Source organism: Gossypium raimondii, chromosome 13, assembly GCF_025698545.1.
Source record: "Gossypium raimondii isolate GPD5lz chromosome 13, ASM2569854v1, whole genome shotgun sequence".
Classification (NCBI taxonomy): Eukaryota; Viridiplantae; Streptophyta; class Magnoliopsida; order Malvales; family Malvaceae; genus Gossypium; species Gossypium raimondii.
Window position 1 is genome coordinate 17072779 of NC_068577.1, and position 72089 is coordinate 17144867.

Consider the following 72089-nt stretch of genomic DNA (forward strand, 5'->3'; position numbering starts at 1 on the left):
TGACTCCACCTCAAATCAAACTTTCCAAGTGAAGTATTATTTTAGATTTTCTTACTTCATCCTTCATCACCTTTACATTTACTCTCCTTTCTCCTTCCTTCAGCTTTTTTTTTAAATTTCCGTTAATGGTACAAGTATTTGACAGCAATTAGATTAGAGTGCTAACTCGATACTCCATAGCTAATTTCCATTTTGCGAGATGGTAAGAGCCTCAATCCAAGCTTAAAGCTCAATATCCTCCCACAACCTAGTTATTAAAATCTCAATTTGAAAATTATGATTTAGGGTAAAATATTTGAATTTAGATTTAAATATCCAAATTCTTTGAATAACAAATAAAAAGTTGGATTTAAATATGGGCAAATCTAAATCCAATTTTATAATACTTAAACTTCAGATTTTAAAATTCATTTTCAAACTTATAATTTTTTAAATCCAATATTGATTAAAAAAATAACGACCTTTTTGTTCTCTCTTCTTTTATAATGCCTTCAAAATTCAAATAATAAATAATTAATTTTACTTATAATATATCATCAACTAAGTTCAAGATTTTCAAAACCAGATCGGTGGACGAACTAGTTAGACTACTTGTTCCCGATTCAACCGGTTTGACTGGTCCAATCGATTCAATCATAAGTCGACCAATTCCCCTTATTCCACTGGTATCCAATCGATTCCATGAAGCTTTATCCATTTAATTTAATACAATATAAAATATTCAAAATTTCCATAATTTTAATTTATAAACCCTGGGCTTTTAATTTATACCTAAGTAAATCTACTTAGTTAAGTACAAATCAAATTATATGATTTTATTCATGTATAAACAAAATATAAATGACTTATATAGATAATATGATAATGTTGAGAGTTATTTTAATATTTTAACATAAAAGATTATAAAAATATAAAATGGAAAGTTACAAAGTATAATTAAAATAAAAGAAACCTCTTTGAAAGAAATACAGAAGCAAAACAGTTTTATTCTAAATTGTTTATAACAAAATGGAAAATGCATTTTTTTTCATTCAAAATCAAAGTTTTCAGAATTAAATTGGTGGTTCAACCAGTTAGGTTATTGGTTTGTCGATATGATCAGTTCGACTAATTTGTTCAGTTCTATTAAATAAATATAAAAATTCATAAAAATAAAAAAAAATCTAGTTTAATTGGTAAAACCGCTCGATTCATTGATTTTTTTTCAGATCCAGTAGGTCCAACACTAATTATTGAGTCAACCGTTTTAACGTCTTTCTTTGAACCATTACCTCAATTGCAGATTCAAACCAGTTCAAACAACAAGGTTCAAAATCCTCCTAAATAACTAAATTAAAAGAATATTTTTAAAACTTAGAATTAGTTGAAATTTAAATCTAAATTTAAATTAATTTAAATTTTAAATATTTTAATTTTCAAATAAAAAATTTAAAAAACTAAATCCAAATCCAAATTTTTTGGTAAAAGTTTCATGTAAATTTTCTTGAACCTTCAAAAGAAATGAAATAGATTTGTTTTTTTTTTTTTTAATTAAAGGAAAAACCATGGGTGAAAAAGTCTGTTTAAACTTCAGTAGTTGCCATTGTTGGTCAAACACACCTTTTTTGGTCCTTTACTTCCATCTCTTCAATGGACTCTCTCATGGATTTACTACACATGCATGTGTCGTCTTTGAAAAACGAAATGATGGAATTAAATACATTTGACTGCTTTGGTTTGGGTATGTTTGTTCGTCCAATGTGCCCTTCCATAGAGGTTGTACGGAAAAAATCTTCAATCTTCACCTTTTCTTCTTTCAATTTAAACAAGAAAATTCCCACTTCCAATCTTCTTTGCTGTCAACCACCAAAAGCCCAGGAAAGTTGTTATTTTAGAATCTGAATTATGAATAAGCATATGAGCTGGCCTGCAACCCTTTTCGTTAACTAATTAAGGAATGGATTAAATCATAATCAAATGATCAAATGCTTACTTCGTTTCTCTATTAAGACAACATGAAATCTATATTTATGCAATCAAAAGCTCATAAATTAACTAACATTACCAACATAATGGGTGCTTTTGATGGAGATATGTCTTGGACTTTGTTATAATAAAACAGAACCTAGGGTCCTACTCATACCATAATATTGTTCCTGACATGAAAAAAAAAATAACAAACTCAAATGGTTTGAAGCCTTTCTAAAAAAAGTAAATAAAATTTTAAGTTTTTCAATGGAAGTGTTCTGAGACACTGCATTTTTGTGCTTTGTGTCTGTTCCCTTTCCTCTTTGTTTAATGGGGGCTTTGCTTGATATAAAAGCAACCCACTTTGAGAAAATTAGAAAGTTGTAGTCATACAAGAAAAGAACAGAAAATCTTCAGAGAATTGCAGTGATATGGAGTTGATAGTGTCCATTACCGTGCTGTGCTTTACCTTCTTAGCACCGCAAACACCTTGTACTTCCCTGCAAATCAAGCAATCATCAAATGAACAAGGTAAAACTGCATAAAAAAGAGGTCCCTCTTATCTTATTATTTTCTAGGCTTATTTTTTTCATTATTTATTGAGTTTAAATGCTTTATATCATGAGCAGCAAAAGGAGTTCATCTTTCTCAGTACCCAACATTGCCAAGGAAGCTCAGATTCACTGAGGAAGTTGTAGCAGTAAGAATCTATCCACAAAACATATAAGATCTTTAAGTAGTAGTATCAAAATTACAATCTCCTTATGGACTCATTTGCCCTTTTTATTTTTGAAACTACAGTTTAAGGGAAATGAAGCTCATCATTCAATTACAAACACCAAGCAGAAGGAACATGCTTCAGGTAACATATCTAAAGTAACAAGCATCCATCTGTTCAGTTGCATTTTCTAGTAAAACTATATCATGAAGCTTAGTCCCCGTTCAAACTCTTTGTCTTAAAATAATATAAGCAACCTTATTGGACAGGCAAGGCATACCAGAAAGAGAAAGGCACAGTGCATGCAAGTCGAGGCACAAGGCAAGAATGGATGGAGTCTGGGACTGACATTTCGCAATATTTTACTATGGATTATTCGCACGTAAGAAGACGACGCCCCATACATAACAAGTCATTGCCGGTTGTTCCTTGAAACCTGGGGGGATCCCATCCTTCTTTGATGTGTGCTTTTGATCAGTCCCCATCAACAACAACAGTACAGATAACAATCCTTTTTTAGGATCACAATTTTGTTAACAAAAATATATGTAACACCAATTACTGCTTTTGTAATATAATTAGGGAAATGAGGAACCTGTCTTCTTTTTGTTTCTGTTTATGGCCGACACTTTTTTTTGAGAAAAGGAAAACTTTGAAATCTGATCTCGTTTAAATAAAACTAAGATAGGGAACTGTTTGGTAATTATCGACTTTTTCTTGATAGTGAAAATGGTGGCTACAAACCCCAACATACCTGCTCTTTTTTACATTAAACAATGTTTGGTAAATATTATTACAAAATCATTGCAACAATAATTAAAATTTTAAAAATATATATTAAAAAGTAAAAATCCCATGAAATTATACTTGCTCATGGTCAGGTTGGACCTGTTCATAGCCCGCATGAAATTTGAGAGGAATTAGGTCAAATATTAGACTCAAAAAAGAATTTGGATAAAAAAATTAAGCTCATTTTCAAGGCATGAGCTCAGCTTGACTCGTTTTTAAATTTATAATATTTTATTTTATGTTATTTTATATATTATGTAATTTAAAACACATTAAAAACATAAACCTACACTAAATATATAATACTATTCTAATGTAAACATTAAAATAATATTAATATGACTATATAAAAATTTTCAATATATAAAAGAATATATAAATTTATTAAATATTAAAATAATATAATATAAATAGTTTTAAAAAATTAAAAATGATATGAGCAGGCCTAAAATGGGCTTGGATTAGTCTTTTGCAAATATGAGCAAATTTTGGCAAAATTTTAGACCCATATTTTGGGTTGGGCTTAGGCAAGCATAAAGCATGTTAATATCATGCTTAAGCCCGACTAGAGCCATGAGCACCTCTAGTCGGGCTACTCATCCAAGCTCGAAGGTTCATCCGAAATTTGGGAGGATTTTAGCAAAAAAATTAGGCTCATTTAAAATATGGTCGGGCATGAGGGTTGCACATTGAAGGCTTGGGCCCGACTCAACCCCACTCGTTTTTGTAAGTTTGTAATATTTTATATTATGTTATTTTTATATATTATTTAAATTATGACACATAAAAATTAAACTTATAGTAATTAGTAGTATATAATACCATTATAATGTAAACATTAAAAAATGTTAAGATGAGTATTGTAATATGCCCAATTTACTCGGGCCCTTACAAAACAAAAAAATAAGCAGTCCCATGTTACAGGCCTAATACCCACCTAAGCCCAATTACCCAAACAATAATCGAACCAGCCCAAACCTAAACCCTAGAACCTTCAGCAGTTAGCAGCATCTCCAGCGCCGCATCACCTTGCGTAGTCCCCTCTCCAGCCGCCGCAAGATTCGGAGCTAGCCTCCTCCACGCGCGCCGCTCCTCTACGCACGCCATGCCTTGCGCACCGCACCTGCAACAACAAATAAAAACAAATCGCAACAAAATAATAGGGATAGCAGAATAGATTTTGTTTTTTGGATTTATTTTTCTTTTCCATTTTTGGCTATAAAAGGCCAATATTTTCAGTGTAAAAGGGAGGGGGATTCAGTGTAAAGAAGGACGAAAATACGGAGGAGAGAAAAAATGAAAAAATAAAAAAGGGTGATTTTTTTTGTTTTACTCGGTGTTCATCATTCAAAGTTTTTTATATATGTTTTTTTTTGTTTTATATTTATTTATTTCGCTTAAAATATAAAAGAGGGGAAAGGAGACTTACCTCTTCCGCCAGATTCATCGTCGCGGTGTCCCCTTTCCGTCGCAATCGGAGGCTGGGACGTCGTTGGAGGCCAAAGGACAGCCTAACGGTGGCGGCGGTAATAGGTAGAGCAAGAACCCTGGCAGAGAAGGCTAGGGTCAGTTTGGGTTTTTTGTAAAAAATTGGCAAAAAGCAAAATAAATTTTTAAGGGGAATTTTGGGTTTTAAAACATCTGCAAAACGACGCCGTTTGATGGCCTTGACCCGCGCGGTGACAAGACCCGGAGGGGAGGATCCGCGTGTCCTGGCCTGAGGGGTAAAATTACGAAATTAGCCCCTCTTGTTACGACGCGCTTCAATTAGGCCCATTTTATTTTTTAAAATTTGGGCCCAGATTTGACTTTTGTTTCAATTTGGTCCCTCACTGCGCAGCGTTTTGGAAGGAGGGGATAATTTCCCTTTCGGTCCTCCACTGTTACGCGCATATTTAAGTTGGTCCTATTTTCTAATTTTTTCTAAATCTGCCCCATTTTTCGGTTTTTAAGTTCAATTTAGCCCTTTTTTAATTATTTTATTCATTTGAATTTTTATTATAATTAAGTTATACTTTTTATTGTTATTATAATTATTATTACTTCATTCATACACGTATCATTTTTATATATGCATGTTTTATATAGCATACTTGCATGGTTTTTATTATATAATACATATACATTTTATAGTATTCACATAATCTTTTCTTATATATATATATATATATATATATATATATATATATATATATATATATATGCATGTTTTAGGTTACACGTCTACCTATACATTTTATACATATATTCTTCTATTTTTTTATTTTTTTAATTTCTATATACATATATATATTTTAAGTTCAATTTTTTTACTTTTGTAAATATGTATATACATATACTTCTATATATGTTTTTTTATATTATTCTTCATAATTTATTTTTCATAATATATATAAATATGCATATACATTTTAATTCATATGTACTTCCCATATTGTATAATTTAAATTATATATTCATTTTCTATAGTATATATATATATATATATATTATATCTTTTAATTTTATAAACATTTTTGTCATATATATTCCGTTATTTATACATATTGTACATATATATTATATATACATATACATATACATATACAGTTTAAATTAAGGTATGTGTTTTATGTTGTATATTAACATTTTAAAAAACACATCTCGGAGTTCATCAAAATTATTCTCTCTCAATACAAAGTTTTTTTTTTTTATAAAAGCAATATTCAAAGTTTGAAATTTTCGAGGAAATTGAGCCCTAACGTATTGGGTTCCGATTTTCTTTGTTAATTTCTAAATAACCGAGAATATTCTTTATTTAAAATACATAAGTATAAAAATCATTTTCGGGAACTTAATTTGTTGTGTCCTAACGTATTGGGCATGACATGTTACTTTCTCAAAATGAAGATTTTCGTATAAAATGAGAATGATATTCAAAGTTCAGGAATTTTGAGAAATTGTACCCTAACGTATTGGGACTTGATTTCTTTATATGTCTTGAACAATTGATTATCCTTTTCTGATTTCATCATTTGGGTTTTTTTTAAACTTCTTTTTTTTAGCCCATGACACTAAGACATTAAATAATCGATTTGGTACCAATTGTGGACGTTACGAGGGTGCTAACCCTTCCTCGTGCGTAACTGACTCCCAAACTCATTCTCTTAAAACTCGTAGACCAAATTAATTTTTAAGGTGGGCCGATCACACCTTAATAAAGTATCAGTGGCGACTCCGGTTTTATTTTTAAAGTCGACAATCAAATTTTTGTTTTTCAAAAAAACGGTTTCGACAAGTATATATAAAATTTTAATAAATAAAAAATATTAACCTAAAAATAATATAAATATATTTTTAAAAATTTTTAAAAATAATATGGTAGGCTTAAAATGAGATTAGGTTAGCTATTTATAAATATGGACGGGGTTGGACAGAATTTTAAGCCCATATTTCAAGTTTGGCCGGGCTTGAGTAAACACAAAGTGTGTTAAGATTATGCCTGGCTTGGCTAATGTCAACTAGTTTGCCTCTATAATATTGAAATTAATTAAATAAATTATTGAAAATTAAATATTTAATTTTTAAATATCAAAACATAAAAATCAATTAAATAAATTGTTGAATTTTTTATCCATTGATAATATCAACTAGTTTGTTACTATAATATTGAAATTAATTAGTTTAATTAATTTAATCTCCTTCTAAATCTTAAAATTCTATTTTATGTTTCTAGATTATCTTTAATGAAATCAACTCAAATAAGTCGTATTTAATAATTGTCTACAAAACTTTAATTTCTTTTGAAAAGATCCTTGCGACAATTAATTAAATGATTCACTTGTTCTTCATTTGGGTAAAAAGTAATGAAAAAATTCTAAGTTTTGTTTGGCATATAAGAAAAATTAATTAATTAAATTAAGGATCTGTTTGTTTGCATGTAAAAGGTTTTATGGAAAACATTTTCATTGTTTTCCCATGTTTGTTTGGTGGAAAATGAATTCTCACCATAAACCATTCTCCAAAACACGGGAAAAGGAGAGGTTTTTTTGGTAAAATGTCTTACCATTTTCTATTCGGTAAGACATTTTCCAATTTTCTTCTCTTCACATCCCAGCAAACTTCTCCTTCCCCCTTCCTTGCCACACCAAAATTTGCACTGCACTAGTGGCAACGGCATTCATCTTCCTCTCTCAAAGGTAAGAACGAAAAAAAAAAGAAATATCCGTAAGACATTTTATGTAACACCCCTTACCCGTATTCAATACCAGAATAGGGTACGAGGCATTACCAGAACACAAACGCTTGTAAACGTATTTAACCGTATTATAAAATTTCATCTAAATTAAAACTTTCAAAAAAATTTTAACATGTTTTTATAATTCTTCACAATATATCCTCAAAATATTATATTCATAATAAATAAGGCCTACGATACCCTATACATACCCATGCAATTCAATGCTTCATTTTCATTTCATTCAGTTCACAATTTCTCATGCTCACAATTCAAATCATATCACTAGCAATTTCCATTTAATTCACGTACAATTCAATATTAGTAAGTTCAATACTAATACATATTTACCATTTAACTCAACGTTTTTCGATTATACCATTCATTAACACATTTATGAAATTCTCAATTTTTGCAATGAAAATATCACTTTATCTTAAATAACAACATCAATTCAACTCATCATCCCCTTTTTTCGTCATTTTTCATTTCAAATATGAACTTACTATTTCATTACCTTTTCACACTGTTTCCTATGCATATCACATAAGACATAAACATATCGTTCAACCATAGTCGCAAGCTAGTGCATTTAAGCATAATTCTTTTTGGAACTAACCACATGATAAACCATTTCACTAGAGATTACATAATTTAAACCTTACCACCCCTGTCATGATCACAAGCATATTTCCATTTAGGCACTTACCATTTCAATGCATAACTTATAAGTTTAACGTGGCATAATCCAGCCACAACTTGGTCAAAGCCTAAGCATGTACATCAAATATGTTAACCAAATAAACGTATAGATGAGCACAACATTTATTAATGTATCAAACTTACCAACATGTGTTAATTCATAAACCATTCATGACATTACTTCAAGCTAAATCATATTCCAAATATACCATACACACATACTATGAAACTTTATTTTCCCACATGAGCTTAAATCATGACCAATAATGCGCAAATATAAGCATCATTTCTATTTCATCGTTTATTAATTATAATTGAGCATATTACCAATTATACACAAATCATTCATATATTTCCCAATTTTCCTCCTAATCCTCTCCATTCCACATCCTTAATGTGTATAACACACTTAATCAACATTATCCATACTTTCACTATTTTCCTGTATGTAAATTCAAACTATTTGTCTGAGTCAGAGTCACTAATTTATTTATATCTCGAGCTATCAAGATTCAAATTAAGATCTGTTAATTTTCCCTGAAACTAGACTCATATATATTCTTACCATAAATATTTCAGAATTTTTTGCTTAGCCAATAAGTACAGTTTATTCTTTAAAGTTTCCCCTGTTTCACTGCTCGACAGTTCTAACCTTTCTTCACTAAAAATTAGTTATTTCATAGTATAGAATTAGGATAATGTTCTCATTTATTTCTTTTAAAAATATACTCATTCAGGATTCTAAACATATAAAGTTTATCCCATAATTATTTTTGTACAATTTTTAATGATTTTCCAAGTCAGAACAGGGGATTCCGAAATCATTCTAGCCCTGTCTCACTAAAATTCAAATATATCATTATATAAAACTCGTTTGCTTGCTTTGTCTCTTTTATGTGAAAATAGACTCATTCAGATTTAATTTCATATCTTAGTCACTTTCTAATTCGATTTTCAATATTTTTGGTGATTTTTCAAAGTCACACAACTACTGCTATCCAAAACTATTTTGTTGCTAAATTTACTCTTTCATAATTTCACTTACTCCATTGCATCTTACCGATGGTTTGATCAAATATCAAGTACATTGTTCATAAATTTTCACACTTATACCTGCACTCATTCATCACATAGTCATATTCAATTACAATTAGTCGTTACTTGATCTCATGTATTTTCACTTAGTCAATTTCCCGATGAACACATTGGAATAATAACAAATACACGGTGGATCAGCACATAGCATCACCCTTATAGTTAATGATACTCGGTGGAATTAGCACATAGCAACCACCTTCATAATCAATAGTACTCGGTGGAATCAGCACACAACAACCACCTTTATAATCAATGATACCTGGTGGAATCAGCACACAACAACCACCTTTATAATCAATGGTACCCGGTGGTACGTAGTAGCTTCGCACATAGTACTACACGTGACCATTACTATCTCTTTCACATAGTGGCTCGCTTAACCGTCCGTGCCACACATGTGATCATTATTGTCACTTCATTCGTATCTTTTCTATTCTAGAGGTTCAACCGGGAAATCTCACTTTTCTTTTTCACTGATCAAAGTCAATTTCTCGTCTTTCTTGATTCATAATAACACATTTAACTTACTTAACACTCACATTATTCAATTTAGTCCAAAAATCACATTTTGGCAAAAATTACATTTTTACCCCTAAAGTTTCACAAAATTACAATTTTACCTCTAGGCTTGTAAAATAATTTTTATTCAATTTCCTTGCATTTTACGCCTAGACAAACCATTTTCATAACTATAGCAGTCTACAATTCTCACTTATTCGCACACTTGTGACATATTTTATAACTTTTACAAATTAATCCTTTTAGGCATTTTCATCGAAAATCACTTAGTAAAAGACATTCATCACACTCCAAGCATTCATATTCTTCTATAAAACATCAAAATACATGCATATCATTCATGGGTAAATTTTTAAACACAAACCCTAGTTCAAAATAATGGTAAAAATAGGTAAATCTTGTTACGAGGATTTCAAAAACGTAAAAATCATTAAAAATAGGGCTAGAACGGACTTACAATCGAACTTGGAAGCTTGAAAAACCCTAGCCATGGTTTCTCTATGCAAATTTCGGCCTAGGGGTTGAAGATGGACAAAAATTGGCTTTTAATTTTGTTTTTAATTCATTTTAATAACTAAATGACCAAAGTGCCCTTAATGAAAAACTTTGGAAACATGCCTAACCATGTCCATTTTTGTCCACCAACTTAACCAATGGTCTAATTACCATATAAGGACCTCCAATTTAAATTTTCATAACATTTGGACACCTTTAACATTTATATCTCAACTTTTGCATTTTTTACAATTTAGTCCTTTTGACTAAATTGAGTGCCCAAACGTCGAAATTTTCGAAAACAAATTTCACGAAATCATTTTGTGAAATTTTAGACCATAAAAATATAATAAAAATAAATTTTATCCTCGTCGAATTTATGGTTCCGAAACCACTATTCCGATTAGGCCCAAAATCGGGCTGTTACATTTTACACAATTTTATCTCATCTTTCTATCTACTCCCATTAAGTTTCTCACTTTCTTGTTTTTTTCTTCTTCGATTCCATCTCTATGCTAGAAAAGCAGTAGTTTCGTTGACAAAAAAAAAAGCCCTAGCCATTTCTAGTCTTTTCAGCAATAGAATTCTCAACAATTGGGTGATTTTCTCTATTCAATTTCTTCGTCCATTTCCCTTCAACTATTTGCCACTTCAAGCGAAATCAATCGATTTAAGTTCAAAACCCAATTGTCAAAATGGATAGTGAGACAATTGATAAGCTGTAAAAGTAACATATTTTAATATCATTCTTAATGTGTTTTTGGATTATTAATTATGTAATTTAGTGAATTTGAAGCTCCTAATCCTTTAAATTCTTGTTTCTATACTTAAGAGAGCATTTGGGAGCAAAAGGAGTGAAAAACGAGCCAAAATTGGATAAATAGAGTTGTTTCTAGGATCCACAAGACCTAGGCATTTCCACACGGACTGGCCACACGCCCATGTGCCAGCCCGTGTCGATATCGCACCATGTTTCACAAACAGGTGGAAAAACCCAATTTTTAGGCTTTCTGAGCATTCTAAAGTCTATAAATATCAATTAGAAAAAGATCTAAGGGGACACACAGAGAAGATCAAAGAAAAGACTCGAAGAACACCATCGGAATCAACTCAAAAGTGGATCTCCTTCAAGATTGAAGATCTCCAGTTAATTTCGTTCGATGTTTTATTGAGTTTCTTTATGTCTTGTTGTTATCCTAACTTTGAGATGTTTTCATTCCAGATTATGAACTAAAATTCCCTAGATACTTAAGGAAGATGAAACCTATGATGAATCTTATTATTTGATTTCTGTTTTACTTGATAAATATTTGATTATTGTTCTCGATTATGTATGCTTATTTCTTGTTTTAATATTTTTGAGATCTTAATTCAAGTTTAATGTGCTTATTTTAGTGGAGCAAAAGTCCCTATTTAAGAGTAGATCTAGCATAATTGAGTGGAGTTGCATGCAATCCTAGAGATAGGATGACATAAATCTATCAGATTAGAGTCAAATCTAATAGGGGAATCCATAAATCAAGTTAATGCGACAATAGGGTTTTAATTAGAAAGAGATTTCAATTAATGAACCTAGAGTTAGTTGTTCTTACTCTCGAAAGAGACATTAACATAATTTAGGGATTTCTACAGATCAAGACACAAGTAAATAAATCGTTTAATTCAGATTCAGAATAATAAGTGAAGTCTAGGTGGATTCTTTCCTGGGTATTGTCTTTCTCATTGGTTGTCTTCGATTATTTTTCCCATTTCATTCTCTATTGCATTCGTAGTTAAATTATATTAGTAAATTTAGATAAAAAATCACTTCAATTTATCGGTAAAATAATAGAAAAACGGTAATTACTAGTACTTTTAGTCCTCGTGGATACGATATTCCCTACTCACCATAACTATACTATTATTTGATAGGTGCGCTTGCCTTAGTCATATTAATAGTTAATTTAGTGACCATCAACAGTTCACTATGAGAGATAATGATAAATTGAGAATCATTTTAGAATTATATGATTTGTTTGCTTGCTTCTATTTGATTTTTTTATTTATTTTAAATATTATTAATTCTGCTTGTGATAATTAGGTAATGAAATGGCAATGATTACTCTATTGAAAGGGCAAAAGCTAACTCTATGGTTTGTCTTCCCATAAGGTAGTTTGGACATGAACATTGCTTTGTCATTGTTATTATTTTAATTTTGAAAAAGGAATTAATGTTTTTAGGTGTTGTGACTTTCGTGCTTCTCCTTGTGTGTTTGCGTTTATGATTTGTTGAACTGGTTCTTTCTTGTTAGCTACATGGCTATTATGAGTAGTGTCATTATTGAGTTCATTGGTGTAGCACCTCATACCCGGCCAAGACGACAAGGCCAAGTCTGGAGAGTTAGAACGAATGATAATCAAAACACATTCTGCAATTTATAATAACACACCTTTAAAGTATGATAAAGTTTAATAAAGACAAACCGATATCTTGATATTATCTTTCAACTAACTGAAACTACGAAAGTAACTAGCATGGTTCATAACACTAAATAGTATAAACACATAACCGAGCTCCTTATCCGCCGACCTAATCAAGTCTATGATTTACCTAAAATTCATTCAACAATAACTGAATTAATATACCAGAAAGGACCAAACTATTTACATATTCAATAGAATATTGGTAAAACCAAGATATCCAAGTGCAGATGTTAACTCAGAATCAGGAAACAATTCATTCAGTTACAGATCAGAGTCATACAGACAAATAATAATCAAGCCATAATCAGATGCAAAACAGAAGAGGACAGATGTAATTACTTAATACCAACCGCTGCACACCATCTCCGACCAACTCAACACACCGAATAGGGTATTCATTACCCATCCAACCTTACACACCACTCAGTGTAGGTCTGGCACATTTTAGAGATTGCAAACTAGCTGCCAGATTAGTATACGGGATACCAAGGATTTAACCACTAGTTCAGAACATAATACTTCCTTCTGATTCAATTCCCATCCAATGCATATACATACTTCACATAATAGTTAATACATGGTTCTATGCAAATATTCAAATATAACTCATACTTGTATACAGTAGATCACTTCTAGTAATTTTAGTAAAAAATAATACACACATTGGTAATCAGTATTCAAATTCCAGATCACAGGATATCAATTTATGTATTCAAATTCAGTTCAAATGACCTCACAGAAGGCTTGTATTTAGTTTGAGTGATTCTTGGTATATGTCGAAATTTCATAAACTGGCCTACACGCTCGTGTCCCTTACCCGTGTGGCTCGTACTTGGTAGACAATGAGTTACATAGCCTACCACACGACCATGTGGCATCAATAGCCATGTTTTCTGGTGTTTGAAATTTGTAAAAACTCGGGTTTTCAATATGCACCTGGTACGAATTCGATGTAAAAGCAACTTGAATGATTCTAGAACCTAAAACGATAAACCAGAGACCAATTAAACAAACATTCCCATGTGTAGTGCTAGAATAATCTCTCAGAAACCGAATTAAGTCGACAACTTCAACACCAAAGCTCCCCAAACTCAAAATGGCGATTACCTACGCACGACTCAAAAATCTACAGACCTATTACGGTTGGTGAGTCATTATTCTCGAGGCTTTCTCCTAGAGAATGCCAATCGTACACATAAACAGAGAATTCGAGCGAGATAATCAGATAACCCACGTTTTTGACAGGGACGAACAATAGCAAATTTTGACAAAATCCAACAACAAAACTTACAAATTTACCTTCCAAATGATGCAATGATAAAACAAAACTTCCAATTCAATTCGATAACAATTCATGAGGCAAGCAAAAAGGGAAAAAAATATAGAAGTAAAAGAAAGAAAAGAAAAGACGATAGGGAAAGAAGAAAGAAAAAGAAAAGAAACGTACAAAGATTTTAAAATTAACTCGAAAACTAACACTTTCTTGAGTCACATAAAAATATTCCTTTAACGCATATGCAGCGACTCAAACACAGGACCAGCAGATATACAGATGCTTTACCAGTGAACCAGTAGACTCATTCTTAACACCGATCCACATAGAATTTAAACTTATGTTGATGGTTCAAGGATAAAGATTAACTTATAATAAAATAGCAAAATTTTCCAAGGATGCGACTCGAACCCCTGGCCTCAATCATGCAAACATAGCACTTAGCCACAGATACAAAAACTTAATTATGACAAAATTCAACAATCAGACATTCACATTTTTGGGGTGTTAGAATTGGTATTGGTATTATGGTTCTTGTTGTAACTTATGTAGTAAATGAACCTCTATTTTGATAAAAAAAAAAAAGGCCTTTTCTACCTTAAAAAAATAGATGAAAGAAGCTTAGGTGTCCTAGAATTATATATTAATATAATAAGACCATTAAAAGAGACATTATCATTTTTGCTTTCCTAAGTTTTATTAGTCTTGTGATTTTTTAAGCTTTACTAACCTTGTAAATTGATGTATTTACTTATTATATAAGATGAATACTTTTTAGATTAGATTTATCAAAGACAAATTTTGATTCTTCTATTGCCTATTTAAGTGTTTAGTTGACTTTGTCTTCAACATCAGTTTTACATTGGTGATTCATTTTTGTTTTGCTGGCAAAGCATCAATATGTAAATTGGTTATTGCATCTATGTTGCTTGATTTGAGTTCTAGGAACCTGTTAAGAGTTGTGACGCATGTAGAGTTTATCTGATAGTTTTACATTATTAATCCATTGATGTGTGTTTGGTGCATGTTTCTAAATGATAATGATGTGTCTTTTTAATTCCTTATGACATTTTGTTTCTTAGTTTTCTCAATAAATAGTTTTCAAATTTAAAAATAAATCTAAATGGGATACTTGTAAATATTGATATTAATTGAAGCACTGATAGGTGTGTGAATTGCAAAGATTTTTGAGGTTTTGAGTTTCATGATCATATGGTGGAGGGAATGTGTGAAGGCTGAGTTCTACATCGAAGTTCAAGGTTCTGAGGAAAATGATCCCACTGGCTCATTGTTTTTAGAGAAAATTGTCTCCAACTTTATTGGGGTGATATGTTGATATCCATGGATGGTGTGCTTCGATGAAGTTTTCTTTTAACAGGGGTCTTTCAACTAAAAGGGTTATTGTAATTGAAGTATAGATGTGCACATATTCATTTATGTAATTTAATTCAAATAGAAAATAAAATTATGCCTATAAAGATTTTTTTTTGAAGTGTTTTGAAGGTGGAGCATCATATTTTTAGATGAAAAAGTTACCAAACAATAGAAAATATTTTGCATAAAAAATCTTAAATGTACTTTTGTTTTATTGAAAACAATTTTTATGAAATACTTTTAGGAAATCACAACCAATAGAAAACATTTTACATAGATTCATCCAAATACTAGAAAATATTATCTTTTCTAGAAAAGTAAATAATTCGGTGACAATTATTAAATATGAGTTATTTGAGTTTATTTTAATTTGAAAACATAAAAAAATTTAGGAAGAGATTAAATTAATTAATTCCAATATTATAGTAACAAATTGAGTGACACTATTAAGGGATAAAAATTTTCAATAATTTATTTTGATGTTTTGAAAATTTAAATTTCAATATTGATTTTTTTGAAATTTCGTAAGCGGGTAAACAAGTACGATTTAAAAAATTTTAATGTATTATTTTAGTTTTTATGGCTTTTTTACTTAATTCTTAATATGCTCTTACCCCGATCAATACTTAAAAAATGATATTTCTTGAGCGACTAAAATGAAGGTGACTTAGAAGGTAGGTGACCAAAATGAAAGTGTAAATATGATATGGCGTATGTAGTTAATCGCTGTTAGAGATTTAATAATTGGATAACTAAAATGAAAGCTTCTCAGAAATTGAGTGATCTTTCTTTAAACTTTATATGAGTTAAAACATTTTTTTGCACTTTTTCACATATGTTTTAGTGTATATATTGAGGTTACTGCCCCTTAATAGAGTTCAAACTTTGTTATTTCAATTCGCTGTGTTAATATTATATGAATTCAAAACCTGCGTGGACATACATAAATTTTAAGTCGGTTAATCAATTTTAATTCTACATTTTCTTTTCAATTATTATTATTTTATTTAATTGAGCAATTAAAACTATTTGATGAGTTCGCTAATTATGAGCTCCTGTTATTTAATTTTTAGAGGTAAAAAAACATATGGATAGTAATTAAGGAAAACGTACAGCACGATCGAGAAAATGATAGGTTGAGAAAACACAAGGGAGAACGCAAAATTATTAAAAATTTAAACGACGCCATTTTAGGAAGAAAAACTAAGGTACATCGACAACCGAGACGATCCAAAGAATCAAATCCATCAGATTCAGATCCCAAAAATGGAAGATTTTTGGAAGCGCGCCAAGTCCTTCGCGGAAGAAACGGCGAAGAAATCTCAGACCCTAACAATGCCAAACAAAATCGCGGATCTAGTCGCCGAAACCGCCAAGAAGTCCAAGGAGCTTGCTCTTGAAGCCTCCAAGAAAGCCGATGAGCTTGCTCTTGAAGCTTCCAAAAAGGCCGATGAGCTCAAAGTCGCCGCTCTCAAACAAGCCGATCAAATCCAACTCCAAAGCCAAAGTCTCTCCAAGACCATTTCCGACATTATCCCTCCTCAACTCTCCTCCCTCTCCATTGCCTCCTCGGATCCTCCACCCATCTCCGATTCGGAGCTTCGGAAGTTCGGTCTCACTGATGATTTGAGAGACTTTGTTAGAAATTTTACTTCTAGTACTTTCCAGAGCTTCCCTTTCCCTGTACAAGGTAAATTTTTTACATTTATCTTTTTCATTAAAAAAAAGAAAATTAAATCTAAAAGTTTAGATTGTTGAGTAGATGAACCTGACGCGACTACTACGGGGACCAATGTACGGAAGGATCTGAATGAATGGCAAGAGAGGCATGCCACTATTGTTCTTACTACTGTTAAGGTAAAAAAAAATTACGTATCATTCTGGATTTTTTAATTTGAAGGCTACGTTTGGCATTTTGATTTGAGTTGTTTTCATCGTGATCGCTGATAACATTGTAGTTAAAAAATATTTCTGAGATAATTTTTTCGTCTAAATTTAATTATTGTAAATTTCAGTTGCAATCGGAATATGCCAACATCATTTGGTAGTAATTAATAATTTATGTAAAACGCTTTTTTTTTCTTATGCAGGAAATCAAGAAATTAAGATATGAACTGTGTCCACGTGTGATGAAAGAAAGAAAATTTTGGAGGATATATTTCACTCTAGTTAGCACTCATGTTGGCTCGTAAGTATTTAATTAGAATAAGTATAAACGATACTTTCGGATAAAGGATTAGATTATTATTTGATGTCAGATATTTGTATTTTCAGCTATGAGCAGCAGTACATGGAGGAAGTTAAACAGAGAGCAAAGCAGGAGGAGGCAAAGGAGGATGAACCAAAGCAAACACCTGTACTTACGACAGAGCAATCAGAAACTAGTCTGAAAAGTAAAACTTCGAATGCATCTGCCGAGCAAGATTTGGATACATTTTTGTTGGGAGATTTTGATGATAACGATGCTGGTGGTGGAGGTACGGATATAAACTATTGACATAGGTTTCCTTTTGTTTCCTAGAGTTTTGATAGTTTGAATTGCTTGCTCTTGAAGTTGCTTAGCAGTTTTAACTTTTATGTTGATGACTTCTTATTCAAATTATATTTCCGAAAGGATGTTTTTCTCGAGAGTCATATTAAAGCCTGATTATGCATTCTGTAGCCTAACTTACTATGGTTGATTCATAATTCAATGCAATGTATGATTTTGGAAGAGGTGTTTATTTCCTGATAAGGTACGTGATACTGGAGATGTTAATGAGGCCATTATTGCAATAATGTGACAAGATTCATTTTTGATATAGAACCCTTTAGAAATGGATTGAACTAGACATTTCTTTCTCTATTTTAAATAGTATTTGTCCTTTCAATTTGTTAATTATTCAGATGATGGTGATGGTGATGGTGATGGTGATGGTGATGGGAGCTTTGGTGATGATTTTGACAAGATTGAAAATTCTGTAAGCTCGAACAACTTTTACGCCTTATCATTTTGTTACATCCTTTGATCTTCAATTGGTAACATGTTAAGTGTTACCTCAATTCATTGATGCTTATGCCAGGGTTGTTCCTTCTTTGAATGGTAGTAAATTGTAACATATGGTTCCATTTATATGGCCACTTGCAGGATGTTGAAGATGAAAAGAAGCGAGGAGAAGGAACTAAAGCTTAGAGTTGCAGTTAATATTGGAGCAAATATTGAAACATAGCTGCTACGTGGAGAAAAAGACTGCAGAGTGTATGTCTGGTTTATACAAGATACATGATTTACTATTTGTTAGTGCTATCACCATTGTTTGCCTTGTAAAAAGGATCTCATTCTATTAATCAAAATATTCATGTTAATGCTTTTGAATCTTGATTTCTTGTTCATAGTTAATAACATGTGTAAACTTGAGAAACTCTCCACTCTCTTCTTGTTGTGAACAGTATGCATGGATATGAAACAGTGACTGATAATTTTGCGAAGCCTTTGGAGGAAGTGTGATCTGTAAATATCTTAGGGATAGGTTGAAGATTTTAGCTATGCATTACTATTTTATATCATATCATGTGACATGACTTTTTTTAATAAAATATTTTAATTTTATATAATTAATATAAATAATCATTATTAGTAGATATGTAAATGTATAAAATATTTTAAAATATTCTTTAGTTTTTATATCATATCATATAGACATAATTTTTTTAAAATAAAATATTTAATTTTATATAATTAATATAAATAACCATTATTAGGAGATAAGTAAAATATATAATATATTTTAAAATATTCATTAGTGTTTTTGAAGGGCAAATGACCAAAAAAAGCTATTTTTTTTCAAAATTTACCGAAATGGGTCGATTTTTTTATTATTTACGGAATGGTCCATTTTAAAATCGCATACGTCGTAGCGATGTCGGGTACATGGCGGAGGTCGCGTCCGTCCTCCTGCCATGTAGCGTTCTCGGGACGCGATTTTGACGTTGATTTCACGTTTGGGTTTTCTGGCTTTTAGGGTTTAGGGTGTAGGCTTTTTAGGGTTTAAGGGTCCCGGAATAAATTATTTCGAGTTGACGTCTCTGGTCAAATAGTATAAAATCGCTTCTACCAGGATGCTATTTGAGAAGAAATTGTGAAATCGCGCCCTCGTGGACGCGATTTTGCTCTGATAGGTCATGTAAGAAATAATTTTTTACGATTTTACGAGCAAATAGTATAAAATCGTTTCTACGAGGATGCTATTTGAGAAGAAATTGTGAAATCTCGCCCTCGTGGACGCGATTTTGCTACAGTAAGTCATGTAAGAAATAATTTTTTTTCTGATGTTTCTGAGCAAATAGTATAAAATCGTTTCTACGAGGATGCTATTTGAGAAGAAATTGTGAAATCGTGCCCTCGTGGACGCGATTTTGCTACAGTAGCAAGTTTGGGCTGAGGCTATAAATTAGGCAGAAAATGTTCTTAGAATGCATAAGTCATAGCAGAAACAATTTAGAGAGGCTAAGAAAGTTAGAGTTTCAAAATGAGTGAACGTATTAGTGCTGTTATTTACTACGATGGTGAGGTTTGCCACACCGAGAATGTGTTGTCTTTTTGTCGGAGAATACGGTGCGACTGTCATTTAGCCAGAACATAGATTTCATAGAACTTCGTAAAAGAATTAGGTGTAAAATCTTCGGAACGACGCCAATGAAAGTTCTGTCAATCACGTATCGGTTTTGTTCTTGTGTTGATCCGGTGACATATGACTCGTTCGACATAAAATGTGCTCGTAGCTTGGAGGCAATGGTGCAGACTCATCTTGCTAGTGGAGCAACTTATATTGAGTTATATGTACAATTTACGTCGCCAACTGATGTACTTCCGTCCGGTGTTCGAGATGTATACACGACCTCTGACCGACACTCGGTTAGCGGGTTACAAAATACGGAACAACCCATGTTCGGTAGAGGTGTCGAATGCACATCCCCCGCAAGACACTCTGTTGGTGGATGAGACATGTACGTCGGTGGCTCGACGTTTGATGCTGGAAATACGTACTGGGAAACTGCGTCAAGTTCTAGTGAATGGCAATCTACATCCAATTGGGGACGTTATCAAATGCCCAGAAGAAGGGATGACGTACTACCTATGACGTCAACCGGTGAGGGGACGTCGTACGCTGCATATGATTGTGGGTTAGAAGATGACTCTGATGTGGATCCACCTCGAGAGCCCGGGCCGGATGGTGCAGAGGTGGGATTATTTTCTGAATCGGAGCCTATTCCAACAGAAGGTGAAGATGCTGAAAGGAGTTCAGATGATGAAGAAAATTCACGATTCAGAGCATACTCACCTCCAGCCCACATGCATAATGTCGATCTGTCAGCAGATGATGCGTTAGAGTTTCCAGATCTACCACACCGGTTGCGCGATTGTACAAGTTCGGGGGTAGATTTCGGTGAACTTGAAGTTGGTAATCAGTTTACCAACAAGAATAGTTTTATTGGTCTTTGAAACATCATAGCATCAAAAACGACGTTAATTTCCACGTCGTTAAATCAAAATCCGATAAGTTTGAGGCGAAGTGTGCGGTGCAAAACGGCACATGTTCATGGAAAATAGTCACCTCGTTAAGGAAAAGGACGGGGTTGTGGGAGATAAAAAAGTACAAAGGTCCACATACATGTACTGCAGGTACAAGATTGAATGTATTTGAATAATAATTTTATTTTGCAATGTTGCATTATTTAATATACTCCCTCTGTAGGTGTTTCACAAGATCATCCCAAAATGGATTCAGTTATGTTAGCCAGCTTGATAATGCCCACGATAAAAGGATCCCGGACTTGATGCGGTGGTAATTGCCAATATCCAGTAGCCAAATGGGGCATCGCCCTCTTACGCAAGGCTTGGATAGCTAAGCAAAAGGCGTTGGAGAAGATGCATAGTGGGTGGGGCGCCTCATATAATGAAGTATGGCGGTGGTGTCGGTGCTAGAGAGATCGTCCCAGGTGCCATCACAGACCTTGAAACGGAACATGCGTACTACAACGGCCGATTGCTACGTGGATGTCAAGTGTTCAAATGCCTATTTTGGACCTTTAAGCAATAAGTAGACGCATTTCCATACTGCAAGCCGTTGGTACAAATTGACGGTACCTTCATGTTCGGTAGGTATACTCATCGGCTATTGGTTGCAGTGGCACAGGCGGTATTGGGAGAATTCTTCCAATTGCATTTGCAATAACACCGGGAGTCATCGATGGCGGGATTTCTTTCTCTCTAGATTAAGGAGGCATGTCTGCCCCCAACCTGATATCTGTGTTATTTCAGATCGGGGCGCCGGTATACTAGCTACATTTGATCGAGAGGGAAGCTTGTGGCAGCACACACACCATAGATATTACCTAAGCTTCGAACTACTACAGGCAATATCCATCCAAGAGCGAACGACGACAAGTGACCAACATGGGTATTTAGTTTATAACTGTATTATTTCGTTTGTCAGTTTGAATTAGTTTTATTGGTAGAAGTGGTATAAAATATTCGCTATTATCTTCCAATTGGCAGGGCATGAAATAAATAAAGATCGTTTTCAGGAGATGTTGGCAATTTTACGATCCCAAAATGGAGAAGGGGCAGACTACCTTTGTAACATACGTTTCGAACAGTGGACACAAGCATACGATGGAGGCCTACGATATGGCCATATGACGTCGAACCTGGCTGAATGCATAAATTCTGTTCTTAAAGGAACGCGCCATCTACCGATAACATCGGTTGTGCGAGAGACATATTTCCTTTTGGCGGCGCTATTTCCAAAGCGAGCAGCAACTTATGCTGGCCAGATGCAGGGTGGCCATGTATGGTGCAGTAAGGTAGTTCAAGAAATTAACAAGGTGAAGGCGAGGGCAAACATCATGCACACAGTGTGTCACGATCGAGACAATTTATGGTTTTGCGTGACGGAGTTTGACAGACCGCACCAAGGTGTTGTTGGCGGGCAGTATCGTGTACACTTGCAAAAACAGGACTTGTGACTGTGGGAAGTTTGATTGCATGCCTGCTGATGATGCTCTCGTTGGGGCCGGTGATTGCATACCCGCTGATGATGCGCCGGGTGACTGTCTAGGCCTCGTTGAGGGGCTGCCTTTGAAGTCTTCTCGTCTTGGATTTAGAGGCCCGCACATTTCCCTTCCGAGACGTAATTGCCATTGCCTCTCCTCTGGCGTAAGTAAATACGGCTTGCCATGGATCCTAAACTATGGCATGTATTCTGGAACACACGCTAACTCCGAAACGATGATTGCTTCCCGAGTAGGTAGATATTCAAGCCGGTTTTCCCACATTTCCGTGTACTCGGACCAGTATCTAGGCCAATCCGTACCTAATAGCTGAAGGTCAATTTTGTGGTGCTCGTCAAACTTCTCAGGGTCCGCAAGAATCGGTTGTCTACATCCAAACTATCGTAGCACTCTGTCTGTCTGGTGGGGCTTCACGGTTGCATAGTTGATCAACACCACTTTCACGTGCCAAGCGTTGGATTTTGTAAAAACTCTTAGGGATTCTTGCGTCAATTGCGGATCCTCGTATGGTATCCATTGAAACTATATGAACATGATAGAAATATTAGTTACATACATAATACTAAATACTAAATACTAAATATCAATCGACTAGCGAATGTAGGGAAATATCTATTTGCATTAATACTTACTTCTGCTTTCGACCGTTGGTCCAATAGAAGCTGTATATCTTCAAGTTCAGACGGTAATCCACGAAAACTTGCCGGATGGTTCCACCTAATTAAATAAATTTTTAGCTTACTTTTATTCTTACAAAATCTACATAATAATTCAAAAATGTAATATAAAATTTATCTCGTTACAAGTGGGAATGTATATGGGTGGTTCACTCGAGGACGTAGAAATGGAAAGCGAAACCGTGCCCATGATTGCAGTAGTGACAGGCAACCTCTGATGTTTGCTCTCCTCGGTCGCGTCGCCTCGCACATCTCCCGATATAATGTTGCCAAGACGGCAGACCCCCAACTAAATTCACCGGCTCCTCTAAAATCAACGAGTTTTAGTAGCCACCTTAGATGTCCACGGCTCCGTGACGTGTCCGACATCAGATAACCTCTAATTATTTGAAGAATGTATGATCGAGCATATCGAATTCTTTGGATTTCGGTTGAATTTGCATTCGGCTCGGGGAAGGTGGCACGTAACCAGCCCATCTCGACCTTACCTCCATCCATTTTTTCCGGAATAGCGCCCAAAAGATCGTAGCACACCGCCTCTCAATTGCTAGATTGGGCAGACCCGGTGACTGGGTGCTCGTCCACCGGCAATCCCAAATGCATGCTGACATCTTCTAGAGTGATAGTGCACTCTCCACATGGAAGATGAAATGTGTGCGTCTCGGGTCTCCACCTCTCGATCAATGCACTAATCAGTTTCGGGTCCAACTTGAATCCCGACCTACTGGCCGCCACGTGCCAAAACCCGCTTCCGCAAGTAGTTCTCTACTAACGGTGATGGAGGAGCATGCATATTAGGATATGGCATTCCAATACCGGATCTTGGACTTTTATAACAAACAATAAATTAATAATTATCTAAGAATACATAAATAAAAAAAATCGTAAATAATAATTACAAATTAAATTTAATACTTACCATTTTCATTTGCTCCACCGATATGTGATTGCTATCAAGACGAGTCAATGATCCGGCCATTGATGAAAATATAAAAAAATTTAAAATTATTTTTAAAAAATATAAAAAAATTTATAATTATTTTAAAAACTGGATTTGAGAGAATTTTGGAAGGAAATTAAAATTAAATATGGGTTTGAGAGAATTTTGGAAGGAAATTGAGAGAATTTTGAAAGGAAATTGAGAGGATTAGAGAGGAAAAATTAGATAGGATTTATTTGTGAAAAAAAATAAAGGGGTGGGGGTATTTATATATATATATTTTTGATCGTTGGGGGGGCAACGGTCAAATTTTTGACCGTTGGGGTACTGTTCACGAGTAGAGAAGGTCGCGTCCACATCAGCAGTCACGCCGGCGTGGACGCGACCTCTCGCCATATGTACCACGACATCGCTACGGCGACGTAGCGATTTCTTGAAAAATGGACCATTCCGGTAAATAATAAAAAATCGGCCCATTTCGGTAAATTTTGAAAAAAAGGGCTTTTTTTTGGTCATTTGCCCTTTTTTGAAACAAAGGTTGGATATTTTTATTGAAGCAATACGACAAATACAAACCTTAGAACTTAAAAAAAAACATTAAAATGAAAAGTATAGATTCTAGCCATATTTGAGCATTCTTCATCTAAAAATTAGAATACCAAGAAATTGAATGATCGGGGTCTTTTACAAGAAGAGAATGATCGGGGTCACCTTCATTGACTAGCATACTGTCAAAGGGAAGATCCATGTGCATTAATGTCCACGAAACTAACTAAAAATTTAACTAATGAAAGTGCAGCTATCAATTAATAGTATAGCTACACTGAGCAAAGATATCGTTCTCACGAAGACTAAAAGTACTAGTAATTACCGTCTTTCTATTATTTAACCGAATAATTCAAGTGATTGATTGAAAACTAAAATTAACTAAATTAATTAACTAAAGAACATGACAAAGAACAAATCACAAAAATAATAGAGTAACAACCAAGAAGCAAAACAATACTTAAGAAAGAATTTACCTAGATTTCATCTGTCACTATCAATCTAAATTACACAATTTTCTTAGTAACTTGATCCGTAGAAATCCATAAATTATGCAAATATCTCTTTCGAGCATAAGAGCAACTGAATCTAGATTGATTAATTGAAATTTCTTTCTAATTAAAATCTCTATTATCATATTAACTCGTGCTATGGATTCCCCTATTAGATTTGACTTTAATCCGGTAGATTTATGTCATCCTATTTCTAGGATTGCATGCAACTCCACTGAACTATATAAGATCTACTCTTAAACAGGGTCTATTCAACCACCTATTTAAGCACATCAAACATGAATTAATAATCTAGAAATATCAAACCAAGAATTAAGCACACATAATTGAGAACAAGAAACAAAATATTTATTGCGTAAAATAAAAATCAAACGAAAGAATCCATCATAGGGTTCATCTCCCTTAGGTACTTAGAAAATTAGTTCATGCTTGAAAATAGAAACATCCAAGATACAGTATAACCGAAAGAAATAAAAAAACTTATGATAACTTCCTAAGAAATCAACCAGGAATCTTCAATCTTGACGGAAATCTGCTTCAAAGCTAACTTCAATGGTGTTTTCTAGTTGTTTTCTTGAATATTCTATGACAAGTCTCTCCTATCTTCTTGTTTTTGTCATATATACGTCTTAAAATGCCCGAAAAGCCTAAAATCGTGATTTTTTGTAGTTCAGTGTGCAATTCCGTGAAATCGACATGGCCTACCACACGCCCGTGTGGGTCACATGGTTGTGTGGAATGGTTCAGCTTGTGTAGGTCACACAGCTGTGTGGAATGGTTCAGCCTCTGTGGCTCCTGCAGCTTGCTTCGACGCTCCGATTTTCACTCATTTTCGCTCCTTTTGCTCCCAAGTGCTTTATTAAGCATTAAAATATGAATTTAAAGGATTACGAGCTTAAAATTCACAATTAACATTAGATAATCACCCAAAAATGCATTAAGAATGAGGTTAAAACATGTTAATTTTAACACCTATCAAATATCCCCACACTTAAGCGTTTGCTTGTCCACAAGCAAAATTCTCAACCCACATTCAAGTTAACTTCTCTCGATTTATTGTTTTCACCGATAATGTCTTAAGATAATTTACATATAATTATGCATTGGAAACTTAAACTAAAATGACACTAAAGAATACAAGCAACCCAAGCAGAAACTTTTAAAACGCAAAAAACATAGGAGTCTCCCCTATCTCAATAATGATCTGAAATTCAACTCAATAAGAATGAACTCCCTCACTAAGGTTCACTCAAAGCACTCAAAGTGTTTAAGGTTCAAATAATGTGCACTCAACAGTCGAACAAGAAATGTTATTACCATATATTTGCTTAAAAATCAAATCTCTACCATTATATAACGAGATGACACACCAATCAAAAGGTCTTTACAAGGTTGTAACGGGGTTTCGGTTAAGACTGCAAAAAAGGTCAGAAAAGTTGGTTACAATCGAGAGTCGAGTTCATAAGTTACCAAACTAGAAAAATCAGTTGCTGAATTAAAAGAATTTACATCAAGAAATAAATGGTGGATGTGAGCTTTTATACAATCGATGAGACTCACAATTCAAAATTTTTTTTCATTTATTTTTTTTCAATAAAGAGAGAACTCAACAATGCAAATTATGAAACATAGTTAGGCAACTAACCAAATCGAATCTTGACAAAAAGGGAGTCAATAAAAAGGATTATTTACACCATTAATATAGGTTATGAGTTAACACAAACGGGTGATAAGAAAAAAATTGTTAGGATTAACGAGGTTAATTAGGGGTTAATTCAACGAGTAAGTTGTTTATAGGTTAAGCGAATTAAATCCTAAGTGCCTATATCATCTTAGTATATCAAATAAATAATGTGGCCTAGAAATGTATAACCGAAGCAAGTTCTAAAATAACAAATCAAATTGACATACTCAACCAAAAATAAAATAAGCCCGAAATAAAATGTATGCTTTATAGGCTCAAAAGCTCACAAAAAATTATGGTTTTGATGTTAAATTTGTAAATTTTAATTTTCAAGATAATGCTTCAGTTCAGGGAGATAACCTAAAATAATATTCTGAAAAAAACTTATCATGCTTGGCTCTCTCGTGTCTTAAAGTATAAATCACACAATGCATAAAAGTTCACAAATTAATCCCAAATAGAATCAATAAAAACTCCAAATTAAAAAAAAAATCAACTTCAATGTTAGGTTTGAGAAAATTACTTTAAAAAAAAAGATTCAAGGACTGTATCGCATAAACATATAAATCCTCCCCACACTTAAGATGTACATTGCCCTCAATGTACAAACAAATATAAACATAATAAGCAAAATATAATAAGTGAGGAAGAGAACTGAAACTATCTTGAATTTGGAAGATTTCGTCAGAATAATGAAATTCGGAATCGTAGGAGATTCTAAATTAAGTACATGGTTTTGAGCAAACTAATAAGAAGATAGACAAAAAAAAATACGATAAAAAGATAACAAAAAATAAAAACAACCGGAAAAATAATAATAAAAGTAAAATGCATAATATAATAAAATAAAATACAACATATAAGTCTGACAAATAGAATAAAAACAAATAAAAACAAAAATAAAAGATAGTTTGGGGGCTTTTGGGCGCATGCTCACGGCGAAGATAAACTGGCGGTTAGGGTTTGGTGAAATGGAGTATAAAGGAAAAAAAACTAGCTTTAAAAAAAGGGTATATGGTCATGTGGGCTACACGACCGTATGACCTATTAAAAACTTTTAAAATTTCCTCTAGTGTTTAACGGCCTTAGACACACCCGTGTGTCTAGGCCGTGTGCACCACACAACCATATCGCTAGACCGTGTGTGTTAAAAGAAAATTGAAAAATTGGCTCCAATATTCATATGATTTGTGATACGCCCATATGTCTAGGCTGTGTGTACCGCACGACTATGTGGATTCATTCAGGCCGTGTAGGGTTAATTGTTCACTTCTCTCATGATCGTGTCAAGGGGGTGTGGGTCACATGACCGTGTCTCTAAGCTGTGTGGTCTACCCCAGATCGTGTGACACTTTTTCTTTTTGATTTTTTTTTGAATTAATAAAAACAAAAGTAATGTAAATAAGAAAATAAGCATGCAACAACATTAAATGGAAATATAATAATAATAATAATAATAATAATAAAACATTCGGGTTGCCTCCCGAGAAATGCTTGTTTAAAGTCTAAGCTCGACTTCCCTTTTCAAGCTTACAATTAAGTCAAATTTTCGAGCCGGAGATCATCTATTTCGTTATCAATATCACCATCAAAATAAAGTTTGAGATGATGACTATTTACCTCGAATGTGTCATAATCAGGGTGTGTTACCTCAGTGGTTTCGTATGGGAATACGTTTCGTACCACAAATGGATTCGACCATCTGGATTTCAACTCTTCAGAGAACATTCGTGGATCCAGATTGTCCAGCAGTACTTTGTCTCCAACTTTGAATTGGTTCGTCCTCTGTACATGCACACCATGACATTGCTTTGTTACTTTTTTGAACATTCTACCTTTATTCTCCATTCATCTAATTCATTGAACTGAACCATTCTCTCTTCAGTTGTCCCTTTATTTTCATCACCTTGAAAAGGATATAATTCTAACACGTATTCATGATTGATTTCGTACAAAGAATGTTGAGTCGCATGATTACTAACATCAACATAATGACAAGTATCATTTCGCTCACCAAAAAGTCTCACAGCATCATGTGCTTGAAGAGTAGCCTCTTCATCACCTACCCTCAGTACAAGTTCACCATTAGCCATATCAATAACAGTTCTAGCAGTGGTTAAAAAGGGTCAACCTAAGATCATGGGTACATCAATATACTCATCCATTCCAATATAATGAAATCAACAGGGAATATGAATTTATCTACTTTAATAAGTATATCCTCAAGAATACCCTTAGGATACTTAATTGATCTATCATCTAATTGAACACTCATCCTAGAGGATTTTGGTTCATTGAGACTAAGTTGTTTGAAAATTTTATAAGGTATTAGATTTATACTAGTATCCAAATCAGCCAAAGATTTTTCAACATTTACCTCAACCCTAAATTCTCTAAATTCATCGCTCAATGAATTAATGATATTAATAATGGCGGTGGTCTCGGCAAAAAATGGAGCAACATGTGAAGGACCAACAGAAGGAGCAGGTTGAGAAGGATCATGCTCGGGAGGAGGAACTTCATCATGTTCTTCCTTAGCATCTTCATCTTCAAGGGTCCTGGCTGGACATCCTTGATCCATGTGCCAGTGCATGGATCCTTCTTATACCTAATATGATGTAAGGCACCAAAGCTAAGTGGAGTGTAGGAGGTGGCCATAGGTGGAACACCCCGGGTTGGGATTTTGAGACGTTCAAAAAATATAGGAGAGGTATGTTTCAAAAGGCAAGGTGAGGGTACTGGTAAGCTCTTTGCTAATGACCTTGGTAATATCATTAAACATGATAAGCTAGGTCGAGATACCTATTAGTTTGAAAATAATCAATCCACCAATAATCGATGGATCAAAGAATCGCATGTTTAGAAATAGGGTGTAATATCCATGTAAGAATTAAGTGTAAAAAATGATCATGGATGTTAAGCTCAAACGTGTTCAAGCTTAGAATGGTTAAGACCAGATTATAAAGGCCTTTCTCATTAGACACGTTTCCAGGTGGTAGTTTTAAAAATTCTCTAAAGTGAGCCATATAGGAGTGTTCATTAGAAAAGAATTGGTGGCAACAAATGTCTCACCCATTTTGTCATGTTTGAGAATGCTCGAACAAATATTGGCATGGGTTTGAGAGTATATTTTGAAAATATCAACCCAACGCCATTCGACCAAAATAGGAAGATAAGCAAAGTTAAACTAGGCTAAAGAATCAAAACCAAGTGATCGAGAGACATTAATCTTACGAGTAGAGAAATGAGTATTAAATCGTTCGTCGAATTTTCTAAAATAACCATTTAAAGAATCGGTTGGACCACTCGAAGGGATAAATGACGAGGCGTCGGTTCGAGGATGTTTCTTGATAGGCATGCTTACAAACTAGAACTCTAGACACACTAAGTTCACTTAGAAAATTGTTGGGGAATTTTATCGAACACTTTGTGGGCAAGGGTTTTGAAAAATTTCCCAAGTAAAATTATTGGTTTTAGGAAACATCCTGCATTAAAACAAAAATATAAAAGTTCTAAATCAACCCAATAGCACATTTTTAAGAAAGATTAATCATAAATATTGTTGAAATTTTGAAATAAAAAAATTGAGATTTTTTACCTCAAAATTGCTTAAAAAATGATGAAAACCTTTAGCAAACTTTGTTGAATCCTTGTTAAAATGGAAGTGGAATGGTTGTTGTCAAGAGATTTTTTAAAGAACAACAAAAAAAAAAGAAAAAATTTTTGGTGAAATGTAGTTATTAGGTTAAAGGCATGGAAGAGGGAAAAAATTTAGGGTTTTAGTTTTTTTAAAATATTTTAAAACACTGCAGAATTTTAAACACGATAGGTATCAATATTTTTATGTAAGTATCTATACTTTATAAAAAGTATTTGTGTTGGTACCGATACGAAATGTCCATTATGTTTTTCAAAGTGCAGAAAATTTTCCTAACTTAGTTTCTAAGTCCTAATACATTCTAAACTAACTTAAAATGACTTACTAGAAAATTCTAATGAGCTCATATGTTTAAATATGCAGAATTTAGGTATAAAACACATGAATCATAGATCATTATAAGTTCATCAAAAAATTGATTACATCAGCCAAGAAAAGTCTATTCAAACACCCTTATTGTGGTGTGTAGTGGAGTATGGGTAGGAACTTTTTTGTTAAACATGAATTGTATTAACATTCTTAAGCATGCTCAAATAAACTGTCAAATTTTGTTTTCTATATGATTGTGCTTGTTCTAGGAACTATTATTTTGTATGACATGTCTATTATTTTGTTTTCTGAGCTTATCCATTGACGATTAGGTTGTTAAGCAATCTTCTTTTGGGCAATCCTATCAACCTTCAACTAGTCTTGACGGTTATTCGAATGTCTTGCCAAATCCGCAAACTATATCCTTCCTTTACTTGTATTCTTTATTTCATCTATTCCCAATGTGGATTCTTCTTTCCACCATGTCCTTATAAGGTAGTCCCTCAGCCTACCCTCCTAATGACCCTCGGGTATATCCCATTTGGCGGTCATTCCAAATTTGTTTAATCCTTGTCGGATTCATTTTTCTTACTATAGTCTTGAAGCACTTGTTGACATTCCATTTGTTGGGATAACTTATGAGGTCCCATGCCACTTTGACGGACTAAGTCCCACTTGGGATGAGAAGTGATTGGAGTCCTTCCTTGTAATCCGCTTTATTTGCGATACCTATCTTATAAGTGTAATGCCGTCCTAGTACCTCTTTTCTGTTAGTGGGTTCTAACTAACCCCTCTTTGTCGATTAGTCTATCCAGAGTACAAACAATTAACCCTCTCTGCATAAACCACAAGGTCAACGAGTTTTATGTCGGGAGCAAATCTCCCTATAACCTTTCAAGGTTTTTCACTAGCATGTTGAGCTTCTTTGAACACTTGGTGGTTCTTAATGGTGGATCCTTACTTGTGATCTATGGATAGATCCCCTCTCATTTCCTACCTACAAGGCATTAATGACGCATCATTCCCCCAACAGATCCTAGCTGGGTTAACACCATACACCCTATTGGCCCTTTTGTTTACCATTGGGCGGACTTTTCCCATTTCTATTACCTTGTTCCTTTTTGGTGGTTTCCTCAAATCCAATTGTTGGCTATCGTCTTCCAATACTTGTAATTCTCCTTTTTTTTACATGACTTTCTGTATTCACAGTCTTGGTGGACTACCTACGTCTATCGTCCTAACGAACTATCCCATATTTGATGTCTTGACAGACTCTCTATACTGTCGTAACCGAGCTATGGTCTTACACAATATACCTTATGTTTAATGTCCTAGTGGACTACCTTGTATTTTTCCTTTCAATGAACTGCCCTATTTTTAATGTCCCAGTGGACTGTCTTTTCGTTGCCACAATTGAGCCATGGTCTTACACTATAACAACCCATTTTTAGTGAAATCGGAATAATGGTTTCAGGACCACATATCCGATGAGTAAATTTTATTATTATTATTTTATTGTATATGGAATATTAGAAAGGTCATATAAAAATTTTGTTAAGAAATTTTGACGTTTGCATGCTCAATTAAGTAAAAATGACTAAATCGTAAAAGATGCAAAAATAGAGTTCTATTAGTTATAGGTATCAATTAGCTATGAAAATTAAATGTGAGTGGACTTAAGTGGCAATTAGACTATTTATGTCGTTATTGGATGATTATGACAAGGTTTCATTGAAATTATTAATGTTTTTAAAGGGTAAAATAGTAAAATGATAAATAAAGACAAAATTAAATAAGTAAAAAGTATCATCTTCTTCCATATGTTTTCTTCTTCATCTGATTCTTAAGGAGGATATAGCTAGGGTTTGGCCATGGAAAATGTTCATGCATGGTATGTTTTATAATTTCGTTTTTACTCCTCTTGATCTTTCATCAGTTCCGCTAAAATAATCATAGGCAAAGTAGAACAATCACCTAAATAAACGTATTTCAAATGGGAAGGAAGTACCTTTAGTTCGAGTTTAAGTGGTTCTTCAATTGACAATTTGGGTTGCACAAATTCTCTGACTTCCAACTCTAATGGTTCAAACCGTATGGATTGAATAAAATTTCCCAGATTGGCTTCCATCAAAGCCATGTTTTCTTCACCTTCTTCATCCTCCAATGGGTCAAGATCTAAGGCATTCTCCAATGGATCTTCTTCAAATTTGCTTTCCATAGAAACCAAGGTTTCTATCTCTTCCATAACTAAACACTCCTCTACCCGATCGAGAAATTTCATCCCTTTAAGAATGTTAAAGGTTACCTGCTCGTTTTGAACTCGCATGGTGAGTTCTCCTTTTTGGACATCAATTAACGTTCTTCCCGTGGCTAAGAAAGGTCTCCCAAGGATGATCGGCACTTCCTTGTGTACTTAAAAATCTAAGACAATGAAATCAACAGGAAAAATAAATTTATTAACTCTTACCAAAACATCCTCGATCTTTCCTTCGGGATATGCTAAAGATCGATCTGCTAGCTGAAGCGTCACAGTTGTAGGTCTTACTTCACCTATCCCTAACATCTTGAAAATAGACTTGGGTGTCAAGTTGATACTCCTTCCTAAGTCACACAAAGCTTTACCACAGTAAGATTCACCAATGTTACATGGTATAGTAAAGCTTCCTGAGTCTTTCAATTTCGCTTGCAATTTGTTTTACAGGAACGCACTGCACTCCTTTGTCAATGCGACAGTCTCATACTCACTCAGTCGTTTCTTATTGGATAGTATATCCTTCATAAACTTCACATAATTTGGCATTTGTTCTAAAGCCTCAAATAACGAAATATTGATGTGTAACTGCTTCAGAACATCCAAAAACTTCTTGAATTGCACCTCATGTTTCTGCTTGTTTTGCTGCAATCTTTGCGGATATGGAGGTGATGGAACTTTCGGTTGAACCGGACTTTTCTGAGTAGGTAAATCTACATCCAAAGAAGATGTTAAAATATCTAAATCCACTAAGTCAGGGTTTACCTTGTCAGACTTTGTAAATTCTGATTCCTTTGGTGTAGGAACTTCAATAGCTGGTTGATTCTTCTCAATGAGCTTATCTTCAACATCAATCAATCAGGGTTCTAGAATTTTACCACTTCGCAATGCTACTACCTTGATATGTTCTTTACCTAAATTTCTTGGATTCTCAGTATCACTCGACAATGTTTCTTGCGATCTATTACATAGCTCTGTAGCTAACTGACCCATTTGGTTTTCCAAATTTTTCAGTTTTACTGCTTGGCTTTGGATCAAAGCGTCATTCTTTGCCATGTACGCTTTTAAAAAGTTCTCCAAACTATTTGATGCCTCAACTTGAGGTGGTTTTGGAGCTTACTAATTAAACCCTTGAGATTGGTTGGTTCTTTGTTGCAATAAGTTGTTGTTCAGTCCATTTCCTTGGTTGCTCCAAGAAAAGTTAGGATGATTACGCCATGAAGGATTGTAGAAGTTGGACTGAGTTCCTTGTCCACTCCTATTTTTATATTGGTTCCCCACACAGTACACTGACTCAGGATTTGATGGACAATTCTCAAAAGAATGACTTTCCCCACAGTACACACAAGAAACTACTTCAAACAGACTTGGTGGCTGAGTTGCAGAATTATTAGTACTATTAGCGGTTAACTTTTTATCATAGAGGAAATAGACGATACCTGAGCTGATAACGAAGTGAGGGTGTTAACTTTATGAACTCTGGCTACACGTCTTCTTGAAGCTATTCAATTTGTTGGCCATTGATAGTTATTACTCGCGATCCTCTCGATGATCTCATAAGCCTTATTATAAGACTTAGACAAAATTGCACCATTCGCGGAAGCATCTACCATCAATCTTGTATGTGCATTGAGACCATTATAGAATGTCTCTAACTGGATACAATGAGGAATCCCATGATGAGGACACTTATGAAGTAACTCCTTGAATCGCTCTCAAGCCTCATACAAAGACTCGTCATCCAATTGTTGGAAAGTTGTGATCTCGGTCCTCAACTTAGAATTTTTGCTAGGTGGGAAATATTTAACCAAAAATCTCTCTGCTAATTCTTGCCATGTAGATATGGAACTTGGTGGCAATGAATTGAGCCATGCTCGTGCTCGATCTCGCAACAAGTACGGAAACAAATTCAACCTTAGTGCGTCTTCAGTTACACCGGCTATCTTGAATAAATCACTCACCTCCATAAACAATCAAAGGTGGAGATGTGGATCTTCCGTGGGCATACCACTAAATTGGCCCATCGTTTGTAGCGTTTGAAACATCACTACTTTCATTCAAATTGGGTTGCCTCAATATCTGGCCTTCTAATTCCTGGGTTTAACTCACTGAAAAGTGGCATAGTAGATTGTCTGATGCATCGATCCCTATCATCGGTAATGAGGATAGGATTTCGTACATGATCGGCTTCATTACCTTGGTCTTGATTCTAACTCCTAAGGTTCATCTCGACTTGTCTTTGAGCTGTTTGTTCACGTCTTATTTGTCTGAAAGTTCGCTCAATTTCAGGGTCTATAGGGAGTAAATCGATAATTCGATCTATGCTCATAAACACCTGAAAAGAAAATCACAAAAATTAAAAAGAATAAGTTAGTAATGTTAGAAATAAATCAAATTGAAAATAAATAATTTCACAAAAAAAATAACTATGGCAACAATTGACAATCCCCGGCAACGGCGCCAAAAACTTGTAACGTGTAGGTTTGTGCAAGTGTACACAGTCATTATCAAGTAATAAGTAAGTATCAAATTATCGTCTCCACAGGGATTGTATTTGTGCTAAGTCATTTAATTTGTTAAATTATATTAACAATTTGGTAAATAAAAACACAGTATAGTTAAGAAGTGGTGATTAAAATATATTAAACTAAATGCAATGATCCCTAATGTAAATTATCCTAAGTATGCAAACTATATGAATGAAATAGATTTTAGTAAAATTAAACATAATTTGCAACAATTATAACATAAATAAACTAGGACAATTACTTTAATTAAACTCAGTTTATTATCAACATGCTTAATAACATTCGGAAAAACATTTCATCGCAACTCGATCTTTCATGAGTTTGGAAACCACATTAGGTCCTTTTCGAAATCCTTTACTTAGTAAATACACATTTATTGATCCTTATTTACTAAGGGTTTCTTCGCATTCGTGTGAGGTAACAGGAACGTGTCAGGTTTGAAACAATTTAATCACACAAATCTAAAAACTATGCAGATAACAGAGCTTGGTCAGAGTTGTTATGCAACCTACAATTTAATCGGGTCAAGATCTAAATTAAGCATGCACATTTCAATTATGTGTCCATTAGCCGTCGTCTGGTCAGGACCGCTCAGCTAATTCAGGTGCATTTCAATCACGTATGAATGAATACAGACTTGATTTTAATTGAAAACATGATCGATTGAGGCACAAACATTATAAGTATGAATCAAATAAATATTATTTAATCAAAACAATCATCCTAGCTTAAATAAAATTAAGCTAACATTGTTGTAAACAAGAACAAAGAACACATAGCAAACATATTTATATTAAATTAAAGAAAAGGAAGATTAAACCCAATTCAGAGTGGCTGTCACCCAAGACTCTGACTGACGAGGCTCCTTCGTTTCTTTACTTTTCTCCTTTGCTGATGGCTCTCCAAGGTGGCCGACCAAGGGTTCTTTAAGAGGCTTAATTGCTAAAATCTCTATGAAGAGATGATGCTAGGCGTGGGAATAAAAAAAACTAAGAGAATTTGGAGAAAAGAGAGAATGATGAATGATGAGAATGGATGAGGAATGATTGAGGGATGCTTGAGGGATGATGAATGAAGGAATGAGAGGGTCTTATTTATAGGTGAGGAAAGGGGGATAGTTTGCTAAAAATAGTGGATGTTAACCTCTTCAAATCTCCTCAAATTGTGGTCGGCCACGCTTAGTGGTTTTTGACTTGATTTTTGCTTGATTTTAAGCAATTTTGGATGCCACACAACTCAGGATTGAGACTCGGTCAATCATTAATCTTCGGTAAAATCTCTAATTTCTTCAACACTGCAAGGACCTTGTGTAACTAAACCAAAGAATGGTTTAAATGGATAGCCATGTGTAGCCGAATATTGGGTTGACTTGGTCTCCAATTTTGATAGTTTTGTAATCTAGCAAAACTATCAGACCTATCCAGAATAAATCAACAAGTTAGAGGACCAAAGAATAAAATTTATCCAATTTAATTAATTAATTAAAACCCAAATTATTAATGAAATATTTTAAAATGAATTATTAAATATAATTTTATATTTTATTATTTAATTTAATCATGAATGACCCACTTTATGTCTTAAAAAATAATATATTCAAATTAATATAAAATAAGCCATTTATTGCATGAAAACCATATAATAAAGCATAAAATCACATTTTAATAATTTCTATGTCCTAATTTCATATTTTCACATATTTCATTAATTTATTAAACAATTACTTAGTTTTAACAACGGATTTAAGTAAAAAGGTGATAAATTACATAGGAAAAATCCTATATATTTTTCCGTTTACACTCTTTGTTCCCAATACAACTCTTTATCGGCCTCCAAACTAAGAGCTAACTTTGTATCAACAATGTCCCCTAAAACTTTATCAGAAGGAGTCAACTCATTTAATCTTTGGAGTTGCCTCTCAAGGTCCTTTCTAGACATGGACCTTTCACGTTTAACTCGAGTAAACCACTTATCTAGCCCCTCCCCAACCTTATGAAGTCTCGTAGGAATGGTGCCCGAACTAGCTTCCCACAACTTTTTTACCATTGTTTCGCAAGAATCCTCTAAAAGCCATGCCGCCTCAAACCGAAAGTGATGTAATTTAATGCTTAGACTTTCCACCTTTGAATTCAAAAGTAAAGGGCAATGATCCGAAAAGAAGTGTGATAGGTGAGACACTTTGTAATTCGAAACTAATGACCACCATTCGTCATTAACAACAGCTCGATCTAGCCGTTTATGTATGTTATTAGAAGCAGTGTGTCCCTTCTCCCAAGTGAACCACTGTCTTGTGTACCTAAGATTAGAGATAACACAATCAGATAACATATCTCGAAACTTTCTCATTTTACTTTCGCGTCTAATTAAGCCACCCGTTTCTCTAACATATAAGCTATTTCATTAAAATCCCCGATGACTACCCAAGGGATTTGAGGAAAATCATTAAGTGATCGCAAAAGATTCCAAGAAGCCTTTTTTTATTATTTTCTTTCGGTGCTCCGTAAAGGCCTGTGCACCTCCAACTCTACCCCTCTGAATCTTCGTCAATCATAGTATTAATATGCCATCTAGAGTATGATCTAAGTGACACCTTGTAATCACTTTTCGAACCCATAGATAAGCATCCACTTCTTCCATTCGAATCAACATCAATTCCATTAATGTAACCACACTTACACCTGATCCTTTCCAATCGAGAACCCTGTAGTTTTGTTTCAATTAGAAAAACCACAGAGGGATTAGAGTCTCTCAGCATATGCCGGAGACGTTGAAGTGTTCGAGGTCTCCCTAAACCCTGAACCTTCCAGCTAAGAAGCTTCATTGCTTTCGATTGGCCTCATTATCAAGGAATGGCGATCTTATTTGATTAGGTACCTACAACAGAATACCTGAAGCTTCAGTTGAATCCTTATTAGCAAAAACTCCCGAAGCAAATGAAAGGGTCCTAGGACGCTTTAGCCCATCCAAATTGTGCATTGGGCTATTTTCTTCTTCACGAATTGCCATTTCTTCATCAAAACTATCACTAACTGTGTTAACACAATGGCCCAGTCCGCTCTTAACTATTGGTCCAATTAATATGGAAATATTCAACTTTCTTTTTGAAGGGAGAGGGGGATTAGAAGAAGATCCCTTCGATATTCCTTAACTTACAAATCCATCTTGCAGATCCCCTAAATTACTCCTTCCATTATTATTTCTAGAATTGCCATAACTTGGGCCTTGTCTGCCACTGTCCTTCACCAACCACTGACTCCTCCTGCCGCAGTTCTTCTCGACTGAGCACGGAGTGAGATATCCCACTTAAACTCATATTCTGGATTTGGATTAATTGCCCTTATTTGTCAAAAACTCTCACCATGCCTTATTTTTCCACAAAGAAAACAAAAGAGAGTAAGTTTCTCATATTCAAAACAGACATACCATCTGAGAGCAGAAGCTTCTTCTTTCTTTTCAAAGGGCTACCAACATCAAGCCATACTCTCAACCTCATTATTTCTTTGTACGCTAATTGGACTAGCGAAGTGTCATATTCAAGAAAAGTCCCCAAAAAAATTCCCGAATTGTTTCGCAACACCCTCAGACATGAAACCATAAGGAATATCATTAACAAGAATCCAGAAATTCACTTCTGTTAATTGTAGAGTCAAAGAATTCTCCCCTTGAACTAAACAGTGAAGAACCAACAAATGGGAATTAAAATTCCACGGGCCATTCCTCTCCACCTGATCCACATCAACTTCAAAATAAAACCGAAATAAAAATCGATCATTCTCAAGATCTGATATAGAGACTCCACCAATAGGGTGCCAACCATTGGCCAAAGTAGATCTCATCACTTGAAAATGAACCACACTAGAGGTGAGAAACTTTCTAACAAAACAATTCGCATAAGAAATTCCATTATCCACCGATTGAACCCCTAATTGAATAGAATCCTTTTCCACCTCCTCTAGAGAAAAACTTGCCATATAGTCTTCCATTTGTGAAAATCTTTAGAGAAACACATAGATTGCAAAAAAAATATTAAGAAACAAAACTGTAGGCAAAATAAAATTAAACCCCTACTAACCACTCAACCTCAACTACCTCAGAATCCCAGAACCACCGAAACTCTACATCCATGCTTGTGCAAGGATTCGAACACATGACCTCTAACACACTAACTCCCTTACCACTCAAACCACCAGGCTCATTCTAATATGAATTAACAGAGAAATTTATATAAGCCCACTCAACAAAGGTAAAGTTTGGATTCTAAAAGAACAAAATTTTCCAAAAAGTGGAAATTGAACCCAAGAACTCATACACACACCCAGAACACTTAACCATTGAAGTAGATACACATTTATGTCAAAATTTACAGAAACAAAAATAAATTAAGCGGGGCGTTACAACTCTACCCCCTAAAATAAATTTTGACCTCGAAATTTACTTGATCCGAACAGATAAAGATATTGCTGATGTATTGAGTCCTCAGGTTCCCATGTGGCTTCTTTCATGCCATTATTCCGCCATGGAACATTTACTAACGGAATGGACTTCCTCCTCAGAACCTTAACATCTCGATCCAAAATCTAAACCGGCTCCTCCTCAAAAGTCAAATCTGGTCTAACATCGATCTCCTCAATAGGAACAACATGAGATGGATCAGACCGATATCACCTCAACATCGAGACGTGAAACACATCACTGTATACGGAAAATTCTTAACCAGATTCAGGCAATATCAGAATAGGGGCCTGAGTCAGAACAAACTTGAGCTTCTCAAAACTCGATTCCTGCGTATCAGTCCAGACAAAAGGAACTCCGTTGGGCAGAAGCTTAGTCAAAGGAGCTACTATCAGAGAAAACCCCTCGACAAACCGCTGGAAATAACCCGTAAGACCCAGAAAACTGCATATTTTAGATACATTCTTAGGCTGTTTCCAATCATGCAAAACCTCAATCTTTCTCGGATCAACTCAGATCCCCTCAGCAGAAACCACGTGCCTCAGAAGAGTTACCTCTCGCAACCAGAACTCACACTTGGTCAACTTAGCGTAGAGTTGCTTCTCTCGGAGTATTTGAAGCACTACTCTAAGATGTTCATCATGCTCATCCTCGATCTTAGAGTAAACCATAATATCGTCAATGAAGACTACGATGAACTAATCCAGATATGGCTGAAAGACTCGGTTCATCAGATCCATCAATGTAGCCGGAGCATTTTTCAGACCAAAAGGCATAACTAGGAACTGGTAATGTCCATAACGAGTCCTAAATGCAGTCTTATGAACATCAACTCCCTTAACTCTAAGCTGATGATACCTAGATCGGAGATCTAATTTTGAGAACACTGAAGCCCCTCAGAACTGGTCAAACAAATCGTCTATCCTCGGAAATAGATACTTATTCTTCACAGTCAGTTTATTCAACTGTAGATAATCGATGTACATTCTCATTGTGCCATCCTTTTTCTTTACAAAAAAAATTGGTGCCCCTAATAGAAACACACTAGGGAACACGATTTAGAAACTCTTGAAGTTGAGCCTTAAGCTCTGTAAGCTCATTCAGTGTCATTCGGTAGGGAGCAATGGACATCGGAGCTGTACCCGGTAGAAGCTCAATACCAAACTCAACTTTTCGATTCGAAGGTAAACCTGGTAACTCCTCAGGAAAGATATCCGAGAAATCCCTCACTGTTCTGATATCACAATTAGAAGAGTCTCTAAAAACTGAAACACTGACGAAAGCCATATACGCCCCACACCCTTTTCGAACCAATTTCTTAGCCATAAAAGCGAAGATCACATTAGACAGATAATCTCGACGCTTAACGATCACAACCACCTCTTTATCATCCTTAGTCCTCAAAACAACCCTTTTGGTGGCGCAATCCAAGCTAACTTGGTGCTCAACCAACTAATCCCTACCCAAAATTAAGTCGAACTCCCCAAGCGGTAACTCCATCAGATTTGCAAGAAAGACAACCCCTTGCACTACTAATGAAACATTCCTATAAAGTTTATTAACTCGAACAGACTACCCCAACGGGCTCAGTACAATAATTTCACTAGAAGTGCTCTCAACAGAAATCCCTAAGTTTTCAGAAACAATACTAGCTACATAGGAGTGTGTAGAACCTATGTCTATTAGAGTAGTATAAGGTACATCAAAAATAAATAACGTACCGGTGATAACATAAGGAGCATCTCTATCCTCTCAGTGTCAAGCAGCATAAACCAGTGCAGACTATCTTTCCTCAGTCTGATTAGCACCTCTACCCAGTGCTCTCTATCCTCGGCCCATACCATTACCACCCTTAGCCAGTCCACGGCCCTTAGGTGGCTGTTGAACTTCCCTCTGAGGCTGTACAGAACCCGATCCTGAAGCTTGCATCTGATTAGCCCACTGTAGACACTTTCTAATACAATGTTCCAATGATCCACACCTCAAACAATCGCCTAACCTCCTCCAACACTCGCCCAGATGACGCCTGCCACAATCACTACATAGTTGAATCCCAGTAGGAGAAACATGAACCCCCACTCTAACAAGCCCATCAGGTCTGACCCGTTTCTTAGGCCTCTAAACAGAACTAGAGGGCTCTAAATCCCTCTTATTCTTACCTCTCTCTCGGTCCCTATTCTGGTGCTCCACGTGCATAACCTCTTCGGCGATCTTCGCCTTATCTACCAGAACCGCGAACTCTCGCTCCCTCTGTAGAGCAATCAGTATCCTCAAATTATCCCTCAAGCCATCTTCAAAGCGGACGCATTTCTCATACTCAGGCGCTACTATGTCTCGGGCATAACGGCTTAATCTCAGAAACACGGTTACTAATCTATCACTATGCGTGAGATTCATAAACTCACACCTACGAACATCTACATAGCCCGCCCCCTCATACTTTTCCTAGAAAGCAGTCTTAAAGTAGTCCCAATTTAGACGATCCGGCTAAGTACCCACCTTAACTGATAACCACCACTGATATGCCTCGTCGCGAAGCAAAGAGACTGCACCCTTAAGTTTCTGTTAGGAGTACAGTTTATGTTGTTCATGATCCTCTCAGTGGCCTCCAACCAATACTCAGCCACAGTAGAGGCGACTCCAGTGACACCCCTAAACAGCTCAGCACCATTGGACCAGAGTCGTTCAGTTGCCGACCAACGACCCCCAGATCTAGAATGGGGTCTAGTGACCCTCTTCAATACCCTCAACATGGCTTAGGACAATGTGTCGTCTCCAGCCAAATGGCTTTGAGACCCAGTCTTAGTAGTAGGCGAAACTGGTGTCTCACTTGTGTCTAAACTTGGCATACTGCCCAAAGAGAAGGACTCAGCTTGAGCCCCCTTACGGTCTCTACCACATCCACGAATATCACGACCGTGAGTTCTACAAGCGTTCATCGTAAATTTTAAATTTTATCTACATTATAAAATTTTATGTATCAGTTCCAGTATTTATTAGCAGATATTTTATGCGTAAATTATCAGAAGTTTAGAAATGGTTTCAGAGGTTTTAGTATCTAACTATTTCAGTACAGTTTCAGAAAGTACTAACTACAGTGTTTTCAAGATACTCTATCTCAGTTCAGAAATACTTACAGGATCGGTGTCGGAGACTCGGTGCACCACATACTTTCTCCAAATTATCCAAATGATTTGAAAATTAGTTCTTTTTTAAACACAATTTTGGAACCCAAAATTTTATAGCCTGAGTTTTGTAACCTGGCTCTGATACCACTAAATGTAACACGCCAAACCCAGCCTAGACGTTATGGCTGAATCCAGAGATGTCACAAAGAAGGGTTTTGAAAACGAAGCCGATACGATAAATCATTCTAGCTTTATAACTCATATTCACTTACATCTATTATCAAAAGAGTCATTTAATACATCTATTGTCAAAAGCGTCATTTAATTAATTAATTTGCCAAAACGTGATTTATAGTAGAAGTTATGGAAAACGTTGTTTTTAAAAATCTCACTCGTAATTTTGAAAAACCTTTGTTTTCGTAAAAACCATGGTTTTAGATATCCGTCGCAAATAAAATGTTAAAACGAAAATCCAAATCCCAAAATTAAACCAAATAGTCTTGAGAGTCCAATTATTACAAAACTCCAGAAATAATCCTTAGATTAAAATAAAAACCATAAACTTAAACAATTTACAAACTCATGGTCACCGTGAGGCTCCGTCACACCAATCTACCTAAGTTTGTGGATTACCTGAATAGAACAAACAAATAGATGTGAGTTTTCGTAAACTTAGTGTGTAACCCAACAGAAATAGACATGCTATCCATACAGATATCACATACACAATCAGATTCAAATTCAGACTTAAGTCCTTTACAGATTCAGATAACATAATCAGATATGCAGAACAAATATACAGAATCCTACCCCGATCCTCTACACACCAACTTCGACCATCCCATCGCACCATGTAGGGTTAGAAACACTCACCCATCCCTACACACCATATCGTAACATTACGACACATATAAGATAATGTGCAGCCAAGTTGCCAGAATATAGGCGATGGTCACCATACAAAACACTTCCTCCACTTATACAAAACCCACCCCAATCACAGATACAGATATAACAGATACAGTAATCCTATGCATAACATGCTCATATTTAGATGTCATGTATATAATTAACAAAATAATCAGACATGCATAATAGTGTCCTACTCAGAGTAGAATATCAAAATATTAGATCACTAAATTTTAGGGTTTGGTTAGCCTTTATCGATCCTACGGTAGGCCCATAGTCGATCGGAACGACCAGTGTGACCTTAGGGAAAATTTTAGAATTATGAGCCCATATACCATTGTGGCTTGCTCGTGTGGGCCCACACGCTCAGATTAGCCTCACCCGTGTGGCCCACACGGCCTAGCCTAAAACCCACACACTGATGTGGCCTACACTTCTAATTTGGCCTAGCTCGTATGGCCTACACAGCCACACCTACACCACCAGGTGGCCGTGTCTTCCACACGGCCAACAAAACGGCCAGGCACACGCCCGTGTGGCATCGACAGTATGGTTTTTTGGCTTTCGTCGAAGCTCGATTCTTTGCGTTTTGGGAACACATTTGGTTCAATTTTGATGCAAAAAACCTTCGAGCATATAGCACCTAAAATTGACCAATAAATCATCGAATTGGTCGCTTAAATTGATACTAAACCGAACTACATCGAAATAGACAACCTTTTAATCCACCAAAACCCTTACCTTCGAACGAGTAACAATGATTTAACATAGTTAAAGCGTCAATTGGAAGCCCTCGTCCCCTTGATCTTCTCCTAAGCACCAAACGAACTCCATTAACCAACAATTCACTAACCAAAACAATAATCACACTCGCATCACTTACCAAAAACACACAATGAACTCGAAATATCAAGATACAAAAATACGATAGCATATAGAAAAATGGAAAACAAAATCGCCGGAAAGGAAAAGGAAGGAGAAAGTGGCAGAGAACAGAAAGAAAAAAATTAACGTCAGATTCTTTTGGGAATTTTTGTAAAAGAGAGGAAATTTTGAAAAATGAAAAAAATAAAATAAAATATGTTATCAAATCCCAACTCCACGACTAACCACTCAACCTCAACTACCTTAGAATCTCAGAACCATCGAAACTCTACAATGCAACCGAGTAAAAAAAAAACATCCACGCTTGAGCAAGGATTCGAACATAGGACCTCTAACATACTAACTCCCTTACCACTCGAACCAGCAGACTCATTCTGATACTAATTAACAGAAAATTTTATATAAGCCCACTCAACAAAGGTAAAGTTTGGATTCTAAAATAACAAAATTTTCCAAAGAGTGAGACTTGAACCTAAGGCCTCATACACACACCTATAACACTTAACTACTGAAGCAGATACACATTTGTGTTAAAATTTATAGAAACAAAAATAAATTAAGTGGAGCGTTACATAATTTTCATGCTATACATCTATATTAATCTATGCCATTTGGTTGTGTTAATATACGTGATTAAGGATGGATTTAGCTACGATATATGTAATAAAAGTCGTCTTAATTCTATGTTAACATAATTAGTGGACGAGATTGTTTGAATACGTTTTGGATATGATAGTGCAGTTTTGAGCTCATAAGGTTATATAATGACACATAATTATAGAGTAATTATTATATGTATATAGTCCAAGTGGGAGATTGTTGGAAAATATGGACATCACATATACAATAAGAGTAATTACATGTTATTATTTACTATCATAAAAGATTAGCCCAAATTAAAAGTGATCTAATTTGGTTAAGGTTTATTAGGTTTTAGTTATTAAATAAAGTATCGTCAAATATGTGTAGATACTCTAGTAACTAATTTCTAATTGATGATGAGCTTATTAGAATTTTGAGTTAATGTGCAAAATTTATATATATTAGGGTTATGGTCCACAAATTACACATAAGTAACTTTTTTAATATCTCATCTTTGGAATAGAGAGTCACTTTCTCAAAATTTCTTATGTGCTAATTTGGAAGATTAAAATTATAAGATCCAAAGATTATAAGAAATCAATGAATTTAGATACGCTTTCGCATTTAGTTTTGTTTTTTATTGTAACGCCCCAAAAATTTGAATGTCTACCCGTTGAGTTCTATCGTAATTAAGTCTCTATATCTGAGGGTAAGGGTTCTGCATATGTGTTTGAGGTCAAGGGTTCGAGTAGAGAGTTTAGGAAGTTTTGCTACTTTATTTTAGAATAACCTCTAATCTTGAGCCCTTGACTTATGCTTAATTCTGCGTAAATTTGTGTCAAGAATGAGCCTGATGATTCAATGGTTAAGCTTCTGTATTTCTTTTGGTTCTATGTTCAAGTCTCGACGTAGGCATTACAAATATTTTTGCTAAATGTTAAAAGTCTAATTGGTAGTTAAAATAAAAGTTAACGTATTCCTTCTTTCTTTATTTTTTTTCTTTTCTTTCTTTTTCTTCCTGTTTCTCTTTTCTTTTTATTTTCTTTTTGATTGCATTCGTGAAGTGGCAATCGAAACTACTTCAGGTGCGTACTGAAAATTTAACTTTTTACGAACTTCAGAAGTTGAAAAATATGGTTGTTGACGCCACACGGTCGTGTGGTAGGCTGTATGCATTACACGACCGTGTGTTAGGCCGTGTGACTCAGTGCTTGCCACTATAGATCACACGGGCTAGAGACACGGGCGCGTGTCCAGGTCGTGTGACTTACTGTTTGCCACTATTGATCACACGGGCCAGAGACACGGGCGTGTGTCCAGGCTGTATGATTCACTGTTGGCCACTATAAATCATACGAGCCAGAGACACAGGCGTGTGTCTAGGCGGTGTAACACTGTTTTTACATTAGGACCACACGGACAAGTAGCACAGGTGTGTGTCAGGCCGTGTGAGGCATACGGACATGTGCTAGGCTGTGAGGAACCATACGAGCGTGTGGAATAATATTCTAAATTTCTCATTAGAGCCGTAAATGTAATTTTCGATGAATGTAGGCCTACCGTAGGGTCCGTATGGTTTGGTTTGGGCTATAAAATCCATTAGTTGATAATCTGCTTCTGTATAAACTGTTGTTATGTACATAATGTTGATATTGAAGACAACTAGTAAATGTAAGTTGTATTAACTGGGTATGATTTGAATCTATTACCTCGCGTACTTATATCTACATCTGTTAGTTTGCATCAGCATCGGGATTGGGACCGTATAAAGAAGAAAGTATGATAGATTAATTATTTGTTGAACTTGGTAGTGATTTATCGCATTCTGATCTGGCAGCTATACTGCGAATATTCTGAAACATGACATATAGTCACTACACGGTGTGTAGGGATGGATGGGTATTTGATGTCCTATATGGTGTGTTGAGACGGATGGAGATGGTGTCTAGCGGATGGGGTTAGGAATTTGTATCTGAATTGATTCATTCTGCACATGAATCTGATATGTTCTACATCTGTATCTGACATACCATGTAACTGTACTCAACTTACTTTGTTTCTGTCTGTATCTGATATTGAGTACCAGATGATTTACGATAAATGAAATTACGACTATAGTTTACTGACTATTATTAAATGTAAGTTACACACATGGAATTGCAAACTCACTTAGTTGATGTGTGGATTTTGGGTAAATCACAGACTTAGGTGGGTTGGCGTGGCAGGAGCTCGTTCATCCATTTACTTCTTATTAAATGTTTTATCTGGATTTACACTATTATATGTGCTTTAGAATCCAAACTATGAATTGGACTCTATATCGACTTAATTATATATGATCACATTTGTCAACTTTAAACAGTTAAAAAGTAGGCTTTTCTGAAATAATGTGATGTAGCTCTCCAAACTTGGTCTTAACGTCTAGGCCGTGTATGGAGTGTTACATTAAGGATTTTACATGACAGATTATGGTTAATAAAATCTTACATTAAATCCTTTTTTTTTATGGTTCTAACACATTTTTTTAATTTTTTTAAATATATCATATGTATTTATTTTACTATCATCATATCCATGTTATTAAATTTCCATATATAAATAATTTAGCTTGTTTTTTAATATTTATGTTATAAAATATTTAATTTTGATGTGATATAATTCACATAATATATTTAAATATATATACATTATAAACTTAAAAAATAATATTAGTATAGTATTTTTATTAAAATCCTTTTAAATACTAGACAGACCTTGGGGTTTGGATTGCTAGCTCCATCCTTGAATAGTCTAGTTATATAGGGTATAGTAAAGAGAAAAACAGTTGAGATATGTGATCTTTTTAACTCTAGTCTAATAAGAGGTGAAGTCGAGGTAAGAATGGGCCTTGACACCGTTAGTTAAATAGAAAAAAGAATATTTTTGGTCTCTTCAAAAAAATTATGATTTCATGGTATAAAAAACTCTTAAAAATTTTCAAAAAAAATCAATTAATCCTCTTCCACCTTTTTGTACCCAATTAAGCATCCGAATTTACAAAATTGACCAAGCCAACCCTTTGATTGATGTTGAAAGTTAATTTCTAACAAAATTGTTGTGGTTGCTGTTAACAACTTTCCACATCAGCGAATTAATTTTCTTATGATATCTATGATTTCTTATGATTTCAGAATAAATTTGGACAAATAGATTTTCAAATTTAAATGAATTTGGACAATCATTTGTCCAAATTTATTTTGTACTTGATTTGTAAAATATTTTTTTACTAACATGATAGTGTCACGTCAGCAATCAGTGCCGATATGGATCACCACATGGGCATTCATTAGTTAATGTAGCAACCGTTAACGGTCACATCAACAACTTTGTTAAAAACTAAAGACCAACATTAGTCAAAGGGTTGATTTGATCAAATTTATAAGTTTAAGGACTCAATTAGATGTAAAAAAAAATGGGAGTGACTTAATTAAGTTTTTCTAAAAAAATTGTTTTAGAGCTTTTTATACTATTAAACTAAAATCAACTAAATCATTAGATACATGTTTTAACCTTGGAAGCTAAATAATTTTAGTACAATAAATATTATAAATTTATGTGGAATTTAATTTAAAATTTTAGAGTGTATCAAATAGCTTAAGAGGCAAAAGCAAAACATACACGCAAAGAAATTCATTTTAAATCAAACCCTTAAACAAGTACTCTTAAAGTTAAAGGTATATTATTATCATTAAATATTTTGAAAATGAATATTTTGTGAATAAATATGATGAAAAGTCTGCCATTAATTTTTGGATTGTTACACAATTATCAATGTCAATTTAATAATTAATATTGAATTTATAAACTGATAACTAATAACATAAATGCTAAATTATTTAGTTTCCGATTAAAGCAACCAATTAAATGTTATTTTCTTTTATTTATTTTTATTATGCTATCAATTAATTAGCTACCAATTAAAGTAACTAGTACCGTGACAATAACTTATTTGGTATTTTAATTTTTTAATCCTTAAATTTATATTTTTTTTGTCTAATCACTCCAAAATAAACGAAAAAGTTAACATTTCTTAACTTTGTCGATATGGCATACAATTGATTGCCATGTGGATGACACGTTAGCATTTACTTAATTTTAAATTAAAATGATTAAAATGTATAAAATTATAAAAGAAAATATTAAATGTAACACCCTTACCCAATCCGATAAGAGACCCAAATAAGAGATGTCACATTAAAATTTTCAATAACTTTTCATAACATTCAGGCACTTAATTTCTTATTATTGGACTCCATTTCAACTTTTGAAATTGATTTTCGTGTTTTATATCAACATTTATACATATATCTACCATTCGAGCTTATTTTATAGCCTTAAAATTTAATTTTACTTATTCACACTAATTTATCAAAAAATTGTATATACAACTCAAACAAATATTCCAAATCACATACAAATAACAACACCATTCTAACTTATCACTTTCAGATTGCTACTATTTAATTTCATACATAATTATTTACCAAATATTTCATGAAATCAAGAATATAACTATTATGTCCATATTTATACCTAAATATTTCAAAATTTACAAAACAGCCCCTATATCTCAGATTTTACAATTTTTACGATTTATTCCTAAAATCCCAAATTTACAAAGTTTTACACTTCAGTCCCTAAAAATCAGATAATCATATTTTAAAGTTCAGTCCTAAATCCCAATTGGCAAAGTTTTTTTAAAAGTCCTTTTCCAAAATTTCTATATTTGACAATTTAGTCCCTACTATTAAAATTTTGTCAATTTTCACAAATTAGTCCCTGATTTCAAACCATTAAACTTTCATATTCTGATTTCAGAATTTTAAATTCTAAAATCATATGAATCAGTCCTAAGAACTCATGTTTTGAAATCTTTACAAATTGGTCCTCTTAAAACATGCTAATTTAAGTACAATTTTCCCAATACCTTAGATATCATATTCTTATATTTTTGTCATAAAAATCCAAACTTTATTTTCTCTATTGAATTCCTTGATTTTGAAATTTTTTATAATTTTAGTTTAGTCCTTATTTAAATTTTTATCAAAGTAATTACTTAAAATCATCCAAAAGTATTCATAAAATCATTTACCATTCACATCATACATGAACATAATACTTACATTACTTAGAACATAGAAAATAATTATACACACTTAATTCTTACAATTTCACATCAAATTATACATTCAAATAAACATAACATAATCATATCTAGATTTAATTTCAAAGAATTTTAAGTTAGAAATATACTTGGGTAAGAAATGTACCAAATTGAAATAAATAGAAAACTTTTTTCTTCTCTCCTTCCTCCATGCATGAGGTTTTTAGAGAAGAGAATAATTTCTCTTCATATATCAAGATTTTTATTTATTTAACATTTAATTATGTAATTAATTAAAACAATGGTTCACATTTAATCACACGATTTTAATCCAATGGCTATAATTTCTCATTAAAATATCTCTTTTATAATTTAAAATAAAAACAATATTTAATAAGAAAATGGCCAAATTGCCCTTTTCCATTAAATTATCTTTTGTCATATTTAAGACGTAATGGTAAAGAAGTCATTTTACCCTTTTCCATCACTCATTTCTTTGACACATGACATACTTATGTGTACTAAGTAATTATTACTTAGGTAGATATTATTTATTCATGGTGTAATTGCAATTAATCCCTTTTCTCATAAAATGGTAAAATTACACTTTAATCCTATTCTTTTCACCACTTTTCAATCTAGTTCATATCTAAATTTTCTAACTCCACCTATCAATTCATATCCATGTCACATTCATAAAAAATTCTTAAATTTGTGCCCTTTTTCTAAAATAGTAAATTTGCACTTTTAGTCCATGTTTTACAAATTTTCAATTTAACTTTTACTAAAATTTCACTATTCATACTTTATTTTCCAATTTCAAATTTTGACTCTACTATCATTATTCAATTGATAAACTCTTACTTTTTTTTCTGGAAATTTATTATTTATCTTTTGAAATACTACTATTAATGACATTGAGATTTTTGAGGTTTGCATTTTAAATTTTAAAAAATTAATTAAATGCTGAAGTGTGATCCACATGACAATTCACATATATGCCACGTCGACAAAGTTAACAAACGTTAACTTAGTCTATCCATTTTGGAGTGATTTGACAAAAAAATACAAGTTTAAAAGCTAAAATAGACGAAAAAATAAATGAAGATCTAAAGTGACATTTTTTCAAAGTTGAAGTGCCAAAAAATCATCATACCTTATTAATTCAATTAGTTTGAATTGTAATTTAAATTTTTTAATCTTCATATTATTTATACTTATCAGTTACTACTCATCAATTTAAAAACATTTAAATACTTGATATAATGATTGATTTTATAGGAAAAAAATCATATATAGTTAAATGCATTATATAAAAGCGGCAAAATTTTGAACCATTTGTCAAAATTTTGAAGTCTCCACTTAGGATTTTTCCTTTTATTGAGTTTTAAGTATTATAATATATATATATATATATATATATATATATATGATATGAAGTAGGTTAAAATATGTCATAGGTTCGTATAGTCTCCATAAATCTGAAATTTAATCTTTATACTTTTATTTTTAGAAATTTAGTTCTTCTATTTTCAAATTTCAAAATTCATATTCAATTGTTAACATTATTAATTTATTATTATTATTATTATTATTATTATTATTATTAAAATTAGTTGGTGTGATATTTTGAAAAAAATACCTATTTGATAGCAATATAACTAAAAAAACAATGTTATAAAGAACTTGAATTAAACTATTATTAGTTGAACCTAAATTTTAAAATTTAGAAAATAAAGAAATTTAAATTTATGAAAAATAAGTAATGTGAAGTATTATAACATAAATGCTAAATTAATAGTAGTAGTAAATTGAGAGAATGATATATGTACAAAATTTAAATAGTTTTAAATAAAATTTGCAAAATACATAGCCCCAAGTGTCAAGTACATAGGAGGAATAATGAAAAAAATTCCCCTCACTATAATTCTTTGCATGTAAACCAAACCAAAAAACAAATTGAAAGTAAGTACTTGCCAATTTCCATAGAAATCCTAATGATCACTTCAATGTGTTTTCCTTTTCCTTTTCTTTTTTTAACTTCGTTTATATCTTTTGTCAATTTAGGTGTTATTTTTATTTTAATTAAATTTGACCCGATATTTTTAAAAGAGTTAAATTTGACCATCAACCTCTTGAAAAAAATGTTTAATTGATTTTTAATGAAATCTTGGCTAAAATGTTAATTTTTAAACATGACAACCCACTTAGCAATTTACATCTACTTCAAGCTATTTTTAAAAATTCTATCAACTTTTAGAATTTTAAAATTTTAAATTATTTGTTGACATGACAAATAAAATAAATAACGACATGTTAGTATGAAGTGCACGTGGAATGCTACAGTGCTATCATCCCAACATCATTAAAATATTAGTGATTTAGTCAACATTTCTATTAAAGAAATGTAATTGATTATTTTTCAAAGGTTAATGGCTAAATTTAGCTTGAAAAAGAATAAGGGTCAAATTGATAGAAAATATAAATGTTAAGGGTTAAATTTATGATTATGCCTAAATATTATATATAAAATATATAATATGAAGTTTTATAAAGACTGATAATAAATAATATAAATGCTAAATTAATACTACTAGTAAATTCAGAGAATGAAATATATGAAGTTATGTCTGCCTGATGTACGACTCTTAAAACTTTGTTAGCAAGAAATAATGAAAAAAATTCACCTTAAAACCCCTCATTTTAATTCTTTGCTTGTAACCAGCTTTCTGGTACAACAAAGAAAAAAAAACCAAAACAAAAACAAATACCTTGTATTTAAGCCTGAAGCCATTGATAAGTTGCTTCAAGCTGGCTTTTATAAGGTGAATTTTTTCATTTCTGGGGATGATACTCAGATTTTATTGTCAATAATAAATTTGCTTTGTTTTTTTTTGTTATTGCAGAGAATTAAGAAAGCTAAGGATGGGTTTTAGTGAGGCAAGGTTTGAAGAGACGGAGGGTGGAGAAATGAAGGAGAAACCCTACAGCAATAAGATGAGTTTGAAGTATATAAGCATGGCTAAGGCTGAAAAGCTGAAGAGCTTAATCCTTGCTCGGATCCAAGTGGCTCGACTTAACTTGTGGGTGACCAGAGCTCTAACCATGCTCATGCTTTTGGGTATCACCATGCAGTTGAAATCACTGGGAGAAACAGTTTCTTCATCAAGGACCCCTACTTCCACCTTTTCTTACCCTCTTCCCCCTGAAAGTACGTATAAACCTGCTTAATATATACATATATTATATATGAATTATATGATATCCACTGTATCTTCCATGCTTGTCAAATAACTCAAATTTTCAGGGGTGTATGAGAACAATGGTTATCTGATGGTATCTTCAAATGGAGGATTGAATCAGATGCGATCTGGTGTAAGTAATTTGCTTCTTCTTGTTTTGATTTCATTGATATATAATGAATTCTTGGTTTGCTCTTGTAGATCTGTGATATGGTAACAGTTGCCAGATTCTTGAATGTGACCCTCATAGTTCCTGAATTAGATAATACATCGTTTTGGAATGACTACAGGTATATACGCATAGATATATATATATATAATTGATTTACTTTTTTTGATTGAATCGATTAAATCCCATTTGTGATGAAGGAAATGGAATTTGCAGTCAGTTTGCAGATATATTTGATGTAGAATACTTCATTGCATCACTGAGGGACGAAGTTCGGATATTGAAAGAGCTGCCACCTCAGCAAAAGGAGAAGGTGGCTGAATCTCTCTTCTCGATGCCACCTATCAGCTGGTCTAACATGACTTATTACTATAATGTGGTACGCGTCCTTATACATAGATTGTAGAATTGAGGGGTTATTTTGTTTTTGGGTTGGGTTAATGTATGTTGGACTAACGTGGTTTTTAAAATTTTCATGAAATGATTTTGAGTTTTGATAATTCTATTTAAGTTTAAATTTTTTTAATTTTTTTGAATTAAGTTTATTTTTTTAATCAATTTAGGTAGTATCAGTAGGGTTTTAAATTTCTTTTTTACAAATTAAGTTTGGATTATTTTAAGTAAAAGTTAATTAGATTTTTAAGTAATTTCAAATTTAAATCTCAGATTTAACACTTGAGTTTAGTTAATTTACCGAATATTTGTTTAAATTATTTTATTTTGAATCATTCTAATTTATATCAGTTTTACATAAATTTAGATTTTTAATTTTTTTATGGTCAAGATAGGTAAAACCAAATTTAAATTCCAACTAAATAAATAATATTTATAAATTTAATTCGAAATTGAGAAGTCTACATGGATATATATAATTGTTATAATGTTACGATGATAGTGTTATAATTATGGGCAGATTCTTCCACGAATTCAAACGAATGAAGTGGTGCATTTCCAGAAAACGGATGCAAGGCTTGCTAACAATGGACTTCCGGTGGAAGTCCAAAAGCTGCGTTGCCGAGTAAACTATGAAGCACTGAGGTTTGCACCTCCCATTCAAGCATTGGCAGAGAAGATTGTAAGGATTCTAAGAGACAAAGGTCCTTTCCTAGTTCTTCATCTCAGATACGAAATGGATATGATTGCTTTCTCTGGTTGTAATGAAGGTTGCAATGAACAAGAGATTGACGAGTTAACCAAAATGAGGTAACATTCTCAATATTATAACAAAAATAATTATGTACTGCTTCAATTATTTAATCACATGATAATGCAATATCAGATATGCATATCCATGGTGGAAAGAAAAAGTAATTGATTCCGTGCAGAAAAGGCTAGCAGGTTTATGCCCTTTAACTCCTGAAGAAACAGCACTAACGTTACGGGCATTGGGTATCGATCACAATATCCAAGTTTATATAGCTGCTGGTGATATATATGGAGGGGAAAGGAGATTGGCAACTCTTAGAGCAGCTTATCCCAATTTGGTTAGTAGTATATTATAGCTTATCCACCTGATTCATGCATTGCTTTTATACTATTCATAAGTTGGGTCTCGCATGGTATTTTGGCTAACAGGTGAAGAAGGAAACACTACTACCATCTTCAGAGCTTGATCCTTTCAGGAACCATTCGAACCAGATGGCAGCATTGGATTATTATGTGGCAGTGCAAAGCGAAACTTTCGTTCCAACAAATGGTGGCAACATGGCCAAAGTGGTCGAAGGCCATAGACGGTATATATATATATATATATATATTCTTTTACCAATTTATCTTCATTTCAAATCATCAATTTAACATGGATTAATGATGTTTCATTTATGTTCCTATTCAGATACCTGGGGTTCAAGAAAACAATTCTGTTGGACCGAAAGGCAGTAGTGGATTTAGTGGATCTGTATAAAGCTGGATCAATAAGCTGGGATAAATTCTCATCAGAAATGAAAGAAGCTCATGCAGATCGGATGGGGAATCCGGCAGAAAGATTGGTGATCCCTGGTAAGCCTAAGGAAGAAGATTACTTTTATACAAATCCAGAAGAATGTTTGGCAAGTTTTGATGAACCACAACTATCTAATGATGATCACCAACAAGATGCCGATGCCAATGCTGAAGCTGAACCATGATTATATATATGTGGGAAAATTATTTATTGGAGTTTTTAAACTCCAAAAGCAGAGGGTGGCACATACTGTTAAGGTGCAGTAAACAGAATAAAGAAGTTTAATTAAAATATTCGATGGTCAGGGAAATGATTTTGAGGTTGTTGTGTCTTTGCAATATTTGGGTAACAAGGATGGGAAGCATTTTGAGGAGGATAAAATTAGTGAAGCTTGATTGAATGTTATTTCAGTTTTCACATGTATCCCTTAACTTGAAAATGCAAAGGCCAACATCTGTTACATAGATGCAAGTACAATCAATTTATATTTTCTAAGATAAATGGAGATGTTGGGTTTTACCTTAACTTCCTACTTTATAAATTAAGTTTTATGTTCTAATACATTTCATAAATTATATACAAATTCAATTAATTAATCTACAACTTTCAAATTGTTACAATAATATTAATCCCATCTAAATTAATACAAAATTCATTGATGTATGAATTAATCCTTCGCTTAAAAATCCAGTTGATCCCTTCTGATTTCCTGAAACATCAATTACTCCTCCTTCACTTATCATGGTAGCAACAAGAAGCTTTCTACATTGGGATTCATTTTTAGGGACCACTAAAGGTTAGGTTCAGATTAAATTCTAAGATTATGGATCAAAATCTTGGGATTAAGTTTCAAATTAGGGTTATGATTTAAATTAATGTTGGAATTAAGCCCTTAAGAAAATGCAAAAGAAAATAAAAATCAATTAAGCCCTTATATTAAATTCATACACAATTAAGCCCTTGCCATCAATTAAAATAATCAATTAAGTCCCTCCGTTAACGGTTTTCGATATTGACCAAGTTGACCGTTAAAATAAATTGACGGACCAAACAGATGGTGGCACATGACATCTTCTATTCTAATATAATAATTTCCCATAAAAAATTATAAAAAAGTTATAGGTGTCAAAAGTAACATATTTTAGTCTCATTCTTAGTGCACTTTTGGATGATTATGTGACATTAATTGTGAATTATATACTTTTAATCCTTTATATTCATGTTTTGATGCTTAATAGAGCACTTGGGAGCAATAGGAATGAAAAAACAGGTGGAAATTAAAACATTGGAATAGTCCGGAAGCTAAACACATGCAACAAAGTTTCACATGGGCAAACCACATGGTCATGTGACCCACACGAACGTATGTCCAGAGCGTGTGGTGTTCAGGAACCATGTGCGTTAACAGTTGGAAGTGATGATTTTTAGGTTTTTTGGCACTTTAAGAAGGCATAAATAAGGAAATAAAAGAGAAAAAAAAAGTAGCCACCAAGGGATAGCACGAAAATTACCCAAAGAAGTGAAGCCGATTTTCGAGCAAATTTTCATCAAGATTCAAGAGTCCGAGTTGATTTCCAAGGGAGTTATCATGGATTTCTTTTATTTTAGTGATTATATTGTATTTTTAATGTTTATTCTTGTAATTATGAACTAATTCTCTTAATTCCTAGGGGAGATGAACCCTAGGATGGATTTTATTGTCCGATTTCTAGTTTTATGCAATAAAACCTTAGTTTCTTTGTTTTCAATTATGAATACTTAATTATTTTTTGTTTTTAATTTTAGAGTGTTAATCCATGTTTGATATGCATAAGTCTGAGGTTGAATAGACCCTTCTTGTGATTAAATCTTGCATAATTGAATGGAGTTGCATGTAATCTTAGAAACAGGACGACATAAATCTACCGGATTAGAGTCAAATCTAATAAGGGGATCCATTGAGCGAATTAATGCAATAATAGGAGTTTTAATTAGAAATAAATTTTAATTAATCAACCTAGAGTTAGTTGCTCTTATGTTCAAAAGAGATATTAATATAAATTAGGGATTTCTACGAATCAAAGAGCTAAGAAAATAAATTGCATAAATTAGATTGAGAACTATAGATGAAATCTAGGTGGATTCTTACCTAGGTATTGCTTTGTTACTTAGTTAATACTTGATTTTTTTTTTGTTTCATTCTTCGGTGCATTCATTAGTTAATTTAGCTAGTTTGATTTAATTTTAATCAGTCTTTTGAATTATTAGGTTAAGTAATAGAAATGTGATAATTACTAGTAATTGCAGTCCTCAAGGGAATGATATCTGTGTTCACCATAGCTATACTATTAATTGATAGGTTCACTTGCCTTAGTCAATTTCTTAGGTAGTTTAGTAGACATCAAGTTTTTAACGACGTTGTCGGGGACTCAAATATTAGAAAAATCTTATTTCTGTTAATTTAACCATTTTATTTTATTTTATTTTTAATTTAATTTTGAGATATTGATTCGCTTTTATTTGGTTCTTGACAGGTTCTTATGGTTTATGACTAGAGGCAACCCATTGGAACTTATATTTCTTGATAGGGAGATTGAAAGAACTGCTCACAGAAATCGAAGAGAGGTTAGAGAAGCAAGGCAAGATCAATATAGAGGTTTGAAAGAGGAGAAATTTCAAAACAAGACTTTGTTAAAAATAACTTTAAGTACTATAAACTTAGAGTTCCTATTAAAACTTATAAGGGAAAAATAGTTAGAAGTGTATGAGTCCATAAAAGACTCATTACTACTCAAGATAAGGATATCCTTTCTAAATGGATACATAAAGGGACTAAAATTTTGGAAACTAATGCTTATGGACCCAAAAGTATTTGGGTACAAAAAATCAAAAATTAATTCTATGTTTGTAGGAAAAGCAACATTGCTTTAAGGTGGGCAATTCAAGCAAAAACTCATGGTACCTTGATAGTGGATACTCAAGTTACATGACTGGTGACAAACAATTTTATCGAATTGAAGCCAAAAAGTGGAGGAAAACTTACATTTGGTCACCACTTCAACGGACTCAATAAAGGAAATGACTCTATTGGTAAAAACTCTTCAATCTTTATTGAAAATGTATTATATGTCAACAGTCTTAAGCGTAATCTTCTAAGTATTAGTCAATTATGTGATAAAGGTTTTAATTTCATTTTTGTATTACAGTCTTTCATATTTTGCATGCATAGAGAAATTGTAACAAGAAAATATTAGCCTATTGATTGTCTAAGTTCAAACTGATGATAAGGGGCATTGTAAGAACATTTATATTGAGAGAAAGACAACTTACTTCAATAGATAATCTAAATGAGTTCGTAATCCCGTTAAAGAATCAAAGTGAGTATTTGATTCAAATATTGAGAATGATTTTTATGCCATCTACAATTCCAATTGAGGAGATACTAGTCTTGGCTCTTGGAGTAGTTGACTCCATAGGTAGAGACATAAATGTATTCATTGGAAGAATGATACATTAAACTGAACCCAAGATAAATTTAATCCTGAATCCATTTGTGAATTAATTCACTTGTAACATTCATGACGTAATTTACCTAAATCTTGAGTTAGTAACTGATCATGCGTATGTAACTCATGTGCTTTGATATAAGTGGAGGCTTATTGATACATGCATGGATGGGGTGAAATTAATTAAATTCCATTAACCGAAGTTGCCAATTTTCAAGTTTGATAAATCAACAGACTTGCAATGATTTTTTGGATGCGGTTCAGGCATTTTTGTGTTGAGATGTCTTTATGGTATTCGAATATCTATCTCTTAGCTTCAAAACACTCTTTGAGTCACTAGATTTTGAGTTTGGGAGCTCAAGTTATGTTCGTTTTAGTAAAGACTGTGCGAGCAGAATTTTTGGACGGGATTATTACGGAAATTATGAGTTCCGGGCTTTTAATTTGGGTTTAAATCATATTGGGTTCAATTTTTAGGCTTAATTTTTATTATATATGAGCAAAATATTGTATTTATTAGGTTTTATTGTTTTTTTTATTTAAGTATTTTCAATTCGATCTTTGATCCGCTTCCTCTGCTTCACTTTCTTATCATTTGGATCGAAGATTAATAATCGAATTCAAGTTGTTCAACTCGAAAAGAAGAAATAAAAAATTTAATAACAAAGAAATCGAAAGGAAGAAAAGAAGAAATTTGAGAACAAAGAACAAATAAATAAGAAATAAGAAATAATCATAAATAAATAAGAAATGGAAATTAAAAAAAACAAAGTGGAAGACAAAATGATAAACCGATGGATATGATGGATAGAAGGATAAATGTCCAATTGAACCATTTGAGATATAAATCCCAACAAACTCAATTAATGGCTCTAATCAACCCTACAAAAATTAATCCTTGCAAAATTCAAGGGTGAATAATGAATTCTCATGAGTCCTTGAAGAAAATCGAGTAGAAAACTCATTCTAAAAATCACAAGAAAGAAATCTTGCATAAAGAAACAAACTCTCAGAGTTGAAAATTTTATTAATGAAAATCATTCTCCCCATAATGAACAATGAAGAAGCCTTTATATAGGCTAGCTAAGTACATCCAAATAAAACTCTAAAGCATATTGAAACTCTACTTAATCTAAACAAAAAGTAGTTTTAAATTAAACTTTCTTGTTTGACTAAGAAATATAAAACTCCTAAACAACTTTAAATACTTAAACAATATCCAAAATTTGGAATAAATAAATAATAAAATAATAAAGCCTAATAAATAAAATACTAGGCTCATATATAATAAAAATTAAGCCTAAAACTTGAACCTAATATGATTTAAACCTAAATTAAAAGCCTGAAACTCATAATTTCCATAATAATCCCATCCAGGAATTCTGCTCATGCAGTTTTCACATCTCCAAAACTAAAAAAATACTTACCTAAGTTTTCTTGTGCGCCAAAACTATCTAAAAAATCAAAGACATTATTTCTATCTTTCAAATTTGCTTCGATCATGTACGTCTCCTTTAAAAACAATGTATCAACACTAAACAAAGAAATTTTAGGCACATGAATGTTCAAGTAAAAAATTACCGCTAACTTTCTTTGAATATGCATGGTCATTCATAAGAATTTCCAAAGATGAGTCAAGAATTTCATATAACAATTAAGAAGTTTAATATTATTATCTAAAATTCATCTTTAAAGGTCAAGATAGGAATTTTTTCAAGATAAAATGTATAAAATGTTTTAATAAACCTATATAATGCAACAAAATTACTATTTTTAACCTTTACAAATCTACATAAACCCATAAAATTAATTGAAGTTTCAAACCAAGGTTTATTGAAACTTGACCAATGAGAAAACATTGCTTAAAGAAATTAAAATTAGTAGCATACTTATCAAAAACATTCAAGGTATGCCTATATGTTTCAACTCCCAATGTATCCTTACTTTTCTTACCTTCTAGCATTTGTGGAGAATTATCAATGTCCAACCTACCTTTTTCCCACAAGTAAAATCTTCTATCAATTGTTGAGTAATGTAATTGGAAGTCCATCAATGGATCCTTGTAATCCTGTAACAAAGACACACCATTGAACAAATTTGATTTATGGTTAGTTAAAATATAATCATTTCTCACCTTTACATGGTTATTTTCTTGTTTTTCATTTTCTTTTCCCATGTAAGAACTCTCCAATTTTACCTTATATGTATTTTCACTCACCAAAAATGGGACATCAAGTGGACTTTTATCACTCAATGTCTCTTTTCTCTCTGTTTTTTCATTTTTTTCTTTCCCCTTAACCATTTCACAGAATTTCATCATTTTCAGTTGGTCCTTACACACATCTTTAGGCTTCAAAGAGGCTAAAGTGTATTTTTTTTCCTTTAAACACAAGAGAGTAACAGTTAAATTTGTCATGGTGTACCACATCACGATCATATTGCCATGGTCTTCCAAGAAGCAAATGAGCGGCATGCATGGGAACTACATCACACTAAACCTCATCAGAATAATTCTCAATTTTGAATGCAATTAAGGACTATTTAACTACCTTAACTTCTGAACTTTCGTTAAGCCATTGTAAGTGATATGACTTAAGATGATTTTGATAAAGTAATGATAAATTATCCACTAAAAAACTACTCACCACGTTGGCACAACTACCACTATCAACAATAAAAGAACAAAACTTTCCTTGAATCAAGCACCTCAAGTGGAAGATGTTAGTCCTTTACATTTCATCAGAATCATCCCTTACTTGAATGCTAGAGGATTGTCGCACTACAAGACAATCGGACTAAAGCAAATAGTCCCCATCAGTAGGAGATTCCAAAACCTCTTCCATTTTATGTCTGCATATCATTATTAGAGGCTAAAATAAAAGTACTAAAAATAAAAGAAAATTTGATCAAAGAAAATTAAACCTCGTCGTTATACACTCACAATAAAAAAAACTCTACGAGACAAAGAAAAGAAATTTAGATTTTCTTTCTTGTAACTTTTAAAGAGTAATCAAACTCAATAATATGGATCTAATTTAGGTGTTCTTTGTGTTCTTGTAAAATGATAAGAAAGTAAAGCGGAGGAAGCGGATCAAGTATCGAATTCAAGCTGTTTGACTCGAAAAGGAAAGATATGGATCTAATTTGAAAAGAAGAAAAAAAAACAAATTTAGTAATAAATAAATTGAAAACAATAAAAGAAGAAATTTAATAACAAATAAAAATAAATAAATGATAAATAAATAAGAAATGGAAAATTTAACAAATAAAGTGGAAGACGGAACGATAAACCGATGAATATGATAGATAGAAGGATAAATGTCCAATTGAACTCTTTGAGATATAAATCTCAACAAACTCAATAAATAGCTCTAATCAACCCTCCAAGAAATAGTCCTTGGTAAATTGAAGGGTGAAGAATGAATTCTCATGACTCCTTGAAGAAAATCGAGAAGAAAACTACTTCTAAAAATCACAAGAAAGAAATATTGCACAAAGAAACAAACTCCTAGAGTTGAAAATTTTATTAATGAAAATCATTCTCCTCTTAATTAACAATGAAAAACCCTTTGTACAGGCTAGCTAAGTACATTCAAATGAAATTCTTAATTTTAAACTAAACTATCTTGTTTGACTAAGAAACATAAAACTCCTAAACAACTTAAAACACTTAAACAATATCGAAAATTCAAAATAAATTAAAACTAATAAATAAAACATTGGGCTCAAATATAATAAAAATTAAGCCTAAAAATCGAACCCAATATGATTTAAACCCGAAACTCATAATTTCAGTAATAATCCCGTCCAGAAATTCTACTCGCGTAGTCTTCACTAAAATGGTCATAACTTAAGCTCCAAACTCAAAATCAAGTGATTCAAAGCGTGTTTCGAATCTAAGAGAAAGATATTCAAACTCCATGAAGACATCTCAACCTAGAAATGCCTAGATCCTATCAAAAAAGTCATTGCAAGTCTACTAATTCCTCACACTTGAAAAATGACAACTTTGGTGAATGGAATTTAATAAATTTCACCTCATCCGTGCATGTATCATTCCCTCTTTCCTCGAAAATATTCATTCTCAAATCTTGTCTTTGATTTGCTTAGACTTTGACATTATTGTTGGGCCTTGAGGTAGTGTGAGCCCATCACATCTATGTGTCTGAAATTGGGCCTTTAAACTCGTATCACATATGCTCTAAAAATGATTGAGCCGATAGCCAATATGTAGGGTACATGACTTGTGTATGGCATAGCTTTACTAGCAATAGTGGAATTCATAGCTTATTTAAAGAGTTAATGATATCCTCTCATTGGCATTATGTGGATTGATAAATATGGAACGTGGTCACGGGTTGTTGGTTCTCGAACGAGCAATTTATCACAGTTATTTGTTGAAAGTGATCATATTAATCATTAAGAAGACACAATGGTTAAAATGAGATAAAATAGAATTGTATTGAGTGAATGGATGAATTGCTTTCATAAAGAGTATACAATAAGGATTTTTCAATCATAGTACTTCTTGTGGACTGACTCCATGATTATGTAATTCTGAATTATCGGAACGATGCTTCTGGACATAATTGCAATTACTAGAGCCTAATTGTATATGTCCGGTTGGTCCCTCCGCTAGCTCAACAAAAACTCGATCGGACTACTTTTGAATTAGAAGAAAATTTTACGACTTTGAAAATAATTTCATTGAGTTGATTTATTCGATATGGAATTAAATTGGGTGGTCGTAAGAATTGTTCAACTAGAGAATTTGATTAAAGAAATTTTTTGAAATATTAATTTGGAAAATCTAAATGATTTTTGGGAAAATTAATTTTGATCAAGTAAAATTAAATTAATCAAATTAATTAAGATTACTATGATATTTTTGAAAATTAACTTTCAAGTCAAACAATTGGCCCAATGGGTAATTGAACTAAAAAATTGGACCTAAGATCCTAAACTAGGCTCAAGAGCCCAAAATCTAGTCAAACCAAGTCTGGTATGTAAAATTGAACAAACAGTCCAGTCAGTGGTTGAACCTGATCGATTGGGCCATCACTATCCCGGACTGAACCAATAGAAACTGAACCAGTCAGGGTGCTGGCGGCTGCGACGGCAGCATTTCGATGGCCGGAAAATGGTCAACGGCGATGGGTCTTTGGTAGTTGAGTAGTGGAAGAATTATATTCCTACTGGGACTCTACCAGAGAATTTGATTTCAGATTAACTATTCCAAAAATAATATTATTTTAATAGATTTAATATTACATGTAAGATAATATTTATCTTAATAGTATTTTATTAATTTAATATTAAAGTGATCATTTTAATATTAAATTTAATTTAATGTTTATCTTGTAGATAAATATTCTAATAATTTAATAAGATTTAATGTTAAATTTAATCTAATATTTATCTTGATAAATATCATATTAATTCAATTTTAAGGTGATTAAATTTAATCACGGTTGAACTCTCTAAACTCTCCCTATTTAAAAAGAGCCTTGAGTCATTATTTACACACACTTGAATTCAAGATAAAGTTGTATAGAGAAAATTGTCTGAGCAAATTATTTCAGAAAATCTCTAGAGATATTTTTCTTATTTACAACTTGACTCATAAGTTTAGAGAAATTGTAAAATTACCCTACCAGTAATTCTTGCTAAGAATTTTCTAATTCGAATCAAGCCCACACTCGACATATGTGAGCTTAAGGATAACGGAGAAGACTACTCGATCGAAGCTTTCATCCTAGATGATTCGTAAAGGTACAATTTTGATTAAGTGCTTATTACTTTAGATATCACAACCAAGTTCTTATTTTAGAAAAAAAAATTTAAAACTCTAGTTTTTCCCTAAATTTTTTTCGCTACGTTTTTCGAGCTCGATTGTCCAACACACTCCTATTCCCCTTTTCTTTCGAAGACTTCGAAAATCTTTTATCCTTACCCCCCGGTGGAGTTTCTAACCAAAAAGGTCTTTACGATCCCGCCTTATATGTTAAATCCTCCCATACTGTTAATCTAGTCGTGCATGATCGTTTCTTGCATTTGATTATTACTTGGATTCTTAGGCCAATTTCTAAACATGTTGTCATTTAGTCCATTGACTATTGGTGGATCGATTGTTTTAAGTCCAATAGGCGTCCCAACCTTGCACTTATCATGTTTAATGATATAACCAAGGTCATCGAGAAGGAGTTTAAAAGCTCCTTAACTCTTCCTTTTGGGAACTACCTTTGTTTATTTTTACTCGTCTTAACATTAACACCCGTGGTGTAACAACCCATTTTTTAGTGGTGTCAAAAATGATGGTTTCGAGACCACAAGTCTAACATGTGAGTTCATAAATATTATTTATTTAATATTTATGAGATCATTTGTGTCATACTAAAATTTGGTTCAAAAATTTTGACATTTTGTTAATTAATTAAGGAAAAAAGACTGAATCGTAAAACTTGTAAAAGTTAATCATTGTTAATCTTTATTAGTTGAGCTTTTTGTTAATTAATTAAGCATATAATTTAATGGTTTTATATGGCAAGTTAACCATAGAATTGTTAATAGTTGATTAGTTATTAAGTTATATTATAAAATATATGTTATAATTTAATTAACCATGATGATTAAAATAATAAAACAAATGTCAAAAGAAAAGTCATGTAACACCCTATACCTGGCCTGGTCGCCAGGCCCAAATACGGGATGTCACACCACCGCCTCGTCTCATGTACATTAAATAGGAAGCTAGATTCAATCAAACCGATCATCTTTTGTTAACCCGTACAAGTTTTAAGTCGTCCAAATAGTTAATTAACATTGTTATATGCAAATCATTCGTTAATCAATCATACATACAACCAGAATCATGCATAAGGGCTAATTAGCAAAATTTCATAAAATTATTTGTATGTATCGATACTAACATTAAGGTATCGATATTTTCTTTAAGTGGCATCGATTCCACTTAGAAAAAGATATCAATTGAGCATTTTGTTTCTTGACCAAAATCTCATTCGTCGAGAATTATTGGTAAATGTCAAAATTTATCGATACTTTATCCCCGAGTATCGATACTCAAGAAAAAGGTATTGTTACCAAATCTCTATTCTGACTTCTTGCCCGTTTGAACACACAGAGGTATCGATTTTAAATCCCGAATATGGATACCTCTACCCCGGAACATCAAAATGCAACATACATATGCAATGAACTCACTCCAAAACAGATTCTAAGCATCATGCATTACATACTTCTGTAAATAATCATCCAACAACTAAATTTAATAGTTCAAATTGTCTAAATGAGTTCAAGCAAGATACATCAAGCCATCATTAAAGTTCATGAACATAAGCAAACATATAAACTCACAAACTTCCAAAAATGAAATAACAAAGCCTATAAATTATCCAAACATGTCATGGCACTAAACCTATCTACCATATTGCCTTATTTCCCAATATGAAATAACCAGAAGAAAACCTACAAGAATATACGAATCTTCGTTGGATCACTTCCTCGAAAACCACACCGCACACACCGTGTCGTTACTAATCTGCATATGTTGAAAAGAGGGGGTGAGCTTTAACAAGCTCAAGGAATGCAGGAATTTCCACCACACAAACATATCATCATGCAACACAACCAATCATTTACTCAAAAGTACCTCATTCTTAAGTCTAGCATCATATATTATTAACCATGCATCGTCTAAAAGGTCATTCTCATAACGTATACATAGTCCCTCAAGCATAGAACATATTCCACATAATTACATAAAATAAGATAAAATGGGATAAGATGGCACTTGTGTTATGAAACATATAGGGAGCTCTATCATCACACATCGGATAAATGGATCTCCATCACACCAGATAAACTCATAGAGTCAAACATGTCCCAAAATTTAAGCATTTAGCTAACACTCTCCTTATTACCCCTCACATGTCCCATTGAATGGAACTTAGATCTCATTCCCTTATCCCCCCAAACATGTCCTAGAGCCTCAACGCCTGAAACCACTAAACGTATAAGTGAGTACTTACAATCTTATGGCATGCCAACTATATCCAATGGTTCCAAGATCAAACGGCCAAAATATCTCAAAACAACATATACTACTTACCGATTATCTGTGCACTATCACTACATATTAGCATCTTTCTCAAAACACTAGCATAGTCATATAGCATATATATTACACATTCATTTCATGTATATGATTGCACTTCATACAATAGTCACTATATTCACATACCACTTTACATGCACAATACAAAACCACAAAATCACAAGATAATTATGGATTCAAGAAAACTTACACTTGAAACTTAGAGTGGAGGTTTAGGCTACATCTAGATTCCCAAATAACCATGACTCGTGTTTATGAGTAGCAATTCCATACACTCACCACTTTATGCTTTTGTCGAAACGTGAAAAGCTCAACTAATGCTTCCCTAGCTCGTAGCAAGCTCTAACGAATCCAAAGCTTTACACACATAAATCATACAATAACCATATTCAAATATCCACCAAAATTCATTCAAAGCAACGAACACACAAGCTTTAAGCTAAATTCCTATGCAACTTAAGTTATTAACACAACAACTTTAAATTCTAATATCTCGATCTATACTCAATCATTTTGTCTAAAATCAAATTCAATCATCCAATTAATTATCTACGCCTAATTCACAACCTTCAAACTAGAAAAATCTACTCAATTCAAGGTATCGACATTTTTCGACATCTTTTAGGCAATTTTCACAAAATTCATTAAAACATGAGAATTCATTAACAAAACTTCAAGGTAAGTTTAAAAACCTTCTAATCATACTAAAAAAAGTTGAAAAACACTTTGAAACCAAGTTTTGACTCAAAATCCCAAAATCCACCATTAATGGTTTGGTTTTCAACTTTTATTTAAAACTTGCGATTTGAGGGCTAATAAAACTTGCAATTTTCAACTCTATTCAATATCCCAACAACCACAATAGCTAGAAATCAATTATAGGGTACAAACACGAGCTTCTAAAGGTATTACAACAAGAAGAGAGATTATTTAAGCTTAAAGATCAATCAAACAACCTTTGTGCTCAAATTTTCCATACTTTTCTTACATACACTTGTGAGCTTCATTATTTTTCTATCAGCTCAAGTGTTTTTATTTCTAATTGTGCTTAATTGGCAAACATTTTGATCTTGTAAGGGTTATTTCTTTATTTGCTTATTTTTTTCTCTTTTAGAGGGTTTGAGTCTTAAGATTTGTGTAAAAATCTTAAGGGAGTTGTAAAGTTAAACCTTGTCCTCAAAGGTTGATCAAATTAGTAAATTTGGAAAAATCCTTAGCTGTGGAAAGCTAAGGTATAGGAGTACGCAATTAGGGTCGAACCACTCTAAATCGTTGTGTCAATAGTTTCATATTCTTTCATTTCTTCCACCAAAATTTTAAAAGGCCAATTCACCCCCTCTTAACTATTTCAATTGATTTTTCGATCCATTATTGAGCTAAAAATCGTCTCAAACTCTATCTTGGTAGTGATGTTGATAATGGGACAAAAGAGTTCCAAACCCAAGATCTCGATTGATCTCGCATTAGGGAAGTCAAGCTTTAGACTTTAAACAAGCGCTTCTCAGGAGGCAACCAAGTGTTTATCATTTTATTTATTTATTGCATGTGTTGCATATTTGACTTTTATGTTGATTTTATTTTTCTTCATTTTTAGTTATTTGTTTTTGAAGTTCTAATTTGGTTAGTTTAATTAATGCAGTTACAGTCATGAAAAAAACAAGGTTACTAAAACCACAGGGGCTAAAAACACGGTCATCTGAACCACAAGGGCTAAAGACATGGCCATGTGAATAATAGGATATAATATTACATAGAACCATACGATTCCCAAAAGGCACACGACCTGAAGACACAACCATGTGACCCACACAGGTTGACGAACAACCGTATGAATATTGGAGCATAATTTTATCTTAGTGAAAGTAACATGAGCTGAAAACACAGTCATGTGGTCCACACAGGCCAATGACATAGCCATGTGGAGATTGGAGACCATTTCTTTCCTTCACTAGATCCTTTTTTATTTTTATTTTAATTTTCCTTTCATTTTACCTTTTTATTTTATTTTGCTTTCTTTTGATTGTTGCAAGTATAACTTTACTTAACTTCATATCTCTAAGGCTTCAAGATTTCACACTCTCCATCCATTCATCCCAGTTTCGAGCAGTTTCAGTTCTTTCCTCATTGTATTATTTTATTATGTTTATTGTGTTTATCTTTGTTCGTACATTAAGGGAAATGTACATATTAGATGTGGAAAGGATCTTATATTTTAATTTGACTTAGTCCTTGAAGTTTTACATGTTTTCTTAAGCAATTTCCTTCCCTTTTGCATGAGAGTTATCTTTTCTAAATCTAGAGTTTTTGTTAATTCTAATTTGTGATAATTTCTAAATTTTCTACATTTTATTTATACTTTAATGCATGAGAGAGCCAAACATGATGATTATTTTAAGTTTTATCCTTGAACCTAATACTTGTCTTGAATTAATATTACTATGTTTAAGAAATTTCTTTTTAGTGGTTTGTTGTTCTAGCATGTTCTAGTGTTTTATAGGTTTTTTTAGTGGTTACATTGAAGCTTAGACAACGATTAATTAACTAAGAGTATTCTAGTTTTCTTTTTCAGTTCGATTTCAAGCTTTGTCATAGAAAACGATTTGGCTAGTCTATCGTTGAAAGATGAGGAAGAAAAGCTTTTGTAGGCACAGAAAGGACCTGATTCTATGGTGGTGGAATATCAGTTTTGCCTAGTGGGATGCTTTCTTACGGCAAGTGTTATCCACTTTTTGACAATGAGAAGTACGAAGGTGAATCTTTGGCATCCTGTTAGAGGGATCCAAATCTTAGATTTGAGGGAGAAAAGGTTCTTATTTCAATTTTTTCACAAAATAGATATGGATCGGGTTCTAAATGGGGCCCCATGGAATTTTAATAACCATCTTTTAATGATTCATCGATTAAAAGATGGAGATGATCCTTTGAAGGTACCACTAATCCATGAGATTTTCTAGGTACAAGTGCATGATGTTCCTCTGGGGTTTTTCAATGAATCTTTAGCAAAGCAAATTGGTGATTACCTTAAAAATTTTTCAGAATATAATAGCAAGATTTTGGTCAGGGGCATGCGAAATTACTTACCATACGGGTTCGATTGGATGTTAGGCGTTCATTGAAAAGGAAAAAAAAGTTTATGTTTTCACTAGGAAAGTGTTATTATGTCGATTTTAAATATGAGCGACTGGCATTATTTTGTTTCTTCTATGGTCGTTTGGGACATAATGACTGTTTTTGTCAAGCTAAAATGGATTTAGGAGTTGAAGTAGCGGAGATGAGATGGGATTTGTCTTTGATAGCTTAGTCATTGAGAGCTCTCGCCATGAATAGTGTGTGGCTGCGAGAGGAAGGTGAAGGAGCAATAAGGGGGGATAACCTAGGGCATTCAGATCCAAAATATGGATTATGGGGTGCGAAAGGAAAGAGGGATTTTGGGACGCGCCTCGATCCTATGCTAGTGTTAAATTTGGAGGGTGATTTGAAGTTAGTGTTGGATATGAAATGGGACACTTCAAAGTTACAGGGTCAATTAGATAGGAATCATGATTTGGAGGAATGTGCTATTGTAGGTGGTGATGAGAAGAAAAGGCCTAGAAGGGATAGTGGAAGCTGCAATGAAGGGAAGGTGTCAAATTTGATAGTGGTTAGAGATAGGAGTTTGTTGGGACGAAATCGCTTTTTATCGGCAGCTGCCAAGGGGCAAACCGATCAGTAGCAATGAAAATAATTAATTGGAACGTCTGTAGGTTGAGGAATCCAGGGGCTATTAGAATACTTTGGCATATGTTAAAGATGTATAATCCCTATGTGGTCTTCTTTATGGAGACTAAAATCAACAATGTACGAATGGAGGGTGTGCGAATAAGATGTGGGTTTTCTAATGGTATTGAGGTTGTGACTGATGGCACAATAGGAGGTTTGTGTCTGGCATGGAAAGAGAATGTAATTATCAATCATATAAGTTTTTCAAGTTGTCATGTTGATGAAGTACAGAAAAATGATGAGGGAAAACAATGGCAATTTACTGGGTTTTCTGAGGCACCATATGCACATAACAAAGATGATTTGTGGAATTTACTGAGGAACTTCAGTTATTTTCAACAGTTGCAGTGATTCAACATTTACCACATTCTTTTTCGGATCATTTCCTTCTTCTTATTCAAACAAAATGATGAGTGAACAATCGAGCGAGGAGGAGATTTCGTTTTGGGGCATGATAGGTAATGGAAGAATCTTTTGAAAAAGAGGTAAAGAGGTTATGGCTATCCT

At 33.3% G+C, this 72089-nt stretch overlaps 3 protein-coding genes and 1 non-coding gene across 5 annotated transcripts; all 4 read left to right on the top strand.

Moving 5' to 3' along the window:
• The first annotated feature begins 2253 nt into the window (after window positions 1-2253).
• On the top strand, window positions 2254-3272 carry LOC105782005 (protein GOLVEN 6). Its single transcript, XM_012606512.2, has 4 exons — window positions 2254-2478; window positions 2577-2647; window positions 2749-2809; window positions 2935-3272. Exons 1-4 carry the CDS (start codon window positions 2379-2381, stop codon window positions 3096-3098), a joined length of 396 nt encoding a protein of 131 aa, XP_012461966.1. The 5' UTR covers window positions 2254-2378; the 3' UTR covers window positions 3099-3272.
• A 13460-nt stretch (window positions 3273-16732) lies between these two features.
• On the top strand, window positions 16733-18949 carry LOC105784035 (uncharacterized). Of its 2 annotated transcripts, XR_001130320.2 has the most exons (7): window positions 16733-17284; window positions 17357-17451; window positions 17685-17782; window positions 17869-18071; window positions 18257-18329; window positions 18481-18554; window positions 18722-18787. XR_001130320.2 is itself a non-coding variant. In XM_012609799.2 (6 exons), the coding sequence occupies exons 1-6, from the start codon at window positions 16861-16863 to the stop codon at window positions 18764-18766; spliced, it is 939 nt and encodes a 312-aa protein (XP_012465253.1). In that variant the 5' UTR covers window positions 16738-16860; the 3' UTR covers window positions 18767-18949. The 2 variants fall into 2 exon arrangements, 1 of the variants encoding a protein (XP_012465253.1); XM_012609799.2 differs by lacking the exon at window positions 18257-18329 and having other exon boundaries at window positions 16738-17284; window positions 18722-18949.
• Window positions 18950-34895: 15946 nt separating this feature from the next.
• On the top strand, window positions 34896-35002 carry LOC128036264 (small nucleolar RNA R71). Its single transcript, XR_008193062.1, has one exon. It is a non-coding gene; the product is annotated as a small nucleolar RNA R71 (small nucleolar RNA).
• Window positions 35003-53589: 18587 nt separating this feature from the next.
• Window positions 53590-56799, top strand: LOC105781859 (rhamnogalacturonan I rhamnosyltransferase 1). Its single transcript, XM_012606385.2, has 9 exons — window positions 53590-53676; window positions 53758-54062; window positions 54159-54226; window positions 54295-54383; window positions 54479-54641; window positions 55176-55465; window positions 55542-55746; window positions 55838-55995; window positions 56097-56799. Exons 2-9 carry the CDS (start codon window positions 53777-53779, stop codon window positions 56386-56388), a joined length of 1551 nt encoding a protein of 516 aa, XP_012461839.1. The 5' UTR covers window positions 53590-53676; window positions 53758-53776; the 3' UTR covers window positions 56389-56799.
• The last annotated feature ends 15290 nt before the right edge of the window (window positions 56800-72089 follow it).

Bases quoted from the DNA above. Each gene is read 5' to 3' on its own strand.
- LOC105784035 (XM_012609799.2), top strand. From the start codon at position 16,861: ATGGAAGATTTTTGGAAGCGCGCCAAGTCCTTCGCGGAAGAAACGGCG. The intron at 18,072-18,480 runs GTACGGATATAA...TTAATTATTCAG, and splicing joins TAACGATGCTGGTGGTGGAG to ATGATGGTGATGGTGATGGT. The intron at 18,555-18,721 runs GTAAGCTCGAAC...GGCCACTTGCAG, and splicing joins TTGACAAGATTGAAAATTCT to GATGTTGAAGATGAAAAGAA.
- LOC105781859 (XM_012606385.2), top strand. From the start codon at position 53,777: ATGGGTTTTAGTGAGGCAAGGTTTGAAGAGACGGAGGGTGGAGAAATG. The intron at 54,227-54,294 runs GTAAGTAATTTG...TTGCTCTTGTAG, and splicing joins TGAATCAGATGCGATCTGGT to ATCTGTGATATGGTAACAGT. The intron at 55,996-56,096 runs GTATATATATAT...GTTCCTATTCAG, and splicing joins GTGGTCGAAGGCCATAGACG to ATACCTGGGGTTCAAGAAAA.
- LOC105782005 (XM_012606512.2), top strand. From the start codon at position 2,379: ATGGAGTTGATAGTGTCCATTACCGTGCTGTGCTTTACCTTCTTAGCA. The intron at 2,479-2,576 runs GTAAAACTGCAT...TATCATGAGCAG, and splicing joins GCAATCATCAAATGAACAAG to CAAAAGGAGTTCATCTTTCT. The intron at 2,648-2,748 runs GTAAGAATCTAT...TTGAAACTACAG, and splicing joins TCACTGAGGAAGTTGTAGCA to TTTAAGGGAAATGAAGCTCA.